Source organism: Triticum aestivum, chromosome 1B (assembly GCF_018294505.1).
Source record: "Triticum aestivum cultivar Chinese Spring chromosome 1B, IWGSC CS RefSeq v2.1, whole genome shotgun sequence".
NCBI classification, from domain to species: domain Eukaryota; kingdom Viridiplantae; phylum Streptophyta; class Magnoliopsida; order Poales; family Poaceae; genus Triticum; species Triticum aestivum.
Window position 1 is genome coordinate 615,566,983 of NC_057795.1, and position 72,089 is coordinate 615,639,071.

General features: G+C 43.9%; 2 protein-coding genes across 2 annotated transcripts; both read right to left on the reverse strand.

The window, feature by feature from the left end:
- Positions 1–18,926: 18,926 nt before the first annotated feature.
- LOC123142541 (histone H3.2) lies at positions 18,927–19,559 on the reverse strand. Its single transcript, XM_044561412.1, has one exon. It carries the CDS (start codon positions 19,483–19,485, stop codon positions 19,075–19,077), a length of 411 nt encoding a protein of 136 aa, XP_044417347.1. The 5' UTR covers positions 19,486–19,559; the 3' UTR covers positions 18,927–19,074.
- Positions 19,560–22,093: 2,534 nt separating this feature from the next.
- On the reverse strand, positions 22,094–28,358 carry LOC123142552 (probable phosphoribosylformylglycinamidine synthase, chloroplastic/mitochondrial). Its single transcript, XM_044561420.1, has 4 exons — positions 28,136–28,358; positions 27,112–27,206; positions 22,823–27,027; positions 22,094–22,372 (listed from the first exon to the last, which is right to left on the reverse strand). Exons 2-3 carry the CDS (start codon positions 27,175–27,177, stop codon positions 22,828–22,830), a joined length of 4,266 nt encoding a protein of 1,421 aa, XP_044417355.1. The 5' UTR covers positions 27,178–27,206; positions 28,136–28,358; the 3' UTR covers positions 22,094–22,372; positions 22,823–22,827.
- Positions 28,359–72,089: the final 43,731 nt, after the last annotated feature.

A 72,089-nucleotide genomic window follows, 5' to 3' on the forward strand; every position in this document is an offset into this window, starting at 1 on the left:
ACCAGGCGCGAGGGGCCTGTTTGAGACCATATAGAGAGCGGCGAAGTCTACAGACCATACCATCAGGAGCATAGTGTTGGAAATATGCCCTAGAGGCAATAATAAATTGGTTATTATTATTATATTTCCTTGTTCATGATAATCGTTTATTATCCATGCTATAATTGTATTGATAGGAAACTCAGATACATGTGTGGGTACATAGACAACACCATGTCCCTAGTAAGCCTCTAATTGACTAGCTCGTTGATCAACAGATGGTCACGGTTTCCTGACCATGGACATTGGATGTCGTTGATAACGGGATCACATCATTAGGAGAATGATGTGATGGACAAGACCCAATCCTAAGCCTAGCACAAAGATCGTAGTTCGTATGCTAAAGCTTTTCTAATGTCAAGTATCATTTCCTTAGACCATGAGATTGTGCAACTCCCGGATACCGTAGGAATGCTTTGGGTGTACCAAACATCACAACGTAACTGGGTGGCTATAAAGGTGCACTACAGGTATCTCCGAAAGTGTCTGTTGAGTTGGCACGAATCGAGACTGGGATTTGTCACTCCGTGTAACGGAGAGGTATCTCTGGGCCCACTCGGTAGGACATCATCATAATGTGCACAATGTGACCAAGGGGTTGATCACGGGATGATGTGTTACGGAACGAGTAAAGAGACTTGCCGGTAACGAGATTGAACAAGGTATCGGTATACCGACGATCGAATCTCGGGCAAGTACAATACCGCTAGACAAAGGGAATTGTATACGGGATCGATTGAGTCCTTGACATCGTGGTTCATCCGATGAGATCATCGTGGAACATGTGGGAGCCAACATGGGTATCCAGATCCCGCTGTTGGTTATTGACCGGAGAACGTCTCGGTCATGTCTGCATGTTCCCGAACCCGTAGGGTCTACACACTTAAGGTTCGATGACGCTAGGGTTATAAAGGAAGTTTGTATGTGGTTACCGAATGTTGTTCGGAGTCCCGGATGAGATCCCGGACGTCACGAGGAGTTCCGGAATGGTCCGGAGGTAAAGATTTATATATGGGAAGTCCTGTTTTGGTCACCGGAAAAGTTTCGGGTTTTATCGGTAACGTACCGGGACCACCGGGAGGGTCCCGGGGGTCCACCAAGTGGGGCCACCGGCCCCGGAGGGCTGCATGGGCCAAGTGTGGGAGGGGACCAGCCCCAGGTGGGCTGGTGCGCCCCCCACAAGGGCCCAAGGCGCATAGGGTTTGGGGAGGGGGTGCTTCCACCTAACTTGGGGGGCAAGTTTCCCCTCTCCCCCCCCCTTTGGCCGCCACCCTTAGATGGGATCGGGGCTGCCGCACCCCTTGGGGTGGAAACCCTAGAGGAGGCGCACCCCCCTACCTCTCCCCTATATATAGTTGAGGTCTTGAGGGCTGCCAACACATGAGTTTCTTCTCCTGTTGGCGCAGCCCTACCTCTCTTTCTCCTCATATCTCGCGGTGCTTGGCGAAGCCCTGCTGGACTACCACGCTCCTCCATCACCACCACGCCGTTGTGCTGCTGCTGGATGGAGTCTTCCTCAACCTCTCCCTCTCACCTTGCTGGATCAAGGCATGGGAGACGTCACCGGGCTGTACGTGTGTTGAACGCGGAGGTGTCGTCCGTTCGGCACTAGGATCTCCGGTGATTTGGATCACGACGAGTACGACTCCTTCAACCCCATTCACTTGAACGCTTCTGCTTAGCGATCTACAAGGGTATGTAGATGCACTCTCCTTCCCCTCGTTGCTGGTTTCTCCATAGATAGATCTTGGTGACACGTAGGAAAATTTTGAATTTCTGCTACGTTCCCCAACAGTGGCATCATGAGCTAGGTCTATTGCGTAGATTCTTTGCACGAGTAGAACACAAAGTAGTTGTGGGCGTTGATTTTGTTCAATATGCTTACCGTTACTAGTCCAATCTTGTTTCGACGGTATTGTGGGATGAAGCGGCCCGGACCGACCTTACACGTACACTTACGTGAGACAGGTTCCACCGACTGACATGCACTTGTTGCATAAGGTGGCTAGCGGGTGCCAGTCTCTCCCACTTTAGTCGGATCGGATTCGATGAAAAGGGTCCTTATGAAGGGTAAATAGCAATTGGCATATCACGTTGTGGTTTTTGCGTAGGTAAGAAACGTTCTTGCTAGAAACCCATAGCAGCCACGTAAAACATGCAAACAACAATTAGAGGACGTCTAACTTGTTTTTGCAGGGTATGCTATGTGATGTGATATGGCCAAGAAGAATGTGATGAATGATATGTGATGTATGAGATTGATCATGTTCTTGTAATAGGAATCACGACTTGCATGTCGATGAGTATGACAACCGGCAGGAGCCATAGGAGTTGTCTTTATTTATTGTATGACCTGCGTGTCATTGAACAACGCCATGTAATTACTTTACTTTATTGCTAACCGGTAGCCATAGTAGTAGAAGTAATAAGTTGGCGAGACAACTTCATGGAGACACGATGATGGAGATCATGATGATGGAGATCATGGTGTCATGCCGGTGACGATGATGATCATGGAGCCCCGAAGATGGAGATCAAAAGGAGCAAAATGATATTGGCCATATCATGTCACTATTTGATTGCATGTGATGTTTATCATGTTTATGCATCTTATTTGCTTAGAACGACGGTAGTAAATAAGATGATCCCTCATTAAAATTTCAAGAAAGTGTTCCCCCTAACTGTGCACCGTTGCGAAAGTTCGTCGTTTCGAAGCACCACGTGATGATCGGGTGTGATAGATTCTTACGTTCACATACAACGGGTGTAAGCCAGATTTACACACGCGAAACACTTAGGTTAACTTGACGAGCCTAGCATGTACAGACATGGCCTCGGAACACAAGAGACCGAAAGGTCGAGCATGAGTCGTATGGTAGGATACGATCAACATGAAGATGTTCACCGATGATGACTAGTCCGTCTCACGTGATGATCGGACACGGCCTAGTTGACTCGGATCATGTAATCACTTAGATGACTAGAGGGATGTCTATCTGAGTGGGAGTTCATGAGATGAACTTAATTATCCTGAACATAGTCAAAAGATCTTTGCAAATTATGTCGTAAGCTCGCGCTTTAGTTCCACTGTTTAGATATGTTCCTAGAGAAAATATAGTTGAAAGTTGACAGTAGCGATTATGCGGACAGTAGAAAGCTTATGTCCTTAATGCACCGCTCAGTGTGCTGAACCCCAAACGTCGTCTGTGGATGTTGCGAACATCGGACATACACGTTTTGATAACTACGTGATAGTTCAGTTAAACGGTTTAGAGTTGAGGCACCAAAGACGTTTTCGAAACGTCGCGGAACATATGAGATGTTTCGAGGGCTGAAATTGGGATTTCAGGCTCGTGCCCACGTCAAGAGGTATAAGACCTCCGACGATTTTCTTAGCCTGCAAACTAAGGGAGAAAAGCTCAATCGTTGAGCTTGTGCTCAGATTGTCTGAGTGCAACAATCACTTGAATCGAGTGGGAGTTGATCTTCCAGATGAGATAGTGATGTTTCTCCAAAGTCATTGCCACCAAGCTGCTAGAGCTTCGTGATGAACTATAACATATCAGGGATAGATATGATGATCCTTGAGGTATTCGCGATGTTTGACACCGCGAAAGTAGAAATCAAGAAGGAGCATCAATTGTTGATGGTTGGTGAAACCACTAGTTTCAAGAAGGGCAAGGGCAAGAAGGGATACTTCATGAAACGGCAAATCAGCTGCTGCTCTAGTGAAGAAACCCAAGGTTGAACCCAAACCCGAGACTAAGTGCTTCTGTAATAAGGGGAACAACCACTGGAGCAGAATTACCCTAGATACTTGGTAGATGAGAAGGCTGGCAAGGTCGATAGAAGTATATTGGATATACATTATGTTAATGTGTACTTTACTAGTACTCCTAGTAGCACCAGGGTATTAGATACCGGTTCAGTTGCTAAGTGTTAGTAACTCGAAATAAAAGGCTACGGAATAAACGGAGACTAGCTAAAGGTGAGCTGACGATATGTGTTGGAAGTGTTTCCAAGTTTGATGTGATCAAACATCGCACGCTCCCTCTACCATCAAGATTAGTATTAAACCTGAATAATTGTCTTTTGGTGTTTGCGTTGAGCATAGACATGATTGGATTATGTCTATCGCAATACGGTTATTCATGTAAGGAGAATAATGGTTACTCTATTTATTTGAATAATACCTTCGATGGTCTTGCACCTAAAGGAATGGTTTATTGAATCTCGATCGTAGTGTTACACATTTTCATGCCAAAAGATATAAGATAGTAATGATAGTACCACTTACTTGTGGCACTGCCATGTAAGTCATATTGGTATAAAACGCATGAAGAAGCTCCATGCAGATGGATCGTTTGGACTCACTTGATTTTGAATCACTTGAGATATGCAAATCATACCACATGGGCAAGATGATTGAAAAGCCTCGTTTTCAGTACGATGGAACAAGATAGCAACTTGTTGGAAGTAATACATTTTGATGTGTGCAGTCTAATAAGTGCTAAGGCACGCAGTGGATATCATTATGTTCTTACTTCACGGATGATTTGAGTAGTACTGAGTATATTTGCTTGATGAAACACAAGTCTGAATTATTGAATGGTTCAAGTAATTTCAGAGTGAAGTTGAAGATCATCGTGACAAGAGGATAAAATGTCTATGATATGATCATAGAGATGAGTATCTGAGTTACGAGCTTTGGCACGCAATTAAGACATTGTGGAAATTGTTTCACAATTAATACCGCCTGGAAAACCATAGCGTGATGGTGTTTTCGAACATCATAGTTGCACCCTATTGGATATGGTGCGTACCATGATGTCTCTTATCGAATTACCACTATCGTTCATGGGTTAGGCATTAGAGACAACCGCACTCACTTTAATAGGGCACCACGTAATTCCGTTGAAACGACACCGTTTGAACTATGGTTTGGAGAAACCTAAGTTGTCGTTTCTTAAAAGTTTGGGGCTGCGATGCTTATGTGAAAAAGTTTCAGGTTGATAAGCTCGAACCCAAAGCGGATAAAATGCATCTTCATAGGACACCCAAAACAGTTGGGTATACCTCCTAATTGAGATCCGAAAGCAATAGGGATTGTTTCTTGAATCGGGTCCTTTCTCGAGGAAAGGTTTGTCTCGAGAATTGAGTGGGAGGATGGTGGAGACTTGATGAGGTTATTGAACCATCACTTCAACCAGTGTGTAGCAGGGCACAGGAAGTTGTTCCTGTGGCACCTACATCAATTGAAGTGGAAGCTTATGATAGTGATCATGAAGCTTCAGATCAAGTCACTACCGAACCTCGTGGGACGACAAGGACGCGTACTGCTTCGGAGTGTTACGGTGATCCTGTCTTGAAGGTCATGTTGCTAGACAACAATGAACCTACGAGCTATGGAGAAGCAATGGTGGGCCCATATTCCAACAAATGATTAGAAGCCATGAAATCCGAGATAGGATCCATGTATCAGAACAAAGCATGGACTTTGGTGGACTTGCCCGATGATCGGCAAACCATTGAGATAAATGGATCTTTAAGAAGAAGACGGACGTGGACGGTAATGTCACCGTCTATGAAGCTCGACTTGTGGCGAAGAGTTTTTCACAAGTTCGAGGAGTTGACAACGATGAGATTTTCTCATCCGTAGCGATGCTTAAGTCCGTCGGAATCATGTTAGCATTAGCTGCATTTATAAAATCTAGCAGATGGATGTCAAAACGAGTTTCCTTACCAGTTTTCGTAGGGAAAGGTTGTATACGATACAATCAGAAAGGTTTTGTCGATCCTAAGGATGCTAAAAGGTATGCTAGCTCCAGCGATCCTTCTAAGGACTGGACCAAGCATCTCGGAGTTGGAATGTACGCTTTGATGAGATGATCAAAGATTTTAGATTTATACAAAGTTTATGAGAAACTTGTATTTCCAAAGAAGTGAGTGGGAGCACTATAGAATTTCTGATGAGTATATGTTGTTGACATATTGTTGATCAGAAATGATGTAGAATTTCTAGAAAGCATATAGGGTTATTTGAAAGGTGTTTTTCAATGGAAAACCTGGATTAGGCTACTTGAACAATAAGCATCAAGATCTATAGGATAGAAAATGCTTAATAATACTTTCAAATAAGCATATACCTTGACATGATCTTGAAGGTGTTCAAGATGGATCAGTCAAAGAAGGAGTTCTTGCCTGAGATGTAAGGTATGAAGTTAAGACTTAAAGCTCGACCACGGCAGAATAGAGAAAAAGGACTAAGGTCGTCCCCTATGCTTCAGACATAGGCTCTATAGTATGCTATGCTGTGTACCGCACCGGAAGTGTGCCTTGCCATGAGTCAGTCAAGGGGTACAAGAATGATCCAGGAATGGATCATTGGACAGCGGTCAAAAAATTGTCCTTGGAGTAAATAAGGACATGTTTCTCGATTATGGAGGTGATAAAGAGTTTGGCATAAAGGTTTACGTCGATGCAAGCTTTAACACCTATCCGAGTGACTCTGAGTAGCAAACTGGATACGTATAGTGGAGCAACCATTTGGAATAGCTTCAAGTGGAGCGTGGAAGCAGCATTTACAATATGACATAGAGAATTGCAAAGTACATACGGATCTGAATACTGCAGACTCGTTGACTAAAACTTCTCTCACAAGGAAAACATGATCAAACCCCAGAACTCATTGAGTCTTAATCACATGGTGATGTGAACTAGTTTAGTGACACTAGTAAACTCTTTGGATGTTGGTCACATGGTGATGTGACCTATCAGTGTTAATCACATAGCGATGTGAACTAGATTATTGACTCTAGTGCAAGTGGGAGACTGTTGGAAATATGCCCTAGAGGCAATAATAAATTGGTTATTATTATTATATTTCCTTGTTCATGATAATCGTTTATTATCCATGCTATAATTGTATTGATAGGAAACTCAGATACATGTGTGGGTACATAGACAACACCATGTCCCTAGTAAGCCTCTAATTGACTAGCTCGTTGATCAATAGATGGTTACGGTTTCCTGACCATGGACATTGGATGTCGTTGATAACGGGATCACATCATTAGGAGAATGATGTGATGGACAAGACCCAATCCTAAGCCTAGCACAAAGATCGTAGTTCGTATGCTAAAGCTTTTCTAATGTCAAGTATCATTTCCTTAGACCATGAGATTGTGCAACTCCCGGATACCGTAGGAATGCTTTGGGTGTACCAAACGTCACAACGTAACTGGGTGGCTATAAAGGTGCACTACAGGTATCTCCGAAAGTGTCTGTTGGGTTGGCACGAATCGAGACTGGGATTTGTCACTCCGTGTGACGGAGAGGTATCTCTGGGCCCACTCGGTAGGACATCATCATAATGTGCACAATGTGACCAAGGGGTTGATCACGGGATGATGTGTTACGGAATGAGTAAAGAGACTTGCTGGTAACGAGATTGAACAAGGTATCGGTATACCGACGATCGAATCTCGGGCAAGTACAATACCGCTAGACAAAGGGAATTGTATACGGGATCGATTGAGTCCTTGACATCATGGTTCATCCGATGAGATCATCGTGGAACATGTGGGAGCCAACATGGGTATCCAGATCCCGCTGTTGGTTATTGACCGGAGAACGTCTTGGTCATGTCTGCATGATTCCCGAACCCGTAGGGTCTACACACTTAAGGTTCGATGACGCTAGGGTTATAAAGGAAGTTTGTATGTGGTTACCGAATGTTGTTCGGAGTCTCGAATGAGATCCCGGACGTCACGAGGAGTTCCGGAATGGTCCGGAGGTAAAGATTTATATATGGGAAGTCCTGTTTTGGTCACCGGAAAAGTTTCGGGTTTTATCGGTAACGTACCGGGACCACAGGGAGGGTCCCGGGGATCCACCAAGTGGGGCCACCAGCCCCGGAGGGCTGCATGGGCCAAGTGTGGGAGGGGACCAGCCCCAGGTGGGCTGGTGCGCCCCCCCCCCCCCCCACAAGGGCCCAAGGCGCCTAGGGTTTGGGGAGGGGGTGCTTCCACCTAACTTGGGGGGCAAGTTTCCCCTCTCCCCCCCCTTTGGCCGCCACCCTTAGATGGGATGGGGGCTGCCGCACCCCTTGGGGTGGAAACCCTAGAGGGGGCGCACCCCCCTCCCTCTCCCCTATATATAGTTGAGGTCTTGAGGGCTGCCAACACATGAATTTCTTCTCCTGTTGGCGCAGCCCTACCTCTCTTTCTCCTCATATCTTGCGGTGCTTGGCGAAGCTCTGCTGGACTACCACGCTCCTCCATCACCACCACGCCGTTGTGCTGCTGCTGGATGGAGTCTTTCTCAACCTCTCTCTCTCACCTTGCTGGATCAAGGCATGGAAGACGTCACCGGGCTGTACGTGTGTTGAACGCAAAGGTGCCGTCCGTTCGGCACTAGGATCTCCGGTGATTTGGATCACGACGAGTACGAATCCTTCAACCCCGTTCACTTGAACGCTTCCGCTTAGCGATCTACAAGGGTATGTAGATGCACTCTCCTTCCCCTCGTTGCTGGTTTCTCCATAGATAGATCTTGGTGACACGTAGGAAAATTTTGAATTTCTGCTACGTTCCCCAACATATAGTACCCCTGTGGTGGCTGCATATAAACCTCCTCACGCAACTCGCCATTGAGAAAGGCGTTCTGAACATCAAGTTGAGAGATAGACCACTGACGAACAGAAGCCACTACAAGAAGAGTGCGGACAGTGGTCATGTGGGCCACAAGAGCAAAAGTCTCATCATAATCGCGCCCTGCTCCTGCTGAAAGCCACGGGCCACAAGACGAGCTTTGTAGCGCTCAAGAGAACCATCGGAGCAAGTCTTAAGCTTGTAGACCCACTTGTAGGTGATGGGACGGACACCGGAAGGGAGGGGAACCAGATCCCATGTGCCAGAGCGCTCAAGGGCAGCAAGCTCCTCGGCCATCGCAAGCTGCCATTCAGGCTAAGTCATGGCAGTGCGATAGGAAGTGGGCTCAGTCAAAATAGAGAGACTGTACCGAGCAGGAGAGTAGCGATCAGGAGGAGGGCGAGGCCGAGTATGGAGGTTATGAACCGAAGGGGTGTGAGAGGAGATGCACCAGAGGTGGAATGCTCGTCAGAGGAGACATCCTTAGTACGAGAACGTCGAGTATAGTGGAAAGGAAACGGTGAGAGAGGGCGACGGACTGGAGAGGATGGGGGAGAGGTGGAGGAGGAGGATGGAGAAGATGGGGTCGGTGGGGAGTGAGAAGGAATGAGAGGTGCCGGAGGAAGAGGTGACACATGAGGCACATAGTAGGGTGTATCGGGAAGGAGAAGGAAAGAAAGGTCGTCCACAGAGAAACTCGAGGATGAAGAACGTGGGTAGTAAGAATGAGACTCGTCAAAAGTCACATCACGCGAGATGCGCAAGCAACGACCCACAAGATCCCAACATCGATAGCCCTTGTGCTCATCACTATAGCCAAGGAAAACATACTCAACCGACTGAGCAGTCAGTTTGATGCGTTCTCGAGGGGCAAGAAGAAAATAGCAGACGCATCCAAACATACGAAGAGCTGAGTAGTCAGGAGAGCGAGCGGTGAGACACTCCATAGGAATGCCACCCTGCAGAGCAGTCGATGGCTGAATGTTGATGAGATAGGTGGATGCGGAAACAGCCTCAGCCTAAAACTGGGGTGGAAGGGAAGCAGCAATCATCAGCGCACAAGCCGTCTCAAGCAAATGACGATGCTTTCGCTCGGCAACACCATTCTGAGCATGAGCACCAGGACAGGAGAACTAGGCAAGAGTACCCTGTTCCGCAAGAAAACCACGCAACAGCTGAGAGATATACTCTCCAGCGGAGTCAGCACGAAAAGCACGAATGGGCGTGGCAAACTGGGTGTGAACCATGGCAGCAAAACGTTTGTATATAGGGAGAACCTCGCTACGAGATTTCATGAAGTAGAGCCAAGTGTAGCTAGAGAAATCATCAATAAACAAAACATAGTAGCGATGACCACCTTTCGAATCAAAGGGAGCAGGACACCAGACATCAGAATGAACTAAGTCAAAAGGACGCTGAGATACAGACTCACTAGTAGGATAAGGTAACTGAGTCTGTTTGCCAAGTCTGCAGCCATTACAATGTAAGGAGACATCTCCAGATACAGACCCTAAGAGGCCCTGACGAACTAAGGAAGACAAGCGAGAACCACAGATGTGACCAAGGCGATGATGCCACTGCTGGAAGGACGCAGACGAAGAGGCAGCAAGAGCACGAGAGCTGGCAGAAGTGGTGGCAGCGGAAGGAACACAAAGCCAGTCAACCTCCCAAAGGCCCTCTGACTCACGGCGCCGGGGGCCAGCACCAACCAAAGCCTTGGTGTGACGATCCTGAATGGAGCAAGAGTCGGTATCAAGAATGACACGACAACCAGAATCAGTAAGTTGGGCAGCAGAAAAAAGATTCATGGTAAGGCGAGGAACATGTGAAACACTCGAAACAGAAAAAGATGGAGTGGAAAGAATACCACGACTAACAACAAGTAGAGATGTGCCATCGGCAGTAAGAACATTAACAGGTGAATCAAGAGGTCGAAGAGAAGACAACGCGGAAGAATCAGAAGACATATGAAAGGAGGCTCCAGAATCCAGAACCCACGAAGATGTACCTGACTGTGTAGATGCCTGTGATGGTGAGGAGGAGGATGTAGCCACAGCAGCAGCAGAGCCAGTCGACGAGGACCCTGAGGAAGCAAGGAGACGCTTGAGGCGAACAATGTCCTGGTCAGTGAGTGACGGAGTCGAGGAAGACACGGGAGGCCCGCTGGAGGAGCGCCTCTGGTCCCGCTTCTTTTGGCGACAATCAGACTCTGGGTGACCTTGCCGGGAACAGTAACCACAGACGGTGTCACGGCACGACGTGCCCTTCTCAGCATAAGAAGGACGACTCACCCCCCTGGAGGAGTAGGCAAGAGCGGCGGAGCAGTGAGGCGAGCAGATGACACAGGAGCCCGGGCAGCCAATACTGGCGGAACCAGAAGCAACCCAGCAGAGCGAAGGCGTGTCTCCTCAGCACGAAGCTCGGCAAGCACCTCTGAGATAGGAACAGGACCACGAGAAAGCAAGTGAGCACGTCGGGGCTCAAACTCAGAGCGGAGACGAGATAAGAACTCATGAACTCTCTGAAACTCCAAGTCAGACCGCGTAGTCTGACAACAACGGCAAGTGCCACAAACAACTGTCCGCACTGAGTCAAGCTGACGCCGGATGGAAGAGCACTGTGAATAGAACTCATCAACAGACGAGTCACCCTGCTGAAGAGCATGCTCCTGACGCACCACAGAGAGGTATAAAGCATCGCCAGAGGGCTGATAGCGCTGACAAAGATAGGACCACATCGCTGCAACAGTGCCAAGGCCCATGAACTCCGAAGCAAACTGAGGGAGGACACTCGCAGTGAGAACAGCAGCTGCTCGAGCATCATCATCGCACCACTGAGTGTAAGCAGACATATCATCCCGGTAGACTGAAAGGGCATCAGAATAAGCGGATACCTGCTGATCATAGGCATCAACTACAGCATCATCAAGGGCCTTGGCTGCATCCCGATCAGCCTGAGAAGCATCAGGAGCAAGTACCGGCGGTACCGGCGGAATAGGAGCCACTGGAGCAACAGGGCAGGGCGGACAGGGTACCTCGCCAGAGAGAACACCCCACAGAAGGAGCCCGCGCATATGGATACGCATGAATCCCACAAACTCAACATAATTTGTGCCATCGAAGATCACCGAGCACCGAGGAACAGCCACATAGCCACACGAAGACATACTGATTATCTCTCTCTCTTCCTTTTTTTTGAGTCAACTGCTACTGTAGGACCGATCTGGATCAGGGAGAACTCTCACGAGGCCAGAGACCAAGCGAGGAATCGAGCGGGGGAGGACCAAGCCCGATCTGGATCGATGACCAATGGATCCAGAGGAGAGCGGGCGAAGGAGAGGTGCCCGAAGGCAACAGCACCCGCAGCCGGCCGGAGAAGAGGACAAGGGGGCCTGGGGCCGTCAGAGCCGCGCCCGCATCCGGCTGGAGAAGAGGACGAGGGGCCGGGGGCGGCCAGAGCAGTGCCCGCAGCCTGTCGGAGAAGCGGCCAGACCCGCACGCCGGAGGGAGCCGGGGGCCGGGTAGTACAGGGAGCTAGCTCCTGGCAAGGCTTGAGCGGCGGCTGTTGCAGCAGAGCTCAGCCCATTCGGCACAGAGGAAGGCCGGAGACGGAGAGAAGGCAGCTCCGGGCCAGACCAGAGGGGAGGCGGCCGGAGATGGCCGGAGATGACCGGAGACGGGGGCGGCCGGACTAGGGACGGGGCGCACGGAGTTGCGGCGTGCGGGAGGAGGGGGCTAACCTAGCATCTGATACCATGTTGGATAATGAGCAACTAGTGTTTCCTGAGGGCCAAAGGTCATTACATATACATGTGTGTGAAAGTGCAGAAAAGCCCCTTATACAATGGGGATGTACACAATGAACTATATACATCTAACATCGCAGAGGAGATCCTCCCCCCCCCCCCGCAGCAACGCCGGATCCCGAGGTCGATCTGCTGGGCAGGTCTGCCGCTGCCACGGGAGCTGATCGATCCCGAGGCTGATTTGCTCCCTGGTTCGGGGCACATGAAATATGGCCCTTGTACGTCATTTTCTTCATCATTTTCTGATCTATTTTCTCCTGCAACATCACACAACTCGTGCACAGTTGTTTGAGGGTTAGTCAACATATGATCATCATGGTTTCGTTCCCCTTCATCGAGGCCAGTAAGAGAGGATGGTAGAAGGAGGATTTCTTTACGAAGTAAAGCACCGGCGTTGGGGTGTAGATCATTGAATGGAAATTTGTTCTCATCGAACACAACATCGCGAGAAATGTAGACACGGCCTGTAGAAACATCGAGGCACTTGACCCCTTGTGTTGTGCACTATACCGAAGGAAAACACAATGTTTAGATCGGAACATGAGTTTGTGAGGGTTGTATGGACGGAGATTGGGCCAGCATGCACACCCAAAGACATGTAGAGATGTGTAGTTGGGCTTGACATGAAGAAGTCGTTCTGTGGGAGTTTCATTGTTTATGACACGGCTTGGGAGCATATTGATGATATGAACGGCAGTGAGAAACGCTTCATCCCAAAATTTGATAGGCATGGAAGCACCTGCTAAGAGTGCGAGGCCAACTTCAACTATATGACTATGCTTACGTTCGGCAGAACCATTTTGTTGATGAGCATGAGGGCATGACACATGGTGTGAAATGCCAAGTGTTTGAAAAAAGGAATTTAATTTCTCGTATTTCCCTCCCCAGTCAGATTGAACAGCAATAATCTTGCTATCAAACTTACGTTCAACAAGTGCTTGGAAATTTTTGAACACTTGGAAAACCTCGGATCTTTTCTTGAGAAGATAGATCCAGGAGAATTTGTTGTAGTCATCAATAAAACTGACATAGTATGTGTGTCTACCAACAGAACTAGGAGCAGGGCCCAAACATCAGAAAAAATTAATTGCAATGGTTGAGTAGAGACACTTGTAGAAATAGGATATGGTAATTGATGACTTTTTGCTCTTTGGCAAGAATCACAAATAGTTTCAATATTTCGCTCACCAACAAATGGGAGCTTATTTTTCCTAAGCAAACGTTCAACAAGAGGAAAAGAAGCATGGCCTAAACGATTGTGCCAACGTGTTGACGAGAGTTTGACAACACCATAGGCTTGTTTATTGAATCTCCTAAGCTCCGGAATCAACGGGTAAAGCCCTCGAATGCATCTACCTCGATACAGTACCTTCTTCGTGGCATGATCCTTTATCAAAAAGAAGAAGGTTGGAATTCAAGAAATACATGATTGTCAATGGTAATGCGATGAACGGATAGGAGATTTTTGTTGGCACTAGGAACATGCAAAATTTTGCGAAGATGAATTTTACGAGAAGGGGTATGTATAACCGAGTGACCAATGTGACGTATGCTCATACCTGCACCACTCACCTTCTCTAGCTCACCCGTGAGGTGATTGGTCGCGCCACTGTCAAGGTACCAGTTGGTGTCGACGCCATAGGATCCTTCAGCGGCAGCAGCAACCTTGTCATCATCTTCAGAGGAGGCATCGTGTTCGTCGAAACGATACCAGCAGTCTTTGGCGGTGTGGCCTGGCTTCCCGCAGATTTGGCAGCGAACGACATCAGGACGTGAACGACCCGAGCCGCCGCGGCGACCCCTGTTGTTGGTGGAGATGGGGCGACCGCCACGAGAGCTGTCGTTGTTGGTGTTGCCGCTGTTGTGCTTGCCCTTGGCGCGAGGAGGACCGCGATGACGTGAGGAGTAGCCACCGCACCCACGAGTTGCTGCGTTTGCCGACGACTTGAAGCCGCCGCCAACACTGTGGTACTGGGCGACGCGCTGGTCGAAGTTGCTCAACATGGAGTAGAGCTCATCGAGGGACACCGGCATGACGCGCGCATCCAGGGCCGAGATGAGCGGCTGGTAGTCCATGTCCAGCCCGTGAAGAAGATGTGAGATCAGCTCATCGTCCTGGATGGGCTTGCCGGCGGCGGCGAGCTCATCAGCAAGGCCACGCATGGCGGCGAAGTAGGCGACCACCGATTGGTTCCCTTTCTGCGCATTGATCAAGGCAGTGTGGATGTTGTTGACGCGACTCAAGGACTGCGACGAGAATATACCTGCGAGCGCTGTCCACAGAGCATGCGCGGTGGTGACCGCGGTGACCGCGACGAGCACCTCTTTTGTGAGGTTGTTGAGTAGGTAGCCCAGAACCTGCTGGTCCTCCCTCACCCAGATGGGATGGAGAGGGTTGAGCTCGGTTGACTCCTTCCCCTCCTTGTCCTTGGTGACGAGAAGGCGGGGCGGCTCCGTCAGGGTGCCGTCGACGTAGCCATAGAGGCCGGCTCCCCTCAACTGCGGCAAGATTTGGGTACGCCACAGGACGTAGTTCGTCCGGGGAGAGCTTCTCCGTGACCTGACCGCTTAGGTTGGATTGGGTGGCACTGGTGGAAGACATGGCTGGCACTAGAGGAGATCAAGAGCTAGGGTTTGGAAGAGGAGGCTCTGATTACCATGTGCGTTAGGCGGAAACGTCTTACCTCGACCTGAGGCGACGTGCTACGTGTTTATAGGCAGGGGCGCACATCCCTGAAGCGCATACATCATTGAGATCTTACAGGAGGTTTACATCTTGCAGAAGAAGAGATAGAATTGGTTACCGGAGATAGGAAGAGATTACATGTAACTTAAACTGATCATCTATCCTATATCCTGCGCCTTGGACACCTGGGAGTCTCCTTGTCATGCGTGACAGGTACGTGACACAATATGTTGTGTTTGACAAAACCATCTTAGTTCAGCACCATCAGGACATTAGTAATCATGAAGCAAAATAGTCCATGGCCCATGATCAAACATACAGCAGTCAGCACAACTGCATCAGCCATCCAAACACAAACTCGAGGCACAGTGTCAGCTAGGATCACCTGTAGGCTGTAGCCATCAGACAGGACAAGCATGTCATCATCAGGAGGCCCTTCCAAGAATCTGCGCACTGGACATCAAACATACTGGTACAGTTATATATCAAAAAAACAAGGAAGAGTACAAACATGAAAGGAGAACGCACTGGCTCCTATATTACTTAACAACATTTACATTTATTGAGCAAAGTCATTAACAAGCATTTTTTTTGTTGGTCCAAGGATCAGCTACCTGGTTCCTAGACATCTGAGCTGAGTAAGGGTATTGAAAAATCAGATAAGAAGGTTTGTCAATCCCAAGCAGTTTTTTTTTTTTACTTTTGAGATGGGCAGAATATAGTACTGCAAGTTATGAAATGGTGTTTATCTTAGCAACTTGGGCATTGACTTACCCCTACAATAGACCCCTTTTATTACGGAATGTGGCTGGTATGTTACACATTTTTGTTGATTGTAGCTAAATGGTGAACATGCGGCATTCCTTCAACTTCATTTTCATGATCATAAGGGTGCAGGATTATATAAGTACCTCTGAGTCTCTGTTTAACAACATACAGGGTGCTATTTGCATCTCTGAATTCTAACCTCTTTTTCAGATGTGTTGCGGTAGTGATAAGAAAAGAGAGATGGCATAATTTCAATGCAAATTATAGTTTCTGAATTTTGTGTGATTTGCCTTGTCAATTTTCATGCCAAAGAGAAAATCTAAAGAGCCAAACTTAAGTCTTCAGAAATCTGCATGATTTTCAAACTCTTTTGATTTCTTTATCTACACATGTATTTAAAGGCACCGAAGTTTTTTAGAGACGACACATATATTAGTATGTTTACTCTGCAAAAGGTATCTGAGACTTTCATGGTGATATGCAATATGTCTTTTTACAATAGTTTCAAGTCAGTATACAGTTTCTTGTTGCATCAATAATCCTTTTTAACAGGAATAGTCAATATATATGGTCTCAACAGGAATAATCTGTATGGCCAATAAAGCATCAAATTCAGATCCTATAAATCTCTTTGGACCAGTCTAATCCAAACATGCATTGATGGATGGATATTTTAAACCTTCCCTTCAAAAGACCATGTTTCACAGGATATTTTGAAACCCAAGAAATTTTGAAAACATTTTAAGCTAGAAATGTACCAGTGGATGGATAAAGCAAACCGTTTGCTGAAATCAGGGAGACATGCATTGATATTTAAGATCAGACTGTGAACTTCCCATACGTTCACTTCTCACTGATATGATAGGACACATCTTACCTTTATGCTCCTGAATGTATCCAGCACGAGATATTTTTCAGTGAGAAGCGAACGTATGGGAAGTTCACAGTCTGATCTTCAGCATACATACTCTACCTAAACATTGTATTTTTCCAGGGACAGCACGAGATTCCGACAATTCATGGCAAGCACTTCCTTGACGTTCTGGTGTGTGGTCAGCCTCAGGAACGACCAACCTGCAGCAAGTTCATAGGAGTTGCAGATGTAACATTTTCTATGAACGTAGAAGGACACTTTGTTCGGAATTGTGTGGATAATGCGCCCATTATTATCTCTTAATACAATCACGGTGTGGAAGCCTGCAGCTTTCCCGAAATTGTAATAACTGAAGACAAGACATCAACACAACTTGTACTGTACCCCTAACTAGGTTTGTAGTTTTGAGATGATACAGGAAAACAGCAGGGTTCAGAGAACTTAAGGGTTGATGTACCATTAAGCCAAGGAGGGATGCTTTCAACAAGAACCTGTGCACCGAAGATCAAACAGTGCCAAACATAAGGAACTGAAGAACATTTTAATATGTTGTTCGTTCAGGTTCAGACTTCAGACGTAGCAAACCACACTACTGAATGCAAAATTCGACACGGCTAGGGGATAATTTAGAAGTGCCTAAATTAGAGCAATTTAGGATACAAACTAAAAGCGGCAAGAAATCTCACAAGTTAGGATTTGAGGATAGACTCGCATACATACAAGAAAACGCAGGCAATGAGAAAGCACTTGCATGAGACCAAAACAATTGCTGATGACCACTAGATAGTAGCACTAATATCAGATGAAGCATAACACATCCACCATGGCAAAAAAATACAAGGAGCTTTATAAAGCACTAGCACAAGCATGGAGCCCGAAGAAATTATAGAAGCTCTCACGCACACGCATGAGGCGTGGTGAGGAATTCCACGTGGTGATAGGGATATAGGTATATAGTTCTTTGACCCCTTCTTTGGCTTCTTTTTTAGCACCTTCTGTATCAAGCGCTTCCAAGGATAAAGTTGGTACTAGAAAACCACGAAAACATAGAAGTAGTGGAAAAAACAATAATACAAATAGAGCATGTTAGTTGAAATAATAATTACCTAACGCCTTTGTCTAGGACCAGTTCATCTTCATCAATCATGTGATATGTTTTTGTAACCAATTCATTCTTAAAGAATGGATTAGTATTTTGAAAGTAAAATTCAAACTTGAAAGCCTTTGGCTCACTAATTATGTACCATTTGATATCCCTTAAGTACTTTAGAGCTTCCTCATCCCTATCACTAATTATGTAAACCATAAACTAGATGCCAGCAGAATTATGTGCAAATGGATCTTAAGACATTTTAAAGCAAAAACACGTTCTACAGTTCAGAGAAGGACCTTCTGTTGCAAAAACGTGCAGTCTCCTCACGCCCTCAGCTAGGATTTCATGGTTGTTGAACCTTTTTGCTCTGCAGGGAAGCATCATGGAGAAGATCAAAGACAGTTAAGAGACATGCTATAATCCTTTTTCGTTACAGGATATCATTCCAGCATTAAATCTACTGAAAAGATCTTTAACACAGAAGAACGTGTGTTCACCTTTCTGATCTGCAGCAGCTTCAGCTGCATCATCTATAGTTACACCTTCTGCTTCAGCCACACCATTGACACTGTCATTTGGAGGTACAAGAAATCCATCAGATGGATCATGGCATGCGACATCGAATTTGATACCGTTGTATTAACGACGGTATGTACAGTATGAGCAGTCAAAATAGAAACATCTGTCTTATATCCTAATTTACGAATTGTTAGCATCATGGTACAGGTGAGAGATTGAAACAGTCAAAACAGCAAAACAACATAAACAGACGGACACACAGAACCGAACGAGCCACGGCTGTTCGTTCAGGCTCGAAAATTACTACGAGGCAGTCAACAAAATTACTACGTAGAGATTACGAAATTTAATACAGCCAGAGGCGCCGTTTGCACAGTAGCACAAACCGGCAGAAAATTTCACGAGTTGGGATAATAGAATGCACGATTTGCGACTCACAATCACTGACAGGCTCACATGCAATCGAAAACAGGCATCAAAAGGCACAGATCTTAGAACAGATAGCCAACATTTTCATCTAAATTACTGATGACAGCAAGATGGTGACATCAGATCAGGCACACTACATCCACCATGGCACGAACAAACACTTTCAGCGCTGAACACATCTGGCTAAGACGACGACGCGCACAGAGCAGCTTAGGCCCTCTCGCCACGGATGCGGCGTGCGAGCTGGATGTCCTTGGGCATGATGGTGACGCGCTTGGCGTGGATGGCGCACAGGTTGGTGTCCTCGAAGAGCCCCACCAGGTAGGCCTCGGCGGCCTCCTGCAGCGCGGAGACGGCGGAGGACTGGAAGCGGAGGTCGGTCTTGAAGTCCTGGGCGATCTCCCTCACCAGGCGCTGGAAGGGGAGCTTGCGGATGAGCAGCTCGGTACTCTTCTGGTACTTGCGGATCTCGCGGAGCGCGACGGTGCCGGGGCGGAAGCGGTGGGGCTTCTTGACGCCGCCGGTGGCCGGGGCGGACTTGCGGGCGGCCTTGGTGGCCAGCTGCTTCCTCGGCGCCTTGCCGCCGGTGGACTTCCTCGCCGTCTGCTTGGTGCGGGCCATGTCGTCGGAGATGCGCCGGGGAGGTTGAGGAGGGAGGAGCGCTGGGAGGTTTGGGGAATTGGAGTGAGGAAGGAGGAGGGGAGTGGGCGGTGTTAAATAGGAGGCGAGCGCCGAGCGGGCGGGGGGTTGGAGCGGGGAGCCGCGCGTGGGTGTTGGTTTTTCGGGAGGGATGGTGGGGCGTGGACCGTTGGATGTGGGGTGCCTGGACGGCTGGATCTGGTTTCGAGGGAGTGATCCGTGGGAGGTGGGATCGCGCGCTCTGATTGGTTGGAGACGAGTCAGCCGGATCATGGAGAGGCAGATAAAACGAAAATGGACTCCGAGGCCTTTGCCGCCAACGTCCAAAACGAAAACCTCTTTTTTTTTTTAGATTCCAAACGAAAACCTCTGCCCAAACGAGAATTGACGAAACTAGTGATTCTTTTTTGAGAGGAAGAGTTTCGGTGATTGCTGTATAAACAGTTGTTTTACTATTAGTATATGATGAATTATTAGTCCCTGATAAATTGTTTATGTGCTAATTCATCATAAACACTGATATGTAAACTGATTTACATGTAAATGACAATTTTTAGAAACGAACTTCTTTTCAGTTTGACTGCTATAGCACACCCTCCAAACTACTGATGTTTCTGTAAGAGCAACTCCAACGAATCGATCCAAACGGATGCGGGTTTTGTCTGTTTGGGTTGCCCAAGCGGACGCCCGTGTGTTTTTTTTATTTGGGTCAGTGCTTGCATCAAACGGTGGTCCGACCCACGAGCTGTAAATGCGGGCTAAAAATAATTAAAAAATGCACATAATTAAACATTAAAAACACAGGTCAACAGCCAGCCAAAGTTCGCATTGACAAGAAAAACATTAAATAAACTTTTTAAAAAGTCTGTGTCGCGTCGCCCCGCCTTGCACATTGCCCTAGGCATCCTCATCGACCGAGCCGAGACCGGTGAGGTCAACTGGGAATGATGCCTCCCACTCTCGGGCCACGCGTCATGCTACGTCGGCTGGGCTGCGGCTAGGCGCTCCTGCTCCTCCCGCTCGGGCCACTCCTCCTCCGCCTCGCGCTCCATCTGCATGACGCGCTCGTCCGCCAGCGGTGCAACCTCCATTGCTCGAGGTAGGCGGCCTCCTATGCCAGCGTCGCGCAGACCCAGACGGGGGGCACGCGGACCAACTCACGCACTTGGCCGGTCCAGACACAGCGCTCGGTCGGCGGCGGCTCGGCCTGGGGCGTTGGGGGCGGGACTCAATGGTGAAGGCAGCACGATGCAGTCGCCAGCAGCAGAGAGGGCGAGGGCCTCTGCCTGCCGCGCTTGCTAATCCGCCTCTGCCTTGCATCACTCCTCCTCGATGGATGTCTGCATGGCCGCCGCCAGCGTGGCCTGCTAGGCAGCCTCCTCCTCAATCTCCTCCGGCTTTGACGACAAGGGGCGACGGAGCGTGCATGTGGTGCTCTTGGACGTCGAGGCAACGTTGCTCCTCGTGTTTGAGAGTAAACCACATCTCCCAGTTGGGAGAGTCTGCCGCATACGCAGATATAGCGCGCTGCTCCGGCGTGAGCAGCTCCTACGCACCTCCTCGATGTGTGCGCTGGGACCGCAACACTGCCGGCACCTGTCGCGTGGTAGCGTCACATCGGGCTAGGACAGTGGCTGCATGTACTGGTGGTGCCACCATACTTGATGCATCAGGATGTGCAGCCGCTGCCTGACAGCGGCAGGGGAAGGGCGCGAGAGGAGGAAGCGCGCGGCCGTCTGCTTGCCCCTTGTGCTCGCCGAAGAAGCCCATGGTAGTTGGCTAGGGTTGTCGCCGACCCGCATGGATTAAAAAAGGGCGTTCAGCCGTTGACGTGTGGGTCCACGGTAGGTGGCCGCGTTAACTACGACCGCGTGTGGTACTTGGTCGACTTGCACGTGGGGTTGCGGTGGGCACTGAGGGGATGCGCAACACGTCTGCTTCATGTCCGCGACAACACGTTTTGAATTTGGATCGGCGCGTTGGGCCGGCGTTTTTGTCCGCGACGACCCAAACAGACGTTGGCGGACAAAATGGGTCCCGTTGGAGTTGCTCTAAGTCACTACTTGGAGTTATTTTCGATGTATTCATGGCAAGCATGTTTGGGAATCTGTCTATTCGGTTGGCTTGTCAGCAGCGGAAGCCATGAAAAAATCCCAACCAAACAGGGCCATATACTCAAATTCTTGATGTTCAATTGTTTTCTTCCATTTCAAGAAACATTCTTACTCACCAGGTGAATTAACGAGCCGTTTGGCTCATTAAGCTCGTGACCACTAAACTTGGTAAACTTAACGAGGCACAAAACCCTGCTTGATTATGTTCGTTTGAAGCTTGTAACCACTCGTGTGCGCTCGCTAGATTTCAAATCATCAACAATGTGCTCACAAAATCAAATGCTATGAGACTGGAACTACTAACCATATTGTGGCTTGTTTAAGACCTTCCTCAATTCCATGAATCCAGGAGTTCTAGCTTTTGTCCACCCTGTCTAAGTGTTATTACCCACTTGAGGTTATGCTAAACTGAAAATATATGCTTGGCAGAAAGAAAGCTGACAGGATATATTTTATGTTGCCGGACAGCTAGAGCATAGTATCACTGGATATAGGTGAATAATTGCAGAAGAATCATATAGCTCAATTCAGCTAGTGAAACATAACTATGCTCGCACGCAGCACCTATACAGGCACTGTCCATTGAGAATAAGTAGCAGAAATATTCAAGAACTGAGAGCTGCTGTCTGCCACTTTCGTTCTTCCAACCCGAACATTTCAGACATGGTATTGAGTTGATCCATGGCCACATCATGTTCAGTTCTACAGCAGAATGCCCAAGCTCTAAGCACACATACGAGCTACCAATTTGGTCCCTGTAAGTTCCAGGAAAGGAACGGTAAGCAAATAGTTATTTCATGGCAGTATTGTACGAGACCTCATGTGAATACTGAATAGAACAACAAAATACAATCGCTAGCTCTATTTTTTTATTCTTTCTATTGCAGTGAAGCACTGAGCTGGAACATGAGAGACCCTGGATGCCCAATAATTATCAATGCATTAAATAACAAAATTCAAGCACAAAGCGGTGTTCAAGCTAACACAGTACTACAATAAAGATCAAGCTAAGAGGAGAGTTACCAGAAACATAAAACAACAAGAATGCCGTTTACAGAATGAGCGGTTCAGATGTAGACGAGAGCAACAAACTGTGTCTAGTTATCGGGCTAGCCAGAGATCTTAACTATAGGGAACCAAAAGTAAGAATAAAAAACTACAGGGAGCCAAAAAAGAGGTGAATATATTTCAGGAGTCTGATTTACCTTCTCTATGAACACCATTCTCTTGCATTCTGGAACATGCGCAACCAAGGACTGGGACCACCCTTCTCAACCTGCCACTCCTTGGGATACCATGGGTATTGCCACATCATAAAGGAACGCTCCGGGTGTGGCATCAGAGCAAGGTGCCTTCCATTGGGGGAGCAAAGGGCCGCAATACCAAGCGGAGAGCCATTAGGGTTGAAAGGATAAACCTCTGTAACGTTATTAGCATCATCGCAGTACCTCAGAGGGGCCAGATTTGAATTGACAACATCAGATAAGACATTTTCATCTGGGAAGAAGGCTCTCCCTTCACCATGAGCACTCCAAATGCCCAAAGTAGAGCCTTCCATACCTCTGAACATTATAGAAGGAGAATCCCCTATGGCCACACTGATAAACCGACATTCAAAACGGCCAGATTCATTGTGAGTGAACCTTGGCTGGGACATGTCTCCACCTGCACCAAGCGAGCCTCCAATTTCGGGTCCTGGTACCCAACCAAGAAGAGCCATGAGCTGACACCCATTGCACACCCCAAGGCTGAATGTGTCTGGCCTATTGTAGAACTCCTGGAACTGCTGAATGAGGGGCTGGTTGAACCTGATAGATGCAGCCCAACCTTTTGCTGAGTCAAGAACATCTGCATAGCTAAATCCACCAACAAATGCAATCCCACGGAATTCCGTTAGAGAAGCCTTTTGGTTCAAGAGATCCGACATTGTGATATCCCACGGTTCAAAACCAGCAGCATGGAATGCAGCAGACATTTCCCTATCACTGTTGCTCCCTTCTTCCCGAATGATGGCAACCTTCGGTTTCGAGGATGCAGACAGTAGTTTCTTGTCTGTGAATTTGGGCGTAAAAGACAAATGCCATGAGGGCGATGTTCGGCTTTTTAGGCCTTCTTTCTCAAGCTTGACACAAGATTTCAGCCGCTGTAGCTCCTCAAGCTGAAAGCTTGTTTCCTCCCACAAATCTCTGAGGTCTGAAGTTCTTTCTTTCAAACACACCTCACCATCAACAAGCAGCTCTATTTCTGGTGCTGCAGTTACTTCTCCTATCACATTAGCAGAAACCCCTGCCGCATGAAGTTTTTGCTTCACTACATCAAGGTCATCCAAATGCACTTCAATTACAAGACCAAGCTCCTCCGCAAAAAGTGTTTGAAGAAGGTCATTATCTTTTAATTCTATGTTGAGGTTAACACCACAGTTGCCAGCAAATGCCATCTCAAGAATGGTGACAATAAGCCCACCATCGCTAATGTCATGACCAGCAGAAATCAGACGTTCGCTGAGCAATTCTTGAACAACCTCAAAGACCTTTTTCAAGTAAGGGACATCTTCTATGTCTGGGCAGTCATTTCCAATTTGATCAAACGCTTGTGCGAGAGCAGAACAACCAAGTCGCCGCTTTCCTTTAGCCAGGTCAACATGCAACAGAACCCCGTCCTTCACAAGCTTTAGATCTGGAGTAACCGTTAAGGTTATATCAGGACATGTCACATAAGCACTGATAACAAGATTTCCTGGAGCTTTGACTAGCTCGCCATCACATTGAGCTGCCATAGAAAGACTATCCTTTCCTCCATCAATTGCAATACCAAGTTGAATCATGCAGTCAGCCATTGCGACAGCAGCATCATACATATCTGCTCCCTCTCCATCAATCTTTGCAGCGTACATCCAATTGCCACTTGCTTTGACGTCAGCAAGAGATGTAACTTTAGCCCAAACCAGATTGGTCAATGCCTCCCCAACAGCAAGCCTTGCCATAGCCTCAGGATTAAGTAAACCCTTTATTGGTTGTTCTCCAATGGCACAAGCACCACCAGTCAGATCTGTGTATGTCTGTGCAACTACAGCAACATCAGCAAGTGGAAGTTGCAGAGGGCCAACCGTCTGCTGTTGTGCCACAAGACCTGTCACACATCTGTCAACCTTAGTGGTCAAGAAACGCTTTGAACATACTGAGGGAAGCTTCAATACTCGCTTAAGAACATCCATCAGTGTAATCTCGGGTGCTATGTCTAAGGGCTCACTCGATCGAGGAACTCGCTTGAAATCAAAGGTCTTCTGAGGCATATCTCCTAAAACCTTTTCAAGCTCAAGATCAACAGCAGGCGGTGGAGGAGGAAGGCCACTCAACATTGCATGCTCCACAGCAGCACTGTCAATTAAAACAATCTTTCCACTACCATCAATTTCACCAAGGACAGCCATTGAAACTCTCTCTCTATCACAAAGTGACTGCAACAGGTTTCTGCTCTCAGGCTTCACCAATAATGCATCTTGTTCCTGGTATTCAGCACCCCAGATCTCCAACACAGACAATGTGTGATCACCAACAACAATTGAGCGGATATCAATTTCAGCACCCTTAGGATAGATTATTTCTTTCACGACATTGCAGTTTCCTCCAGCTCCCTGATCATGAATGCTGATGATTGGATTCTTCTCTCCCATTTCCACACATGCCCTGATCACGCGATATAATTTCTGTGCCATCTCAGCATCTCCCCGCTGCACTGCGTTAAAATCGAGCTCTGCATCATTCTGTCCACTAACCATACTTGAGGCAGCACCACCACCCATACCAATTCTGTATGCTGGACCACCAATCTTCACAACTAGCATGCCAATTTCTGGATCCCCTTTCGATATGTGTGCATGGTCAATCTGCCCAATTGCCCCACTGAACATTATAGGCTTCAGCCATTCACGGCGCTCCCCGTTTGGCAACCTAGAACCAAAATTTCTTGTAAATCCCTGAATTAAAGGCTCGCCAAACTTGTTCCCATAGTCAGAAGCACCGTCGCTAGCATCAATAAGAATCTGCAATGGAGAAGCTAAGTTTGATGGGTATGAAAAAGATGAATCCTCCCAAGGTGCATATGATTCTTCAATTTGAAGGTTTCCAACACAATAACCAGCAGTTGAAGCAACAACAAATGAGCCCTTTCCAGTGGCATGTGTGTCCCTTATGCGGCCACCTGCACCTGTTTCAGCTCCTGGGTAGGGTGCCACAGCACATGGAAAATTATGGGTTTCTGCTGTGAACAGAATGCCTAGTTCACGCATCATCAGGGATAGCGGTGAAGTGGAACCTGGTAGTGCTGGGCGTAGGTGATTTACAAGAGTCCCTTTTATTGCACTCGAGTTATCCTTGAACCCAATAATAGAATTATTAGGGTTAGCCTTCAAGGGACTCTTTACTAACTGAAACAAAGTACTTGGCATGGTCTCTCCATCTATCTCAAGCTTTCCATTAAAAAACCAATGTCTGCTGTGCTCACTGTTTGATTGCGCTATGTCAAAAAGTTCCACTGTAGTTGGATTGCGCTTGATGTCATCTCTGAATAGGTGAGTGTAGTATTTGATATCTTGTTCATCAAAAGCAAGACCCATTTTAAGATTTATTTCCTCCAGTGCTTCCCTTCCCTTTTCCATGACTGGTATAACACTGACAGGTTCTGGAACTACATCTGACCGAAATGATGTGAGCTTGCTAGGATAAACACACTCTGTCATCCTGTCATGAATCAAAGCAGCAAAGCTGTTGAGTTGGCTTTCATCAAGTGGGTCACTACCAGGCTGAAGGCACAAAAGATATCTTCTAGACCTCTCCAGGCGAGTTACTTCCATTAATGATAGAGCTTTACAAATCGAGACAGCATTGGTTGAGAAAGCTGTCGAAAATGTCATCCGGGGACCAACCTCAACAAGGAAGCAGTAAGGGCTCCTAGAAACTTCCTCCTCCAGAAAGCTCCCTGTTTGTAAGTTGTCAGGTTCATAAGTTTCTGCTAGGAGCCACTGAAGTGTTGCGAGCTTCGTAGAACCTAGTGCATCCTCCAACTCAACATTGAAGCATTGCTCAGTCTTTATATCAATAATATTAGAAGAAACCTTTGCCTGCACTTTCCTGAGTAACTCCTTGGCCTCACTCTCTTGAAGAAATGGTTTGCGATAAAAGTGAATAATCCTTGAAACTAAACCCATGTCATCACCAGATGCCTCTATCAATGGACTATTAACTCCGCTGGATACTGCAGCAGTGAGAGCAGGCATTGGTCGGATATTTGGAACAATAGCCCTTTGATTAGGTAAACGGCAAAGATGACGTAGGTTCAGGCAATGTCGAACCACTCGTGACCTTCTCGAAGGTGGGTGTCTTGTGGATATAAAACTACTCCTTTGTTTTCCCTGGTACAAAAAGAGAAGCGCATGATAATGGTTACATGCCGAAAAGAGAAGCATATTTAGTTGATAGTTCAACTAGGTGCATACCATATTACTAGGAAAGCCTGGAAGACGTAGCATATTGCTTGCTGCCATTTCAGCATGAGATGCCATATTCACAAAACCTAAGATACTCCAAGAACCTGTGAACCACAGAATAGGAAATCAGGCACTGAACCACTGAGCATAACTGAAGTTTAATCTATAATATAAAAAACTACAAAATCGGTTCGTGTCATTAGCAAATGTTGAATCCAGGAATTTATTTCATTATATTTTTACGATGTAAGCAAAAAGATAAATGCACACACAGACACACTTCAAGACAAAGGTCAATGTGTTTGCTCATTGTTCCAGATTGCAGATCACGTTGAATGAAAACACAGAGTTGACATGAAACCCCTTAGATTATGCACCCACAAAAAATTAGCTTATTTCACCCAAATTTTCATGAATTTTTAGTAGTTTCAGCATTCACATACTTACATTACATACACACGGTTCGTTCACTGAAACAGAGAGCTCTCTTATATGAAATGAACAAACTGGGATAAAACCATAAGATGGTCTATCAAATGCAAGATACTTCAACTGTTTTTTTCTACGAAGCACCGATGCGGATACGGGGACACCAGATATGGCGATTTCTAGAAACAACAATTCGGCGAGTATATATAAATACTTAATAAAATGCGATGTTATGAAGACAATGGATTGAATGTGTGAGCCGATATCAAACTACTACCCCATTTGTTGCATCCATGCCTCTTTTCATCAAGTCCCCATCTCCTTGGTGACTGAATGATGGTCAATTTACTCAATCCTCGATGACTGAATGGTCATCAATTTACTCAATCCTCGTGGTACTTGCATACAGCACTCGCCAGAGCTCAGCAGCAAGCACTCACACAAGTACACACGCACACAGACACATCAAGCACGCACGCAAGCGGCAACAAGCACACGACCAGCACGCACGCATTACGGCACCAGCAAGGCAGCAAGCAATCAAGAGTGCGGGAGGACCGGACACCATCGGAGAAGAGCAGGGATTCGGAAGGGAAGGATTTACCTCGCTGGCGAAGGCTGACGAGGGGCGGCGGCAGAGAAGACTCGCGGCGGCGGCGGCGGCGCGCTCGTGCGGTCGCCCGCGAATACTCTGTCCAGTTAGCTGCCCGAACGTTTTTTCTTTTCTCTTTTTAGGGCTTGCCCGAGCGAATTGAGTGCGTTGGCTGTTTAGGGTTTACGAATGGGCTTGAACTGGGCTTCCCGTGTCCCAACGGCCGTGCTTGGTTGGTCGTCTCGTTTTGCAGCCCAAAACACCTGCAAAACACTCTTATATCAGACACGAAAGCTCCATGGCGCCCACGCGCCAAAGCTTCATAGGCATTATCAATCTTAGACACTTTACAGGCATTTTTATATTATTTTCTGGACTAACCTATTAACCAACTGTTCAATGACTGTTTCTATTTTTTTTACTTTACTGGGGTTTTTTTCCAGAAAATCGGTACCAAACGGAGTCCAAACACTATGAAACTTTTTTTTTCTGGACATAAGAGACCCTATAAGTTTCAAGAGGAGTCCAGAGGATAAATGAGGAGAAAATCCCCTCTTGAACTATTGAAAGTGCAACTATCCCTAGGTGGTTTTGGTAATTCATAACAATATATAGCTCATTGAGCTAATGCTATTTCAAGACTATTATTTCAGGAAAGCTCAATGAATGGCATGGCATGGATGATGAAAGTGGATCCCTCAAAATATCAAGGACAAAGGATTGACTCAAGCTCAAAAGCTCAAGACTCTTCATTTTACATTTTAGTGATCCAAGATCACATTGAGTCTATACGAAAAGCCAATACTATCAAGGAGGGATGAGGTGTTGCTTAATGAGCCTTTTGCTTCATGTGCTTAGTGATATGCTCCAAAACCCTCCACTACTTTCTCACATCCACATATGACCTAAACCTAAAGTCAAACTCGGCCCTACCGATTCTTCCTATCCGGCGCCACCGAGTTCAATTGTCATAGCCACTGCCACAAACCCTAGGCAAATCGGTCTCACCGATAGGGATCTCGGTCTCACCGAGATGGGATTGTAATCTCTCTGTTTTCCTTCGTAACGTTTCGGTCTAACCGAAGTGAGCGATTGGTCCCACCGAGATTACAAAGTAAACTCTCTGTTTCCCCTTCGTAACTTTTCGGTCTCAACGAAAGAGCGAATCGGTCCCACTGAGTTTACCTGGCCAACTCTCTGGTTAGCTAATTACCAAATTCGGTCTCACCGAGTTTGTGTAATCGGTCTCACCAAGATTACGTTATGCCCAAACCCTAATCATATCGGTCCTACCGAGTTGCATGTCAGTCCCACCGAAAACCCTAACGATCACTAGGTTTACTAAATCGGTCCGATCGAGTCTGTTGAATCGGTCCCACCGAGTTTGGTAAATTGTGTGCAACGGTTAGATTTTGTGTGGAGGCTATATATACCCCTCCACCTCCTCTTCATTCGTGGAGAGAGCCATCAGAACAAACTTACACTTCCAACTTATCATTCCTGAAAGAGAACCACCTACTCATGTGTTGAGGCCAAGATATTCCATTCCTACCATATGAATCTTGATCTCTAGCCTTCCCCAAGTTGCTTTCCACTCAAATCTTCTTTCCACCAGATCCAAATCCTATGAGAGAAAGTTGAGTGTTGGGGAGACTATCATTTGAAGCACAAGAGCAAGGAGTTCATCATCAACGCACCATTTGTTACTTCTTGGAGAGTGGTGTATCCTAGATTGGCTAGGTGTCACTTGGGAGCCTCCGACAAGATTGTGGAGTTGAACCAAGGAGTTTGTAAGGGCAAGGAGATCGTGTACTTCATGAAGATCTACCGCTAGTGAGGCAAGTCCTTCGTGGGCAACGGCCATGATGGGATAGACAAGGTTGCTTCTTCGTGGACCCTTCGTGGGTGGAGCCCTCCGTGGACTCGCGCAACCGTTACCCTTCGTGGGTTGAAGTCTCCATCAACGTAGATGTACGATAGCACCACCTATCGGAACCACGCCAAAAACATATGTGTCTCCAATTGCGTTTGAATCCTCCAAACCCTTCCCTTTACTTTCTTACAAGTTGCATGCTTTAATTTCCACTGCCTATATACTCTTTGCATGCTTGCTTGAATTGTGTGATGATTGCTTGACTTGTCCAAAGATTGCTAAAATCTACCAAACTCTAAAATTGGGAAAAGGTTAAGTTTTTAATTGGTCAAGTAGTCTAATCACCCCCTCTCTAGACATACTTCAAGGTCCTACAAGTGGTATCAGAGCTTTGGTCTCCATTTGCTTTGATTTCCATAGCTTTTGGTGATCATAGCCTTGGTTTCACAACCTAGAAGAGTATGGCGTCTAGCGAGGGAAATTATCACCGTAGAGGTCCTTACTTTGATGGTACTAATTTTGCTAGTTGGAAGCATAAGATGAAAATGCATATTCTCGGACATAACCCCGCCGTTTGGGCTATTGTGTGTATTGGTTTGCAAGGTGAATTCTTTGATGGGAGAGAACCGAACCGTGAAGCTAGCGCGGATGAGTTGAAGATGATGCAATACAACGCTCAAGCTTGTGATATCCTCTTCAATGGATTGTGCGCGGAAGAATTCAACAAAATCAGCCGTCTTGAGAATGCAAAGGAAATTTGGGATACTTTGATTGATATGCATGAAGGTACCGACTCCGTCAAGGAATCCAAGTTGGGTGTGCTCCAAAGTCAGCTTGACAAGTTCAAAATGAAGGATGCTGAAGGTATCGCTGAAATATACTCTAGGCTTGCTCTTATCACAAATGAGATTGCCAGCTTAGGAAGTGAAGAGATGACCGACAGATTCATCATCAAGAAGATCCTAAGAGCATTGGATGGAAAATATGATACCGTATGCACATTGATCCAAATGATGCCAAATTACAAAGATCTCAAGCCAACGGAAGTCACTGGAAGAATTGTTGCTCATGAGATGTCACTCAAGGATAAGGAGGAACTTCACAAAAAGTCAAGTGGTGCTTACAAAGCCTCATGTGAAGCCCCCACATCATCAAGTGAGAAACAAACCTTCAATGAAGAATTGAGCTTAATGGTGAAGAACTTCAACAAATTCTACAAGAGTAGAAGCAAAGAAAGAAGCTCTAAGTCAAGGTCCTACAATGACAAAAGATCTTCTAGTCGAGAGCAAAATTGCTACAATTGTGGGAGACCCGGACACTATTCCAATGAGTGTACGGCACCCTACAAAAGAAGAGAAGATTCTCCAAAAAGAAGAAGCAAAAGAGAAGAATCACCACCAAGAGAGAGGAGGAGTAGAGATGATCGTTATGAACGAAGACCCTCACGGAGAAGCAAGGATTCGGAAAGGAAGGACAAGTCATCAAAGAGCTACACAAAACGAAGACATCAAGCTCATGTTGGTGAATGGGTATCCGGCTCCGACTCCGACAATCACTCCGAGAGAAGCTATCACTCTGACTCCGAATATACTCAAGATGAAGGTGTTGCCGGTCTAGCACTTGTGTCAACCAACTCCTATGACATATTTGACTCACCAAATGAAGGAATTGGAAGATGCCTCATGGCCAAAGGTCCAAAGGTAACACATCCCGAGTATGTTGATTTCAATAGTGATGAAGATGACTTGCTAGGTGATGATGATTTACTTATTGACAACTCTAGTAATGAATACTATGATGAAACGTCAATTAATCATGCTAATCAAAATGAAACGAATGACAATGATAAGGAGAAGATTGAGCGTCTAACTAAAGAACTAAACACTCTTAAGTTAGCTCATGAAACTATCTTCGAAGATCATCGAGAACTTTTAAGGGCTCATGAGAAGTTACGCTTTGAAAAGCTCAATCTTGAGAAAGAGCAGGAGTTCTTAAAAGCAATCAATGATGATCTCCATAAGAAAAGTTCTTCTTACATTGCCAAGTGTTTACTCTTATCTACTTACATGCCTCAAGTCAAGTCTAGTAACAAGTACAAGAAAGATCCTTCCTCTAGTAGTAACAATAATAATGCCAAATCCAATATTGTTGCTTCTAGTAGTTCTCTTGATTCCACTAATGATTCTCTTAGCCAAGTTACACTTGAGCAAGAAAATAGCTTATTGAAGGGAATTATAGAGAAAGGTGTATACAAGAGCCTTGCCGGGAGTAAGCAATTCGAGGAAATTGTACGCAAGCAAGGAAGGCACCGGAAGAATCAAGGTGTTGGTTTTGAACGAAAGTTCAATGCCAATGGAGTTGAGTGGGAAGAAGATCAATACCCCAGGACGAAGTTTGTTCCTCAACAAGAGAAGTATGATCCTACTTCCTTCAAAGGAACACAAGCACAAGATGATCTTCCACCACAAGACCACAAGAACAAAGGCAAGGACAAGCTTCAAGAGGAGATTGATGCACTTGAAGAAGCACCTAAGGCCTTGGTCAAGTGGGTTCCCAAGACTATGTCAAGTTCTACTTCATCAAGCACAACTACTACACTAAGGATTCCCATCAAGATGATGTGGATCCTGAAGAAGAAGAACTAGAGAGTTCTTGAGGGTGACTCCGCCAACATTTTTCACTCATATCATTATGGCAAGGACAAGTGCAATCATCTTCCATATCTTGCACTAGTTCAAGGAGTCACAAACCCTCATGTTGGTAAGGCAAGGGACAAGGTAACCTAATGATTTCATGGACATCATCTTGTGTGTGCATCACTCTATGTCTATGGATATTCTTGTTTGTTCCTTGTGGGACTAACCCGTGTAGGTATTGAAAGTGCAACTCACTCCAAATGATTGCTCCAAAAGATCTACATCAACATTGAGCATCCACATCTTCAACACCTACATGAAGTCATCGTCGACAAAACCCAAGGTTAGTCCATCCCTCTAAGGGGGGATCTCACATCTAGAGGGAGCTTAACTCTAAGAATTGAGTCAAAGCAACTCTAATGGTGTGAACACATCAATGCATTATGTAAAAGTGGTAACCCCACTTGAGCTTAAACGATGAGTATGACCTATGATCAAATGTTTTCATTTGACTCCTAAGTCAATATACTCATATATAGATGACCTAGTCATCGCCAATTGTTTGATAGATGCTAGAATTGGTTGTGCATGCTTTGTCACATATTTCATTTGTCATTTTATTGTGTGAGCATGTTGGTTGCATACTTTACTCATTCGAGGACATCCACTTATTGTTTTGATTGATTGGCTTCTTTTTCTTTGGCCAAGTGGATGGACAAGAATGCCTAAGAACCTTCTCTAGCTATCTATGCTTTTCTCGTCTCAAACTCTATTCATGCTACATCACAAAATTTGATCAAGTTAGATTCGAACCACTCTGTGTGAGGAGCAATCGGAGTCCCCGATTCGTCATAGACTTAAACTTCCAAAACTTCTTTGTGATTTTCGGTCTGACCGATTCCTCCATTTTGGTCATACCGAGATCACTAAGTCGATCTAGGTTTTCAATCTCGGTGCAACCGATTTGAACTTTTCGGTCACATCGAGTTGCTGTAACTATATACAGTTATGCATCTCGGTGCCACCGAGTTGTTCCACTCGGTCACACCGACAGGGTCGGGCTATATATTCACACGGGCAAATTTTGGAAAACTTTCTCCGAAACTCCTCGTCCGCGCATAGCTTGCTCTGCCTACTAGGTCTACGGATCGTCTCCTCGTCGCCAGCCGCCTCCTGTCGCTGGTCTCCATCGCCGTCAACGGAATTCACCCCCGCCGTTGCCGCCGTAGAGAGTTCATCGCCAAGCTAGGGTATGGACTCGATCACAGTGCTATCCTCGTCTGATTCCTAGCACATTGTGTTCATTATGATTCTTGCCACGATTGAAACACTTCTATCCAGTCAAAACAATTCTTAGAATAGATGTGATTTGAAAATTTAGGGTTAGGTTTCTGCCGAAACCATCTCGGACCCACCGAGTTGAAAAACTCGGTCCCACCGATTTGGCTAACGCCATTGCATTAGTAACTCTCTGTCTGACCGAGAGTTGCTAATCGGTGTGACTGATTTTAAAACTTTGTGAAACCCTAGCAGTCTCGGTGCCACCGAACTGTGACTCGGTCCTACCGAGTTCACCAGTTTAGGTTCCAAAACTGCTTCGGTATCACCGAGTTTGAGAATCGGTTGATCCGAAATGCTTTCTGTGGAAAACTAAAACTGAGTTTTTGAATCATTCTTTTGCAAAAATCTCTGCATTTTGTGATGCTCATCCATTCTATCTCATCTATAACTATTCACAGGGTCAGCAGTCAGTGTGTGCAGCATGTCAGACCAAAGTGACAGCCAGAACAAGTCAGAAGAGCAGATTCACATGAGTGAGGGCACTAGTCCCTCTAGCAGCTCAGATGAGGGGAGCAGAAGCACTCCCAGCAATTTGCCCAAGGCTGCCACAAGGACAAGGAAGAAGAGAACCTCAAAATCTGAGGATGAGGATTATATGGCAGAAGAAGATGAGGCTACTTCCAAGAAGGTAGTGCTCAAAAAGGAGTATGGCTCAGCAAAGACCACAAAGCCTGGACTTAATAGGAAGGTTCCTGCCAAGAGGACACCTATGCTGAAGGTCAGAGGATCAACACAAGTGTCTGAAAAGCCTGTTCCCAAAGAGCCTGCTGTTGCTGAAGGAAAGAAAAGGAAAGAAAGGGTCAAAAAGACCATGGCCAGAGTTGTTGGTCAACCTTCCATGATGGAAGAGGAAGAAGAGGTTGCTGCACCAGCATCCAAGGCACAAAAGCTGATGGGTGATGCTATAAAGTCAGGGGCTGCAACATCAAAGCCCAAAGAAGCACCCAAAGCTGCCCCCAAGCCCAAGATTGTACCAAAGAGGAATACCAGGAGTATACCAGCAGCTGACAAGAACAAGGCCCCAACGCCTGATGTTGCTGCTGAGGAAGATGAAGAAAGGCAGATCTTAAGGAAGCTCAAACCCAAGAGTCCAGACCACAATGATGCTCATCCTGTGGCTGAGAACATGAAGACCAGGAGAGACTCAGGGTTGAGGCTATGGAGAATGACAGATCCATATGCCACCAGGAGAAGGACTACTGTTAATTACAGGTTCCATACAAAGGAACAGTAGGACTTCTATGAGACAATCTTGTTGGACAAGAAGCCCATAGTGTGTGATATGAGGTGGGTCGACTGGACCTACATGAAGGAAAATGAGGAACACTATCCTGGAGTACAAGACAATTTTGTTGCTTGTGGAGTTGCAGATTTTGTTGGGCAGAAGCTCACCAACTGGAATGACGAGCTCATTATGAAATTCTACTCCACAACACATTTCTATCCAGATGGCAGGATAGTTTGGATGTCTGAAGGAACGAGATACCAATCAACCATAGAGGAATGGGCAAGTCTGATCAATGCCCCCAAGGAGAGTGAAAATGACTTGGACATTTATGCCAAGAAGAAAATGGATCATAACTCAATGTCACAGATGTACAAGGAGATCCCTGATGATGCACTTGAGACTTTCAAGTTTGGATCAGTTCATTTTCTTCTGTCAGGGCTGCCTACGATCAACTGGATCCTAAGGCACACTCTGTTGCCCAAATCAGGTGACCACAACATGATCAGAGGGCATGCAATTAATTTGCTTCATATTTTTGATGTGCCACAGAAATTCAAGGTCATGAGCCTCATAGTTGAAACTATCAAGAGGACTACAGCAGACCAAAAGAGAAGTTGTGGATATGCCCCACAAATTCAGGAGTTGATTAACTCAAAGATGGGCACGGGAAAATATATGTTGGATAAGGAACACTTTGCTCTCTATACAGACTTTGAGGATAATCAAGTTGTAATGAATGAGAATGAACCATCATAAGTACAAGCTCAAGAGAAGAAGGAGAAAGCAAAGAGAGAGAAGGCTGCCAAGATGCCAACTCAAGCAGAGGCATCTGAGTACTTTCTGAAGAACAAGCAGGAGCAGCTTGGTTACTTGATAGCATCAACTTTGCGGATTGAGAAGGGGTTGGCCACCCTAACTCAAAACCAGGAGAGCCTGGAAAGAATCATGGAACAAAAATTCTATGATCTTGATGTCAAAGTAACTGAGATTCAGTCAGTTGTGGAGCAGCTTCAGGATGACATGTAGGAGAGGAAGGGCAAGACAACCACTAATGCATTTGTCAGAGTGCCTAGAGCTCAGAGGTCAGCTGCAGTGCCTGTGACAGACACTAGAGCCACATCATCTGCAGCAGCTACAGCTCCTACAGCTCTAGGGCAACCAGCTCCAGCACCAACTCCTCCAGCTCCATCCACATCAACTGAAGCCTTCGTCCAAGGAGCCATCTCTACACCACCACCTGAAGACCAAGCCTGAGAGACGATCTAGCACTATGCATTTTCTATGAACTTTTTGGTAACTTGTTGCCAAAGGCGGAGAAAAATGTATAGATCATAGGCTTCGAGAGAGAGAGAGAGAGTCGCTTTTATTCTCTCTTGCTTTGGTGGTTAAACTTTGTTTGCTTTTGATTGCTTGAGATACTATGCTATTACCTGTGAGACATTGATGATCATGTGTTTGATCATAAGCTACACTTATGCCTGTTTGATGATATTATCTTACTTATCCTTATATGATCATTCACTTTGCTTGGTGATGAGTGCATGTATTCAATCTTTATTATTTTGAGCGCTCCACCAAGATGTATGTGACATGGAAGAGTAACCCATGAGCCTAATTCCTTGTGCATTTGTAGTCCAAAGAAAATTTTAAACTATGCACAAATTTAGGGGGAGCTCTTTCTTATCACATACTTCTCAAAGCGACGATGTTTTTCAATCTTATTATCATTTGTCGAAGCTTTGATCTATATGTTGTCATCAATTACCAAAAAGGGGGAGATTGAAAGTGCAACTATCCCTAGGTGGTTTTGGTAATTCATAACAACATATAGCTCATTGAGCTAATGCTATTCCAAGACTATTATTTCAGGAAAGCTCAATGAATGGCATGGCATGGATGATGAAAGTGGATCCCTCAAAATATCAAGGACAAAGGATTGGCTCAAGCTCAAAAGCTCAAGACTCTTCATTTTACATTTTAGTGATCCAAGATCACATCGAGTCTATAGGAAAAGCCAATACTATCAAGGAGGGACGAGGTGTTGCTTAATGAGCCTCTTGCTTCATGTGCTTAGTGATATGCTCCAAAACCCTCCACTACTTTCGCACATCCACATATTACCTAAACCTAAAGTCAAACTCGGCCCTACAGATTCTTTCTATCCGGCCACCGAGTTCAATTGTCATAGCCACTGCCACAAACCCTAGGCAAATCGGTCTCACCGATAGGGATCTTGGTCTCACCGAGATGGGATTGTAATCTCTCTGTTTCCCTTCATAACGTTTCAGTCTAACCGAAGTGAGCGATCGGTCCCATCGAGATTACAATGTAAACTCTCTGTTTCCCCTTCGTAACTTTTTGGTCTCACCGAAAGAGTGAATCGGTCTCACCGAGTTTGTGTAATCGGTCTCACCAAGATTACATTATGCCCTAACTCTAATCATATGGGTCCTACCGAGTTGCATGTCAGTCCCACTAAAAACCCTAACAGTCACTAGGTTTACTAAATCGGTCCGACCGAGTCTGTTGAATCGGTCCCACCGAGTTTGGTAAATTGTGTGCAACGGTTAGATTTTGTGTGGAGGCTATATATACCCCTCCACCTCCTCTTCATTCGTGGAGAGAGCCATCAGAACAAACTTACACTTCCAATTTATCATTTCTGAGAGAGAACCACCTACTCATGTGTTGAGGCCAAGATATTCCATTCCTACCATATGAATCTTGATCTCTAGCCTTCCCCAAGTTGCTTTCCACTCAAATCTTTTTTCCACCAGATCCAAATCCTATGAGAGAGAGTTGAGTGTTGGGGATACTATCATTTGAAGCACAAGAGCAAGGAGTTCATCATCAACGCGCCATTTGTTACTTCTTGGAGAGTGGTGTCTCCTAGATTGGCTAGGTGTCACTTGGGAGCCTTCGACAAGATTGTGGAGTTGAACCAAGGAGTTTGTAAGGGCAAGGAGATCGCCTACTTCGTGAAGATCTACCGCTAGTGAGGCAAGTCCTTCGTGGGCGACGGCCATGGTGGGATAGACAAGGTTGCTTCTTCGTGGACCCTTCGTGGGTGGAGCCCTCCATGGACTCGCGCAACCATTACCCTTCGTGGGCTGAAGTCTCCATTAACGTGGATGTACGATAGCACCACTTATCGGAACCACGCCAAAAACATATGTGTCTCCAATTGCGTTTGAATCCTCCAAACCCTTCCCTTTACTTTCTTGCAAGTTGCATGCTTTAATTTCCGCTGCCTATATACTCTTTGCATGCTTGCTTGAATTGTGTGATGATTGCTTGACTTGTCCAAAGATTGCTAAAATCTGCCAAACTCTAAAATTGGGAAAAGGTTAAGTTTTTAATTGGTCAAGTAGTCTAATCACCCCCCTCTAGACATACTTCAAGGTCCTACAACTATCTAGCCCCTTATCAAACTTTTTGATGAACTTGTAAGTCATCATTATGATGACCATATTACAGATGACGTTTGAGCAACCCCAAAGTTCATCGTACGGTAAAAAGTGACTACGATGCTCTCATGGTCTAAGGACCTAAATCACACGTTAACTCTCTGTGTTATAAAAATTGTCTTGTGACGGTTATATCTCATAGTATAACAAACAAGTTTGGTTCGATTCAATATGATCGTTCTTCCAACTTCATATTCTCAAAGTTGTTTTAGGTGCACTCCGGAGTTGGTAACGATCGTTGATCCCATCCAGGAAGGGACCTTCACACGTTGAAATTAAGATTAATGACAGGCCGATTGAGCTTATCGCCGTGAGGAGATAATGTGGAGGCAGCATGCCCGTATAGAGTGGTTTACGGTCGGCAATAAAAACACAAAATAATTCATCGACGAGTTAGTATGCGCAGGAGGAAGAGCATGGTAAAGAAATCCAATCGGTCCGACCGCACTACCACGTTGGATCCTGTGTAGATGGAAGTTATGGCTACAAATTTTTATAAAGATTTGTTCGCTGCGGAGGGCACCTCAAATGCAACAAGTGATTGATATAGTACCGAGGAAGGTGACCGCAGAGATGAATATGAATCTTACCACTGAATACACACTGGATGAGGTGAAGGAGGCATTTTTTTTATGATGCCAATGAAGGCTCAGGGTCAGATGGGTACCTTGTCCCCATTTTTTCCAAAGAAATTGGGAGGTATGTGGTACTTAAGTAACAATAGTTGTCCTGAAAATTCTTTGAGGTGAGGAAAGCCCGAAAGGTCTACTATCCTAGTACTCATACCAAAAGTGAAAGACTCATGCATGTTATCGAAATTCCGTCTAATTAGTCTCTGTAATGTGATCTATAAAATTGCTTCAAAGGTTGTTGCTAACCGCCTCAAACAGGTCCTTCCAAAGATCATACCAGAAGAGCAGTCTGTTTTTGTTGTTGGTCGTATGATCACTGACAGTATTATTTCAGCATATGAGTTTCTCCAGTTAATGAAGAGGAGCAAAGAAAAAAAGAATATATTTTGTGCTTTAATGCTAGACATGATGAAAGCTTGTGACCGTTTGGAATGGAATTATTTGCAAGTGATAATGACCAAGTTGGGTTTTGCACTATCTTGGAAATCTACTTTGATGAGTCTTGTCACATCAGTGAAGTTTATGTTATTCGACGGAAAGAAATTGGAGCAGTTCAGTCCTACTAGAGGTATTCGGCGAGGTGATCCTATTTCCCCCTATATATTCTTGTTGGCAGTAGAGGGCCTTTTATGCCTTTAAAAAAAACAAGAGAGTCGGCACCACCGATGAACCACTTGCTTTTTGCAGATGACAGCCTGTTATTCGTCAAGGCTAGTGCAGAAGGGGCAAGGGAGGTTTCTTCTTTGTTGGATGTTTATTGTCAGGCTACTAGTCAGAGAGTAAATCACTTCAAATCCTCTATTCCTTTAGCAAAGGGTGCCCACAAAATATAAAAGATGAGGTAAAATATATTCACAATGTGGCAAATGAAACTTTACGAGAGAAGTACTTGAGAATGCCCACAGATGTTGGGCGATCAAAAAATGGAGCTTTCAAATTCTTAAAGGGACATGTCTAGAACAAAGTGAGGGGATGGACGGAAAAAATCTTGTCGGCAGGAGGGAAAGATGTCCTCGTTAAATCCATCGTCCAAGCTATTCCGATATTACTCTATGGGATGTTTCAAGCTCCCTAGAGGGCTGTGTTCGCATATCAACTCTCTCATACGGAAAATTTGGTGGGGCAGCAAAAATGGTTAGAGGAAACCATCGTGGGTTTCTTGGGATTTTATGACAAGACCCAAGCATCTTGGTGGTATTGGTTTTCAAGATATAGAACTGTGTGATCTTTCACTTCTTGCTAAACAAACTTGGAGACTTTTTGAAAGCACAAGTGCTCCCTGGGTGATTTTGGTAATTAATGTCAACATATCTCTTGTTGGACTAATACTTTTATCTAGTATATTTCAGATAAGTCCAACAGTGGAGTGGCATGGACAAGAGGATGTGGAACCCCCTCAAGATGCTAAGGACAAAGGATTGGCTCAAGCTCAAAGCCCGGGGCTCTACATTTTCTATTTCAGTTATCCAAGATCACATTGAGTCCATACGAAAGCCAATACTATTAAAATGGGATGAGGTGTTGCTTAATGACTTGCTTGCTCAAAGTGCTTAGTGATATGCTCCAAAGCCCTCAACCACTTTCTCATATCCACATATGTCCCAAACCAAAAGTCAAACTCGGCCCCACCGATTTGATCTATCCGACGCCACCGAGTTCACTTGACATAGCCACTGCCATAAACCCTAATCAATTCGGTCTCACCGATGGGATCTCGATCTCATCGAGATGGGCTTGCAAACTCTCTGTTGCCTATTGCAATAATTTCGGTCTCACCAAGAATATGCAATCGGTCCCACCGAGTTTGCTTGACCAACTCTCTGTTTCACTTATTACCAAAATCAGTGCCACCGAGTTTGTGTTATCGGTCTAACCGAGATGAGGTTTTACCCTAACCCTTGCACATTGGTCCCATCGAGTTTATCATATCGGTCCCACCGAAATGCCTAACGGTCACGTTATGAACTAAATCGGTCTGACCGAGTTTGCTAAATTGTGTGTAACGGTTAGATTTTGTGTGGAGGCTATATATACCCCTCCACCCTCTCTTCATTCGTGAGGAAAGCCATCAGAACGTGTGCCTACACTTCCAGCATCCATTTTCTGAGATAGAACCACCTACTCATGTGTTGAGGTCAAGATATTCCATTCCAACCACATCAATCTTGATCTCTAGCCTTTCCCAAGTTGCTTTCCATTCAAATCATCTTTCCACCAAATCCAATCCTATGAGAGAGAGTTGAGTGTTGGGGAGACTATCATTTGAAGCACAAGAGCAAGGAGTTCATCATCAACACACCATCTATTACCTTTTGGAGAGTGATGTCTCCTAGATTGGTTAGGTGTCACTTGGGAGCCTCCGTCAAGATTGTGGAGTTGAACCAAGGAGTTTGTACGGGCAAGGAGATCGCCTACTTCGTGAAGATCTACCCTAGTGAGGCAAGTCCTTTGTGGGCGAAGGCCATGGTGGGATAGACAAAGTTGCTTCTTCGTGGACCCTTCATGGGTGGAGCCCTCTGTGGACTCGCGCAGTCATTATCCTTCGTGGGTTGAAGCCTCCATCAACGTGGATGTACGATAGCACCACCTATCGGAACCACACCAAAAATCTCCGTGTCTCCAATTGCGTTTGCACACTCCAATCCCATCCCTCTACTTTCTTGCAAGTTGTATGCTTTACTTTCCGCTGCTCATGTACTCTTTGCATGCTTGCTTGAATTGTATTGTGTATGCTTGAAATTCTGTCAATCTACCACCTCAACTTGAAAAACTTAAAAACTGCCAACTTTGTGTGTTGAGGGTCTAATCACCCCCACCTCTAGACACCTCTTCTCGATCCTTTCAATTGGTATCAAAGCTTTGATCTCCATTGCTTTGGTTTAATCACCATTGGAGGAAGATGGATGAGTCTACGTTGGGGAGTCTTAGACATAGAGTGCTTATACTTGATGGAGAGTACTTTCATGAGTGGAAAAATGAGATGCTTGAGATTTTCAATGAATATCATTTGATCAAGTACATTACCAACCCTTGTGCGCCCCTTGTTGATCCCTTGCATCCTACCCATGATGAGGATCTTGACATGATTTGCAATCTTAGAACTATCAATCTTATCATTAGAGGATTGCCTAGAAATTTGATTGGTTACTTGCATACTCTTGACTGCGCTTATACTATATGGAGATTTCTTGAGGAAAGATTTCCAAACTATTCCTTGCAAAATCTAGATGAGATTCTTCATAAGTCAATTGCCTTGAATAAAATGAGTACTAGTTATCCTAAGTTTGATGATTGTCTATTTGAGCTTCATGACCTTATGTGTGCCAAAGGATATGTTGGAATCATTAGCAATATTATCTCCAAAGCCATTAGATTTCATAAAGATGATTATTGTAATGATCATTTATCTAATGAATCACTCTATCTAGGAATTGATCCATCAGATGGCGATGTTGAACATGGATACTATGATGAGGATGATGATAGTGACTATGATCTTGATGATGCAATGAGACACTTTGGTCTTATGGCTAATCTTCGCGGCTACAAGGCGGGAGGAAAGGAATGTGTCCTTTATAGTGGATGTACCGATCACATGATCGGAGATAAAGATATGTTTCATGAGCTTGCTGAAAACGACGGCCCTCGAAAGTATGTCACTTTTGGTGATAACTCAAAGAGTAACGTGGTTGGCCTCGGTAAGGTGGACATCTCACATGATAGCTCCATACAAAATGTTATGCTCGTTGAATCTCTTGTCTATAATCCGCTTTCTGTATCTAGACTTGCTGATTTCGGTTTCAATGTCCTATTTACTAAAGTAGATTGCCAAGTGTTTCGAAGAGATAATCATAAAATGGTCTTTACCGGTATACGCAGAGGTGATCTATACATTGTCGATTTCACTAAAAAGGCTCAACCTAGAACTTGCTTAATTGCTAAATCTTCCAAAGGCTAGTTGTGGCATAGACGGTTAGGTCATGTGGGCATGCGAAACCATGACAAGCTTATTAAAGGTGGTCATATTGTTGGTGTTAAAGATGTCATATTTTATAAGGATAGACTTTGCAGCGCTTGCCAAGCAGGAAACAGGTTGGAGGAAGTGATGTCTACTACGCAACCTTCTTCTTGTAGACGTTGTTGGGCCTCCAAGTGCAGAGGTTTGTAGGACAGTAGCAAATCTCCCTCAAGTGAATGACCTAAGGTTTATCAATCTGTGGGAGGCGTAGGATGAAGATGGTCTCTCTCAAACAACCCTGCTAAATAACAAAGAGTCTCTTGTGTCCCCAACACACCCAATACAATGGTAAATTGTATAGGTGCACTAGTTCGGCGAAGAGTGGTGATACAAGTGCAATATGGATGGTAGATATAGGTTTTTTGTAATCTGAAAATATAAAAACAGCAAAGTAACTAATGATAAAAGTGAGCATAAACGGTATTGCAATGCTAGGAAACAAGGCCTAGGGTTCATACTTTCACTAGTGCAAGTTCTCTCAACAATAATAACATAACTGGATCATATAACTATCCCTCAACATGCAACAAAGAGTCACTCCAAAGTCACTAATAGCGAAGAACAAACGAAGAGATTATTGTAGGGTACGAAACCACCTCAAAGTTATCCTTTTTGATCCATCTATTCAAGAGTCCGTAGTAAAATAAATGAAGCTATTCTTTCCGTTCGATCTATCATAGAGTTCGTACTAGAATAACACCTTAAGACACAAATCAACCAAAACCCTAATGTCACCTAGATACTCCAATGTCACCTCAAGTATCCGTGGGTATGATTATACGATATGCATCACACAATCTCAGATTCATCTATTCAACCAACACAAAGAACTTCAAAGAGTGCCTCAAAGTTTCTACCAGAGAGTCAAGACAAAAACGTGTGCCAACCCCTATGCATAAGTTCACGAGGTTATGGAACCCGCAAGTTGATCACTGAAACATACATCAAGTAGATCACGTGAATATCCCATTGTCACCACAGATAAGCACATGCAAGACATACAACAAGTGTTCTCAAATCCTTAAAGAGTCAATCCGATAAGATAACTTCAAAAGGGAAAACTCAATCCATTACAAGAGAGTAGAGGGGGAGAAACATCATAAGATCCAACTATAATAGCAAAGCTCGCGATACATCAAGATCGTACCACCTCAAGAACACGAGTGAGAGAGAGATCAAACACATAGCTACTGGTACATACCCTCAGCCCCGAGGGTGAACTACTCCCTCCTCGTCATGGAGAGCGCCGGGATGATGAAGATGGCCACCGGTGAGGGATTCCCCCCTACGGCAGGGTGCCGGAACGGGCTCCCGAGAGGTTTTTGGTGGCTACAGAGGCTTGCGGTGGTGGAACTCCCGATCTATGGTGCTCCTGGATGTTTTCAGGGTATATGAGTATATATAGGCGAAAGAAGTCGGTCAGGGGAGCCATGAGGGACCCACAAGGGTGGGGGCGCGCGCCCAGGGGGTAGGGCGTGCCCTGGACCCTCATGGCCACCTCGTTGCTTCCCTGACGTCTACTCCAAGTCTCCTGGATTGCGTTTGTTCCAAAAATAACTCTCCCGAAGGTTTCATTCCATTTGGACTCCGTTTGATATTCCTTTTCTGCGAAACACTAAAATAGGCAAAAAAACAACAATTTGGGTTGGGCCTCCGGTTAATAGATTAGTCCCAAAAAATATAAAAGTGTATAAGAAAGCCCATTAAACATCCAAAACAGATAATATAATAGCATGGAACAATAAAAAATTATAGATACGTTGGAGACGTATCAAGCATCCCCAAGCTTAATTCCTGCTCGTCCTCGAGTAGGTAAATGATAAAAACAGAATTTTTGATGTGGAATGCTACCTAACATAATTCTCAATGTAATTCTCTTTATTGTGGCATGAATGTTCAAATCCAAAAGATGCAAGATAAAAGTTTAATATTGACATAAAAATAGTAATACTTCAAGCATGCTAACCAAGCAATCATGTCCTATCAAAATAACATAGCCAAAGAAAGCTTATCCCTACAAAATCATATAGTTAGGCCATGCTTCGTTTTCGTCACACAAAATGCTCCCATCATGCACAACCCCAGTTTCAACCAAGCAATTGGTTCATACTTTTTAACGCGCTTCAGCCTTTTCAACCCTCACACAATACATGAGCGTAAGCCATGGATATAGCACTATGGGTGGAGTAGAGTATGATGATAGGGATTTGAGAAGATAAAAAAGGAGAAAGTCTCACATTGACGCGGCTAATCAACAGGCTATGGAGATGCCCATCAATTGATGTCAATATGAGGAGTAGGGATTGCCATGCAACGGATGCACTAGAGCTATAAATGTATGAAAGCTCAAAAGGAAACTAAGTGGGTGTGCATCCAACTTGCTTGCTCATGAAGACCTAGGGCACTTTGAGGAAGCCCATCATTGGAATATACAAGCGATGAAAAATATCCACTAGTATATGAAAGTGACAACATAGGAGACTCTCTATCATGAAGATCATGGTGCTACTTTGAAGCACAAGTGTGGTAAAAGGATAGTAGCATTGCCCCTTCTCTCTTTTTCTCTCATTTTTTATTTTACTTTTATTCTCTTTTTTTGGTGGGCTTCTTTGGCCTCTTTTTTTTATTTGGGATTCTCTGGCCTCTTTTATTTTTCACAAAGTCCGGAGTCTCATCCCGACTTGTGAGGGAATCATAGTCTCCATCATACTTTCCTCACATGGGACAATGATCTAATAATGGAAATCATCACACTTCTATTTATTTACAACTCAAGAATTACAATTCAATACTTAGGACAAAATATGACTCTATGTGAATGCCTCCGGTGGTGTATTGGGATATGCAATGAATCAAGAGCGACATGTATGAAAGAATTATAAAGGTGACTTTGCCACAAATACGATGTCAACTACATGATCATGCAAAGCAATATGACAATGATGGAGCGTGTCATAATAAAAGGAACGATGGAAAGTTGCATGGCAATATATCTTGGAATGGCTATGGAAATTCCATAATAGGTAGGTATGGTGGATGTTTTGAGGAAGATATAAGGAGGTTTATGTGTGATAGAGCGTATCGTATCACGGGGTTTGGATGCACCGGCGAAGTTTGCACCAACTCTCAAGGTGAGAAAGGGCAATGCACGGTACCGTAGAGGCTAGCAAATTGCGGAAGGGTAAGAGTGCGTATAATCCATGGACTCACATTAGTCATAAAGAACTCATATACTTATTGCAAAAGTTTATTAGCCCTCGAAGCAAAGTACTACTACGCATGCTCCTAGGGGAAGAATTGGTAGGAGTTAAAAATCGCGAGATCCCGACCTCCACTCATAAGGAAGGCAATCAAAGAACACCCCATGCTTCAAATTTGTCACACAACTTTCATCATACGTGCATGCTATCGGACTTACCAACTTTAACACAAGTATTTCTCAATTTCATAATTACCCAACTAGCATGACTCTAGCATTACCACCTTTATATCTCAAAACAATTATCAAGTATCAAATTTATCATAGTGTTTAATGCACTTTATATGATAGTTTTTATTATACCTATCTTGGATGCTCATCATTTTAAAACTAAAATGTTAACCAAAGCAAATTACCATGCTATTCTAAAAGACTCTCAAAATAATATAAGTGAAGCATGAGAGATCAATAATTTCTACAAAATAAAACCACCACCGTGTTCTAAAAAAGGTATAAGTGAAGCACTAGAGCAAAATTATTTAGCTCAAAAGATATAAGTAAAGCACATAGAGTATTCTAGTAAATTCCGATTCATGTGTATATCTCCCAAAAGGTGTGTACAACAAGGATGATTGTGGTAAACTAGAAAGTAAAGACTCAAATCATATAAGACGCTCCAAGCAAAACACATATCATGTGGTGAATAAAAATATACTCCCTCTGTACCATAATATAAGACGTTTCTTAACACTACACTAGAGTCAAAAAACGTCTTACATTATGGGACAGAGGGGGTAGCTCCAAGTAAAGTTACCGATAAACGAAGACGAAAGAGGGGATGCCATCCGGGGCATCCCCAAGCTTAGGCTCTTGGTTGTCCTTGAATATTACCTTGGGGTGCCTTGGGCATCACCAAGCTTGGGCTTTTGCCACTCCTTATTCCATAGTCCATCGAATCTTTACCCAAAACTTGAAAACTTCACAACACAAAACTCAACAGAAAACTCGTAAGCTCCGTTAGTATAAGAAAATAAATCACCACTTTTAGTACTGTTGTGAACTCATTCTAAATTCATATTGGTATAATATCTACTGTATTCCAACTTCTATATGGTTCATACCCTCCGATACTACTCATATATTCATCAAAATAAGCAAACAACACAATGACAACAGAATCTGTCAAAAACAGAACAGTTTGTAGTAATATGTATCATTTGAATACTTCTGTAACTCAAAAAATTCTGAAATAAATTTTTGGACCTGAGGAATTTGTCTATTAATCATCTGCAAAAATAATCAACCTAAAACCACTCTCCATTAAAAAATGGCAGCTAATCTCGTGAGCGCTAAAGTTTCTGTTTTTACAGCATCATAAAGACTTCACCCAAGTCTTCCCAAAGGTTCTACTTGGCACAAACAATAATAAAAACATAAAACCACATCTAAACAGAGGCTAGAGGAATTATTTATTACTAAACAGGAGCAAAAGTAAAGAACAAAAATAAAATTGTGTTGCCTCCCAACAAGCGCTAACGTTTAACGCCCCTAGCTAGGCATGATGATTTCAATGATGCTAACATAAAAGATAAGAATTAAAACATAAAGAGAGCATCATAAAGAATATGAGTAGCACATTTAAGTCTAACCCACTTCCTATGCATAGGGATTTTGTGAGCAAACAACTTTTGGGAACAATAATCAACTAGCATAGGAAGACAAAACAAGCATAAGTTCAAAAATTTAAGCACATAGAGAGGAAACTTGATATTATTGCAATTCCTACAAGCATATATTCCTCCCGCATAATAATTTTCAGTAGCATCTGTGAATGAATTCAACAATATAACTATCACATAAAGCATTATTTTTATGATCTACAAGCATAGAAATTTTATTACTCTCCACATAAGCAAAATTCTTCTTATTCGGAATAGTGGGAGTATCATAAGAGACTCGAATACTATAAATTGTTTCCACATTAAAAGAGTAATGTACAGAAAAAGGGTAATCATAATCATGACAAGTTTTATAAATATAATCATCACTACTTTTTATAGCATAAGTGTCATCACAATAATCATCGTAAATAGGATGCATGCTATCATCATAAAAAAATTGCTCATCAAAACCTGGGAGGCTAAAAATATCATCTTCATTAAACGTAGCATCCCAAGCTTGGAACAAACATTAATTGCAGCAAATATATTCTCAAACATGTCCTCATCAAACATAGCATCCCCAAGCTTGGGCCTTTTCATATCATAAGCATAATCACTCTCATCATTAATAGTATGGATAGCACCAATAGTAATAGCAATTATCATCATCACAATGAGTAATAGGAGCAACATCATTTGAGAGGGATACCTTTCTACCCTTGCTTCTCCGTCTTTTCTTTTTCTTCTTCACATCATGTGTGGGTTTAACCCTCCTTTTGGAGCTCCTTATTAATGAGATTGGTTGGATAGAAGGGTCCTCCTCTTTACCCGATTCATCATAAGAAAGAATAGGAAGATATTGGGAAATCTATTCCCTTTCATTAGTATTCTCTTCATCTTCTATTTGTTTTCTTGATTTTATGTAATTGGCAATGTAAGGATTTTCAGTGCAATTCACCGCATAATACATATAAATTTCCTCTAGATCAAAATCAAGAACTTTATCAAGGACAAACTCTGGAAGATTCTTAGTTAAACGTTTCATTTCTTCATAACCCATAAGCAAACTAAGTTCATTATGATGTGCAAGGGAAATCAAGTCATCACAAATTTTGGACACGATTCGATCATGAAACAATTTGCATTGGGTATTTATATGATCACATTCATTGCAGAGTTCACAAGGATGGTAACGAAATTTTAAATTTTCAGCACAAACTTCTAGCCTCTCTTGCAACTATTTAGTTTCTAAATACTTATGCCTCTTCCAAAATCTATCTTCCCTATTTGGTGTGTGCTTGCAAACTCTATGCACTCCACAAAAGTTGACATGCTTATAGGAGACATTTTCATCATGACTAGTGCAATCATCATTAGTACTATGGATATTCAAAGAGTTCATACCAACAATATTGCAATCATGCTCATCATTCAAAGATTTAGTGCCAAACATTCTAATGAATTCTTCTTCTAGCATTTTGGCACAATTATCGGAATCCTTATTTTCACGAAAGACATTAAAAAGATGAAGCATATGAGGCACCCTTAGTTCCCATTTTTTGTAGTTTTCTTTTATAAACTAAACTAGTGATAAAACAAGAAACTAAAAGATTCGATTGCAAGATCTAAAGATATACCTTCAAGCACTCACCTCCCCGGCAACGGCGCCAGAAAAGAGCTTGATGTCTACTACGCAACCTTCTTCTTGTAGACGTTGTTGGGCCTCCAAGTGCAGAGGTTTGTAGGACAATAGCAAATTTCCCTCAAGTGAATGACCTAAGGTTTATCAATCCGTGGGAGGCGTAGGATGAACATGGTCTCTCTCAAACAACCCTGCTAAATAACAAAGAGTCTCTTGTGTCCCCAACACACCCAATACAATGGTAAATTGTATAGGTGCACTAGTTCGGCGAAGAGATGGTGATACAAGTGCAATATGGATGGTAGATATAGGTTTTTTGTAATCTAAAAAATATAAAAACAACAAGGTAACTAATGATAAAAGTGAGCGTAAACGGTATTGCAATGCTAGGAAACAAGGCCTAGGGTTCATACTTTCACTAGTGCAAGTTCTCTCAACAATAATAACATAACTAGATCATATACTATCCCTCAACATGCAACAAAGAGTCACTCCAAAGTCACTAATAGCGAAGAACAAACGAAGAAATTATTGTAGGGTATGAAACCACCTCAAAGTTATCCTTTCTGATCTATCTGTTCAAGAGTCCGTAGTAAAATAACACGAAGCTATTCTTTCCGTTCGATCTATCATAGAGTTCGTACTAGAATAACACCTTAAGACACAAATCAACCAAAACCCTAATGTCACCTAGATACTCCAATGTCACCTCAAGTATCCGTGGGTATGATTATACGACATGCATCACACAATCTCAGATTCATCTATTCAACCAACACAAAGAACTTCAAAGAGTGCCCCAAAGTTTCTACCGGAGAGTCAAGACAAAAACGTGTGCCAACCCCTATGCATAAGTTCACGAGGTTACTCAACCCGCAAGTTGATCACCGAAACATACATCAAGTAGATCACGTGAATATCCCATTGTCACCACAGATAAGCACATGCAAGACATACATCAAGTGTTCTCAAATCCTTAAAGACTCAATCCGATAAGATAACTTCAAAAGGGAAAACTCAATGCATTACAAGAGAGTAGAGGGGGAGAAACATCATAAGATCCAACTATAATAGCAAAGCTCGCGATACATCAAGATCGTACCACCTCAAGAACACGAGAGCGAGAGAGATCAAACACATAGCTACTAGTACATACCCTCAGCCCTGAGGGTGAACTACTCCCTCTTCATCATGGAGAGCGCGGGATGATGAAGATGGCCAGCGGTGAAGGATTCCCCCCTCCGGCAGGGTGCCGAAATGGGCTCCCGAGAGGTTTTTGGTGGCTACACAGGCTTGCGGTGGCGGCACTCCCGATCTATGGTGCTCCTGGATGTTTTCAGGGTATATGAGTATATATAGGCAAAAGAAGTCGATCAGGGGAGCCACGAGGGGCCCACAAGGGTGGGGGGCGCGCCTTGGACCCTCGTGGCCACCTCGTTGCTTCCCTGACGTCTACTCCAAGTCTCTTGGATTGCGTTTGTTCCAAAAATAACTCTCCCGAAGGTTTCATTCCGTTTGGACTCCGTTTGATATTCCTTTTCTACGAAACACCGAAATAGGCAAAAAAAACAACAATTTGGGTTGGGCCTCCGGTTAATAGGTTAGTCCCAAAAATAATATAAAAGTGTATAACAAAGCCCATTAAACATCCAAAACAGATAATATAATAGCATGGAGCAATAAAAAATTATAGATACGTTGGAGACGTATCGGGAAGCCACCCCGTGAAGAACATCATGACCATGAGAAGACCGCTCGAGCTGCTTCACATGGATCTCTTTGGTCCCAATGCCTACAAAAGTCTCGGTGGGAACTCATTTGGTCTAGTTATAGTCGATGATTTTTCAAGATTTATGTGGGTGTTCTTTCTTGATGATAAATCGCAGGTCCAAAAGGTCTTCAAGAACTTCGCTAGGAAGGCCCAAAATCAATTTGAAGTGAAGATCAACAAGGTTGCAGCGACAACGGAACGGAGTTCAAGAACGCCAATGTGGACACCTTTCTTGACGAACAAGGGATCTCACATGAGTTCTCGGCTACGTACACACCTAAAAAAATGGAGTTGTTGAGAGGAAGAACCGAACGCTCATCGAAATGGCGAGAACGATGCTTGATGAATACAAGACACCAAAACACTTTTGGGCAGAAGCGGTTGAGACAGCTTGTCATGCAACAAATCGTCTATATCTTCACAAGCTACTCGACAAGACGGCATACGAGCTCCTCATCGATAACAAACCCCAAGTTGGATACTTTCGAGTATTTGGCTCAAAGTGCTACATTCTTGATAAGCATCATCATTCTAAATTTGCTCCCAAATCTCATGAAGGTTTCCTACTTGGTTATGGCTCAAACTCTCACACTTACCGTGTCTACAACAATTTCACGCGAGAGGTTGAAGAGACAGTAGATGTGAAGTTTGATGAATCTAACGGCTCGCAAGTAGAGCAATTGCCAATTGATGTAGGATACCAAGACCCTTCGAAAGCAATCCAAGAATTGTCTATTGGCAAGATCCGTCCAACGGAGGTGAAGGAGAGTACCTCGTCCATCCAAGTGGAAGCTTCTACCTCACAAAAAGGTGAACCAAGAGTTGATATGGAAGCATCCACAAGTGGGACACACCAAGATGAAGAAAACGAGGAAGTACACCAAGATGGACCTCATCAACCTCCTTCTCCACCACGAAAAGAGAATGACAACGTCAACAATGAAGAAGGCCAAGAAAAAGAACAAGATGATGAAGAAGATGTTCCACCCCGACCAAAACAAAATCTCTCACGAGTTTGAGCAAGAGTTGCGAAAGACCATCCCGTCGAGCAAATCTACAATGATATCCAAACCGGGAGAATCACTCGCTCTAAAACTCGTTTGGCTAATTTTTGTGAACATTATTCATTCATCTCTAGCATTGAACCCATGAAGGTTGAAGAAGCATTGGAAGATCCGGATTGGATAAACGCCATGCATAAAGAGCTACACAACTTTGAGAGAAACCAAGTGTGGACATTGGTCGAGAAGCCCGACAACAACCACAACATCATCGGTACCAAATGGGTGTTTCACAACAAGCAAGATGAAGATGGACAAGTAGTTCGCAACAAAGCACGTCTCGTCACCCAAGGCTACACTCAAGTCGAAGGTATGGACTATGGTGAGACATATGCCCCCGTTGCTAGACTTGAGTCCATTCGCATATTACTTGCCTATGCTGATCACCATGATACCACCTTGTACCAAATGGACATTAAAAGTGATTTTCTAAATGGTGAAATTGAGGAGGAATTTTATGTTAAACAACCTCCCGGCTTTATTAATCCTAAGAAATCCGATCATGTGTACAAACTTCACAAAGCTCTTTATGGTCGCAAACAAGCTCCTAGAGAGTGGTATGAATGCTTGACCAAGTTCCTTATAGAAAAAGGCTTTGAGATCGGAAAAATTGATTCTACTCTCTTCACTAAAAGGGTTAGTGGAGAACTATTTCTGTGCCAAATTTATGTTGATGATATTATATTTGGTTCAACTAACCCTCATTTTAGTGAGAAGTTTGGAAAGCTAATGTCGGAGAAATTTGAGATGTCCATGATGAGTGAACTCAAATTCTTTCTTGGTTTGCAAATCAAGAAAACTAAGGAAGGTACCTTTGTCTCTCAAACAAAGTACACCAAGGACTTATTCAAGAAGTTCAATATACAAGAATGCAAAGGTATGAATAAACCCATGCCTACTAGTGGACATCTTGATTTGACTAAAGATGGTGAACCCGTTGGTCTAAAAATTTACCGCTCTATGATTGGTTCATTGTTATATCTATGTGCCTCCCATCCCGATATTATGCTAAGTGTGTGCATGTGCGCATGATATCAAGCGGCCCCTAAAGAATGTCATCTTAAGGCTGTGAAAAGGATAGTGAGATACCTAATACATACACCAAATTTTGGCATTTGGTATCCAAAGAGGTCTTCTTTTGATCTTGTTGGCTGATAACCCACAAGTGTAGGGGATAATTGTAACCTCTTTCAATAAGTAAGAGTGCCGAACCCAACAAGGAGCTAAAGGTAGAACAAATATTCTCTCAAGTCCTATCTGCCACTAATATGACTCTACGCATGCTTAGTGTTCGCTTTACCTAGAACAAGTATGAAACTAGAAGTACTTTGTAGGTGTTGTTGGATAGGTTTGCAAGATAATAAAGAGCACGTAAATAAAAGCTAGGGGCTGTTTAGATAAAGAAGCAATAAAGTAAATATAGCGAGCGTGGAAAAGTGGTGGTAGGAGTTATGAAATTGTCCCTAAGCAATTGACTACTTTACTAGACCAGTAATCACTATTGCAATTTTATTTGAGGGAGAGGCATAAGCTAACATACTTTCTCTTCTTGGATCATATGCACTTATGATTGGAACTCTAGCAAGCATTCGCAACTACTAAAGATCATTAAGGTAAAACCCAACCATAGCATTAAAGTATCAAGTCCCCTTTATCCCATTCGCAAACGACCTACTTACTCGGGTCTGTGCTTATGTCACTCACGCCACCCACCATAAGCAAATCATGAACATATTGCAAACCCTACATCGGGAATCCCTCACGCTTGCGCGACACGGAGAGCACCATAGGACAGCACCAATAATAAAACATGCAACTCAAACCAATCATAGCAATTCATCAATCACCGATAGGACAACAGAAATATACTCAGACATCATAGGATGGCAACACATCATTGGATAATAATATGAAGCATAAAGCACCATGTTCAAGTAGAGGGTACAGCAGGTTGTAGGAGAGTGGACTGCTGAATATAGATGGGGGAAGGTGATGGAGATGTTGGTGAAGATGGCGGAGGTTTTGGTGTAGATTGCGGTGATGATGATGGCCCCCGGCAGCTCTCCGGCGCCACCTGAAGCAAGGGGGAGAGAGCCTCCCTTCTTATTCTTCTTCCTTGACCTTCTCCCTAGATGGGAGAAAGGTTTCCCCTCTGGTCCTTGGCTCCCATGGCGTGGGAGGGGCGAGAGCCCCTCCGAGATTGGATCTATCTCTCTGTTTCTCTCTGTTTCTCCGTTCCCAGATTCTGCCCTTTCACCGTTTCTTTTATATCCGGAGATCCGTAACTCTGATTGGGTTGAATCTTTCGCCCAGATTTTTCTCATAAAATTAGCTTTTTTGCGGCAAAAGAAGAGCACCAACCGCCTTACAAGGTTCCCACGAGGGTCCAGGGCATGCCTGCCCCCCTAGGGCGCCCCCAGGGCACCATCTCGCATTGATTTTTCTTCCCAAAAATCATAAATATTCCAAAAATAATCTCCGTCCATTTTTATCCCGTTTGGACTCCATTTCATATTGGGTTTCTGCGAAACATAAAACTTGCAACAAACAGGAACTGACACTGGGCTCTGGATCAATATGTTAGTCCCAAAAATAATATAAAAAGTTGCCAAAAGTATATGAAAGTTGAATAATATTGACATGGAACAATAAAAAATTATAGATACGATGGAGACGTATCAGCATCCCTAAGCTTAATTCCTGCTCGTCCTCGAGTAGGTAAATGATAAAAAAAGATAATTTTGGATGTGGAATGCTACCTAGCATAATCTTGATCAAATATTTAATCATGGCATGAATATTAAGACATGAGTGATTCAAAGCAATAGTCTATCATTTGACATAAAAACAATAATACTTAGGGCATCCCAACAAACAATCATGTCTTTCAAAATATCAATGCTTCAGAACGTTATCCCTACAAAATCATATAGTCTTGTATGCTCCCTTTTCTTAACACAAGGTACCCCTCATGCCTATCCCGGTGTCAGCCAAGCAATTGTTTCATACTTTAGTATTCTCAAACTTTTTCAACTTTCACGCAATACATGAGCGTGAGCCATGGATATAACACTATGGGTGGAATAGAATATGATGGTGGAGGTTATGTGGAGAAGACAAAAAGGGAGAAAGTCTCACATCAACGCGGCTAATCAACGGGCTATGGAGATGCCCATCAATTGATGTCAATGCGAGGAGTAGGAATTGCCATGCAACGGATGCACTAGAGCTATAAGTGTATGAAAGCTCAAACTGAAAACTAAGTGGGTGTGCATCCAAGTTGCTTGCTCATGAAGACCTAGGGAATTTGAGGTAGCCCATCATTGGAATATACAAGACAAGTTCTATAATGAAAATTCCCACTAGTATATGAAAGTGATAACATAGGAGACTCTTTATATGAAGAACATGGTGCTACTCTGAAGCACAAGTGTGGTAAAAGGATAGTAACATTGCCCCCTTTTTTTGGATGGGCTTCTTTGGCCCCCCCTTTTTTTATTTAGGCTTCTTTGGCCTCTTTTTTTATGGGGCAATGCTTTATAATGATGATCATCACACTTTATTTACTTACAACTCAATATTACAACTCGATACTAGAACAAAGATATGACTCTATATGAATGCTTTTGGTGGTGTACCGGGATGTGCAATGATCTAGCGTAGCAATGACATCAAAAACGGACAAGCCATGAAAACATCATGCTAGCTATCTTACGATCATGCAAAGCAATATGATAATAAATTCTCAAGTCATGTATATGATGATGATGGAGGTTGCATGGCAATATATCTCGGAATGGCTATGGAAATGCCATGATAGGTAGGTATGGTGGCTGTTTTGAGGAATATATAAGGAGGCTTATGTGTGATAGAGCGTATCATATCATGGGGTTTGGATGCACCGGCGAAGTTTGCACCATCTCTCGAGGTGAGAAAGGGCAATGCACGGTACCAAAGAGGCTAGCAATGATGGAAGGGTGAAAGTGCGTATAATCCATGGACTCAACATTAGTCATAAAGAACTCATACTTATTGCAAAAATTTATTAGCCATCAAAACAAAGTACTACGCGCATGTTCCTAGGGGGGAGGTTGGTAGGAGTTAACCATCGCGCGCCCCCGACCTTCACGCAAAGATAAACAATCAAAATACAATGCACGCCAATTTGGTTACATAGTTAGTAGACCATACGTGCATGCTTCGGGAATCACAAACCTTAACACCAACATCCTTACTAAACACAACCATCTACTAGTACCTCCCACATATTATCATCTCTATATCGCAAAACTATTGCAAGGAATCAAACATATCATATTCAGTGATCCACAAGTTTATGTAGGATTTTATGACTAACCATGTGAATGACCAATTCCTGTCATCTCTCTAAATAGATATAAGTGAAGCAAGAGAGTTTAATTCTTTATACAAAAGATATGCCCACGCTCTAACAAATATAAGTGAAGCAAAAGAGCATTCTACAAATGGTGGTTTTCTATGTGAAGAGAAACATGCAATCCAGACTTCAAATGATATAAGTGAAGCACATGAAGCATTCTATAAAGTCATACTCAAAAGATTTAAGTGAAGTGCAATGAGCATTCTATAAATCAACCAAGGACTATCTCATACAAGCATGGTGCATAAAAGAAAAGTGAAAACTAAATGCAAAAGACGCTCCAAGACTTGCACATATCGCATGAACAAAACAAATACGAAAACATACTGATACTTGTTGAAGAAAGAGGGGATGCCTTACGGGGCATCCCCAAGCTTAGACGCTTGAGTCTCCTTGAATATTTACTTGGGGTGCCTTGGTCATCCCCAAGCTTGAACTCTTGCCTCTCTTCCTTTTCCTCATATCGAGACCTCCTCGATCAAACACTTCATCCACACAAAACTTCAACAGAAAACTCGGTAAGATCCGTTAGTATAATAAAGCAAATCACTACTCTAGGTACTCTTGCAAACCAATTCATATTTTGTTTTTTCATTGTGTCTACTGTAATATAACTTTTCCATGGCTTAATCCACTGATAGAAATTGATAGATTCATCAAAACAAGCAAACTATGCATCAAAAACAGAATCTGTCAAAAATAGAACAGTCTGTAGAAATATTAACATTCACCATACTTCTGGTACCCCAAAATTTATACCAAAATTTTGGAAAATAAAAAATTTGTACAGAAAGACAGTGCAAAAATAATCAGAACTGTTTGACGTTCCAGCAAAAAATGTAAAATCGCGCACTACAGCCAAAGTTTCTGTCCTGCACCGTACAAACCAACAAGCATTGTAAACATCCTAAAGGCAAACCTTGGCACATTATTTTTGTAATACAATGGAATTGTACAAGGGGATAATTATTTTCGATGAAAATTTTCTGTAATTAAGATTCACAAAGTTTCCGTGAGCATGAACAAAGTTCAAGGAGCTCTCCCACTTCAACAATGCTTGTCTTTCTCACTTTGAGTTTCCTTTTTGAAAAGTTTTGGGTTCCCCTCTTTATTTTTTTGTTTTTAGACTATATAAAAGCACTCAACAGAAATAAATGACTCTCTAAAACTTCCAGGTTGTCTCCCTGGCAGTGCTTTCTTTAAAGCCATTAAGCTAGGCATATAGTGCTCAAGTGATGAATCCACCCGGATCCCAAGGTATATCAAAGCCAATTTTAATTAACAATGATTTGTGATTTAGTAATTAGCACAAAGTAATATATATCATGAAACAACAAAGTCTAACTCTCTTCCTATGCATCGACATGTCATAAAAGAACAATTCATGCACACCAAGTAAAGGCCAATGCATAGTATAAGCAGTTTCTTGCAATTCTATCGTATTGGAAACATAGAGAGGTGGAGATATAGTTCCTATCTCATAATAATTGCAAGTAGGAGCAACAAGCACATGCATATTATAATCATCAAAATCATCATGTGCAATAGTAAAAGGCAACCCATCAACATAATCCTTAATAAGCACAAATTAACTTCTCCGATATATTGTAGTTGGGAGAATTCAAAAAGATAATTGGACTATCATGCGTGGATGCAATAGCAACAATTTCATGTTTAACATAAGGAACTATAGCAAGTTCATCTCCATAAGAATCATTCATATTGGCATCTTGGCCACAAGCATAGCAAGCATCATCAAAAAGGGATATTTCAAGAGAATCAATGGGATCATAACAATCATCATAGCAATCATCCTTCGGTAAGAACGAAGGGGAATTAAACAATGTATGATTTGAAGAGTTACTCTCATTAGAAGGTGGGCATGGGTAGCTAATCCGCTCTTCCTCCTTTTGTTCTTCGCTCTCCTCATCATCTTTTTCATCCAATGAGCTCACAGTTTCATCAATTTCTTCTTCCATAACTTCCTGCAAAATATTAGTCTCTTCTTGGACAGTGGAGACTTTCTCAATAAATGCAGCAATATTGGAATTGTATTCATAATTCTCATAACAATATTTAAGTATAGCAAAATTTCCAGGTCTATAAACTAAATCATCAAAAACGTCAAACTCTTTAAACACATATTCAATCTCATAAGCACCCATAAAAGCAACTTATTCTTCTATTTGTTCCACATCATAGTAATCATATATACCATTAGCATAAGAAGTCAAGGTTTTATCATCATTGAATTTGCATGAAAAGGGAAGGTGTGGAGCCTTCATCCTAGAGCAACAAGTATAATCATATCTCAAGCATAGTTGACGAGCATACAATGCAACGTATGAATTTGATCCCATAATAGTTTCCCTTTTTGTGTCAAGCGATAATCCCTAAAGTATTCATGTTGATCCAACGTGTCTCCCATAACATAATTGAATGGGGTTTTCTCAGGATTATCAAAGTAGTACATAATTTCTTTCACATAACGAGCATTGAGGGTTTTAGGAGGTTCCCCATCTCCATGAATAGCAACTACACCTATTTTTTTTGGTATTTCGTGTTCCATATCCATAACTAAAGATAGAGAACAACTAAGAGTAGCAAATAAAAATTACTTAGTGATAAAGCAAACAAGCACACACAAGAATATTCACCCCACGCTATGACTCCCCGGCAATGGCACCAGAAAAAGGTCTTGATAACCCACAAGTGTAGGGGATAATTGTAGCCTCTTTCGATAAGTAAGAGTGTCGAACCCAACGAGGAGCTAAAGGTAGAACAAATATTCTCTCAAGTCCTATCTGCCACTGATACGACTCTACGCACACTTAGTGTTCGCTTTACCTAGAACAAGTATGAAACTAGAAGTACTTTGTAGGTGTTGTTGGATAGGTTTGCAAGATAATAAAGAGCACGTAAATAAAAGCTAGGGGCTATTTAGATAAAGAAGCAATAAAGTAAATATAGTGAGTGTGGAAAAGTGGTGGTAGGAGTTGTGAAATTATCCCTAAGCAATTGACTACTTTACTAGACCGGTAATAACTATTGCAATTTTATTTGAGGGAGAGGCATAAGCTAACATACTTTCTCTTCTTGGATCATATGCACTTATGATTGGAACTCTAGCAAGCATCCGCAACTACTAAAGATCATTAAGGTAAAACCCAACCATAGCATTAAAGTATCAAGTACCCTTTATCCCATACGCAAACAACCTACTTACTCCAGAAAAATCATAAATGTTCCAAAAATAGTCTCCGTCCGTTTTTATCCCGTTTGGACTCCGTTTGATATCGGGTTTCTGCGAAACATAAAACATGCAACAAATAGGAACTGGAACTGGGCTCTAGATCAATATGTTAGTCCCAAAAAATAATATAAAAAGTTGCCAAAAGAATATCAAAGTTGAATAATATTGGCATGGAACAATCGAAAATTATAGATACGATGGAGACGTATCATTGGCTACTCCGATTCGGACTATGCCGGAGACAATGTCGATAGAAAGTCCACTTTGGGTACTTGTCAATTTTGTTGGATGTTGGGTGCCGCCCAACCCGGAGGAGCTGGGTGGCGAGTTAGGGCAGCGCCGACCTGGCGGACGAACGGCTTGACGTGGAGACTCGTGGGTGGGGCTTGCAAGCCACCTAGGAGAGCCGCGACAACCGGGAGTGTCGGTGCTGCGTGGTGGGCGAGGAAGAGGCTGCGCAACTCCTCCCAGGAGACCACCGAAGACGCTGGCAAGTGGAGCAGCCACATGCGTGGGGCCAGTGAGTGCCATGGGCACTAGCCAGTTGGCCATGACCTAGTCATCGCCCCCGGCCTTGAGGATGGCCTCCTCATATGCTAGCAGGAAAGCTAGCGGATCCGCCGCGCCGTCGTAGCGCGGCGGCATCTCTGGCTTGAACTTGTTTGGCCACCGCACCTGTCGCAAGGCGGGGGTCAGAGCTCGGAGCCCCCAGGGCCCGGCACCGGGCCCTTCGGCCGGAGCGGGCGGCGCGCTGCCTACCATGAGGGCGAAGCGCAGTGTTGATGGAGAACGGGCTGTCGGCAGGGAGAACTCTGGTGCACCCCTACCTGGTGCGCCAAATGTCGGATGTTGGGTTCCAGCAGACCCTTGAGGTTCGAACTCTGGGGTGCACGCAAAGATCTCTCCTCTACCGACCTACGTCCCAAAGCCTCGCTAAGAATCTAGGCTAGCAAGATGAACAACACAAGGGACACGGAGTTTATACTGGTTGAAGCCACCATTGTGGTGTAATACCCTACTCCAGTGTGTGGTGTGTGGATTGCCTCAAGGGCTGATGATGAACAATACAAAGGAAGAACAACCTCGTGAGGGATGTTCTTGTGGATGTGTGGTGTGGCTCTGCTTGGGAAGGATTCGATCCCCGGGTGCCAGATGAGCCGTCCCGCCTACTGTGGTGGCTAGCCCTATATATAGAGGCTGTGACACCCCAAAATTTTAACCTTGTTTTATAATTAAATTTTTTGCCTAGAAACTAAAACTTTTATTTTCTATATTTCCTTCTGATTTCAGAACCACTCTTTTCTTTATTATTATGAAGTTTTACCCCAAGTGAAATCTTTTCAATCATTGTTGGACTTATTTTTCCCTCTCAAATAAAACAATTCTTTATCAGTGGGATTATTTGCATAATTTTTTCCCTGATGCCTTATTTCTTGAAAAATGATTTTTCTAAGCTTCAAGGCCTCTTTTACACTACAACCATTTGATAAATTTATTTAAAAATTCCACCAATATTTGGAGATGTCATGTGATGTTTTTGAAACACTTTTATGCAAATATATATTTCATTCCTTGGATATTTTGAGTTCTACACCAAGTTTTCAAATCTGGTCCGGAGGACAGTTTTGCACTACAACCTATTTAAATATCTCTTTAAAACTTCCACCAAATTTTGGGATGTAAATATGAGTATGTTAATTAACTTTTTGCAAAAACCCAGTGTTGTCCTTTGAAATATTTGAGTGAATCAACCTCTTTTCCATTCTGGTCCAACTTGATGAGTTGTACAGCAACTATATTTTAAATTGCTCCTTTATCCTTGATTTCTTTTCCTACTTGTAGTCCTCCCTGCTAAACCCTTAAGTCCAAGAGGTTGGACTCATTGGAGCAATTCTAGTTCCTGCAATCATGCCCAGTTCTTTCTGTCCTGATTTGAAGTTTTGCAAAACTTGCACTAACAAGTTTGTTCTTTTTACAAACTAACCTCACCACCCTCTTATGGATCCAAAGAGACCCCAATATGGAAGATTTGACCACTCCAAGAAATGCCTAGGTGCATGTGGCATTTTGTCAAACACCTTGAGAGCATGGACAAATTAGGCATGAGTTTGTGTTTGCATTGTGAACCTGACCCCCTGACCAGACCAGCATGTCCCATGGTTTTCCCCTAGCCTACAACTCCACCCTACTAACCCTCTTGTGGTTTAGAGCCCCATAGTATGCATTAGCATTTCGCCGAGCACGTTCCGTGCATGCTCTGGGCGCGAGCAGAGCACGCGTTTTGCACGTGTCGCGCCCGAGCCGCCGCGTCGCGCCCCTGGTTTTGCCCACTGCAGAGCCGCGCCACGCACTCTCCCTCTCACCAGAACGCGCCAAGCAGCCCCTCGCCATGTCTCCGACAAGCCAGGAGCTAGCCGCCACGGCTGCCCGACAGCCCCTGCCCTGGTCGGCGCCGCCCGAGCCTCTTCCACTCACCACCTGCCCCCTTGAACAATGCGAGCTCATCCACAAGCGTGTTCCCTAGCGCTCGTCGCCGCCACGTTCCCCGGATGCTATAGAAAGACGGTTGCCGGCGAGCTTATCCACGGCCGCCGCGAACCGACTTGGATGTACTATAAAAAGAGGCCCCGAGCGCGTCCCGTTCCCCGGGTAGCCTCAAATCACCCCCCTCGTTTCCCTATGGCAGCCAATCGACCCGGGGAGGCCTTCTTCCCCATCTCCGGCAACCACAGCCGCCACCACTGTCCCGGTCATTCCGGCACCACTAGGGCCTCCCCCTCTCCACTCTCTTCACCAGGACCCCCTCTCCCCCTCGTGAGTCCATCCCCCTACTCAATTTTGATCGGGACTCGCCGCGGGCAAAAACATACTCTTCCTGACGGCCACCGTCCGCTGTGGAGCTCGCCGCCGGCAGCTCCGTCCACCCCAGAGACCAAAGCGACCACCGGAGTGACCGCCTCGACCCCCTGAGCCCGCGAGTGATCTCTGTTTCTCGAACGGTGCTGCCGTTCGCCGGCGAGCGTCGCCGGAGTCCCGCCCCCTCTCGGGCAGAGGAAGAGGAGGGAAGGTGGACTAGTCAAACCTGACCAGTGGGCCAGGCGGGCCCACTGTCAGTGACCACGCACGGTCCACGCTGGATAAGTGGAGGCGTAAAGTCGGAATACGCCTTCGACGTGTATGTATATTCGAATCGTTTTCTTTTTCTGTTTTATTTTTTTTAAATAACAGATTTTGACCAAAACTTTGACTGTGTATAACTTTTTAAATATAACTCCAAATGAATTGATTCTTTTTCCTACCTCTCCCAAATGTTGTCTAGTTTATTTTAAGATTTATTTCAAAAAATTTCAGACAACTTTTTGGTACTGTTTTTGAAACTATATATTGATTCAAAAATCTTTTAAATAGGATTTTTGGAGAAAGGAGAAAGCCTTCAAAAACTTTTGGAGTGCACCTTGCCTCCCCACAACTTGAAGGCAAGCATCCTGAACCCTGGTATAATATTTTTGATGTGTTGGTTGACACGATTATAACACCACCTTATTTTGGAAAACTTGTTATTTTATGTGGTGATATGATCCTTTGCATGAATGAATATTAGTGATTTCCTTGCTGGTGGAAATGAATATACTTGAGATGGTAATCATCCTCATGTGCCTTGCATGCATGCCGGAAAGGAATCCGGGAAAACCTCTGCCTTGGGTAGGCGTGAGCTTGTCACCGGTCTCCGTCGGGACGGTTATGTCCGGTATGGCATAGTAAGGTGTAATGAGCGGTGATTCTGTTGGTTGAAATATAATTGTTATACATGTCATACAGGGAAATTATTAACCTCCTGAGTCGACCATAGATCGAGTCTTGTTCCAGTAACCCCCACACTTGTTTCGTGCTACCACTTGTCCCTGCCACAGGTAGGGTACGGTTCAGTAATTTGTCAACCCCTTTCTAGCACACACCGTACAGAGGGGCCGGGATGAGGGTACCATGGCCATGGATTAAAGCCAGTCATCCGGTCAGGGGGCATGGGTGTTTCGGTTGTAGCCGAGGGGGTAGCTTCCCCAGTTTTGCATGTGGTATAAATTTTGTGATCCCATGCTAATCGAGGTTGTAGCCTCCCGACTTAGAGTTTTGCTTAACGAGTGCCGTGCATGATTCCAGACACCGGTAAGTTAAGCTGGTGTGTGCAAGTCAGGTGCGTTTTCATTTAAAAGACTGTAGACGGAATTAGTCTCGATGGACTAAAGGAATCCATTACTCGTGGGTAAAGAGTACACCCTCTGCAGAGATTAAACCTATTCGAGTAGCCGTGTCCATGGTTAAGGACTACAGTCTGGGTTGGGTCAAGTGTCGGTCTTAGTGTCGGTCTTCGGAGGAGAAACCGTTAAAACAAAACTTGGATCATGACTTGTGCTGATTATGATAATTTTGATTATTATTGTGGACTAACCCATTATATTATTTGAAATATTGAGTATCCCTGGGACGGTTCTACCCCCTGGATATTCATTGTGATTATTTGTTTTATAAGCCCTTTATGCGGTGTCGCTGAGACGCCCGACTGTGGCATTGCTTGTTATTTATTTACTTTATAAGACCTTTATGTGGTGTCGCTGAGACGCCCGACTGTGGCATTGCTTGTTATTTATTTACTTTATAAGCCCTTTATGCGGTGTCACTGAGACGCCCGACTGTGGCATTGCTTGTTATTTATTTACCTTATAAGCCCTTTATGCGGTGTCGCTGAGACGCCCGACTGTGGCATTGCTTGTTATTTATTTACCTTATAAGCCCTTTATGCGGTGTCGCTGAGACGCCCGACTGTGGCATTGCTTGTTATTTATTTACTTTATAAGCCCTTTACGTGGTGTCGCACAGACGCCCGACTGCGGCATTTTATTTCCACTCCATTATTGCTCATTCATGTTGCATGTAAATAACCTGTTTGCATGCATAAGAGATTTTATTTATGACTGATGATGTGATCATAGAATATTCCAGTGCATGATTATCATTTATATTATCCCAGTGTTCATAATGTTTGCGAGTACATTCAAAGTACTCACTGTCTTGTCCCTAGCTATTGTCTTGGCCAGATTTCTTGCACGGAGAGGAGCGACGCGATGACAGCCCCGGAACCTAAGCAGTGTTGGTAGCAGCCTCGCGAAGATAGGAGTTACTTGGTCAGCTGTTCTTGTGGGAAATGGAGTTCCATAGACACTGATGATTCACAAACCGCTTCCGCCATAAACCACTAGAAACCATTTGTTGTACTCACAGGCCAGAATGGTCTTGTACTTCATATTTCGTATTTTGCTTGGAAATTCTGTATCAAGTCGGTGTCTCATCAGCTAACAGTAATCCTGGGGCTGGTGAGCACAAAGGCCATTTTCTGGAAATTAATACCCAGAAAAACCGGTCGTGACAGAGGCCCTGGTCCTCTTCCCAAATATTGAGCGGGAAGGGCGCCAACAACGGCCATTTTGAAGGGGAACATCTAGTACAACTTATCCTGACTAAAGTTGGTCTTCGACTGCCAAAGACTCTGACGATGACGCCGTCTTGGGCTCCACGGTGACCTCCATCCTGCCGCTCTGCTGGTCTTGGTCTTGTTGCACCAAAATAGTAGCCTTTGCCTGATGCCTTGGTCTGTGCTTGCTCCCTTTGCACCAAACAGGAAACGAGGACACTGCGCAGGCCGGCGCCCGCCTGGCACCCGCCTGGCACCCGCCTGGTCTCGATCATCATGGCTTGCGTCATGAGCACCTCGTGAGGTACCCTTGCCTTGATCTCTCTGCCTCCTCACGAGTCTGCCTAGTGAGGCCGTTCCTGAGGAAGCTTCCTGTCATCCGCCCCGCGAGGCTTGGCCCCTCGCGAGGGTCTTGAGCTTGAGTCGATGAAGATGGGCCGTACTGGGCCACTGCCCGAGCCACGCCGCAGTCCGCAGGCAGGCAAGTCTGGGGACCCCCGTTCCCAGAACACCGACAAATTTCTTGGGAGATCTCCTGTGTCTTGGTCCTCCAAGAAACAAAACTAGGTATCCTTATTCACCGCCGAAGCGGAATACATTGCCGCCGGTTCATGTAGTGCTCAATTACTTTGGATGATCCAAACTCTTAAATATTATGGGATATATGTGAAACATGTTCCATTGCTTTGTGACAATGAAAGTGCTATTAAGATTGCTCACAATCCCGTGCAACATTCTCAAACTAAGCATATTGAGGTTCTTCATCATTTCATTCGAGATCATGTTGCTAAAGGATACATTGACCTTAAGCATGTTCGTACTAATAAGCAATTGGCGGATATATTCACCAAACCGATTGATGAGAAAGTATTTTGCCGGTTGAGAGGTGAGTTGAACATCATTGATGCTTCAAACTTGGAGTAGGAACTCCATTTGGATACATGCAAGGCATGAGCCTATGACTAATTCTTGATATTTCCCTTATGATGATAATCATATGTCTTGGATATATTTTCACCCTTGCATGTTATCTAACCCTTGAAGGTACTTGGATGAATCTAAGTCTATGAGATTACAACCCACTCACATCTTGAGCAATGTCTACATCACCAAGTCTCTACAATATGGTGGATGAAGACAAGGAGGCATGAAACCCTTCAAACATATCCTTTGACAATTTATATATATCAAATTTCTTTTGGTATCATGCTTCATGATTGACACTTTGGATACACAAGTGCTCCTCCTTGCAAAACTAATTCATGTAGGTAGATGAACTCCAATTACAAGTGGTGCTCCCAATGAACTACATCAACCTTGAGCATCCCTCACAAGTTCAACTACATGATCAAGATCAACACCACCACCCAAGGTATGTTATTCCATCTTAGAGAAGCTTTACCCCAAGTCATGGGTCAAAGTAGCTCAACAAGATTTGAATACATCAAAATGCTTAAACAAAAAATGGTAACCCCATTTTGAGCTTAAATGATGAGTATGACCTATGATCAAGTGTCTTCACTTGACTCCTAAGTCAATATACTCTAACATAGGTGACTTTGTCGCTGACCAAATCTAGATGAAGTTATCTAGTGTTTCTCTTTGTTCTTGCATTTGTCTCTTGCATATTTGTTTCCCTTCTTAATTCATCTAGATGTCTTTTCTTTTCTCTGTTATTTTCTGCATTCCCTGCATCGAATTCATTGCAAATCCTTTAATTAATTCCCTGCAAATCCTTATGAGATCTAATTTGATTAGTGAGCTGAGGTGACAAGTGCTTTTTCTCTGTAATGAACTCGGACACACCGGTTTGTCTCTTTTGGTCACACCGAATCACCTCGGTGCCACCGAAGACAACAACTCGGTGTTACCGATTTCAAATATTGAGGAGACACTTTGTCATTTGCATCCTGCACATTTTGTTCCAGCTCCACTCGACGATTCTTATCCTCTACCAGCACCTTATTTTTCCCTGCTACTTTTCTATATGACTCAAGGACCAAACCTATTTTGACTCACACTCCAGAAGACCCCTTCTTGGAAATTGATGTCAAAGGGGGGGAGAGAGCTCACAACAAAGCTTAATCATATCAAAAAGGGGGAAAGAGAGATAAATAATCACATCAAAGAGAGACCCCAGATGCTTGGTATTCAAAGAGGAGAGAAGTCACATGTCTTTAGAGGGGAAAGACATGTTCATGTTGTTTGTGTGTTTGCTTTGCTCTGATTTTCTGCTCCTTATCTTCTCCTAGCATCCCATATAACATTCAAGGGGAGCAAGACATCTAAGGTAAGGAAATCTTTGAATTCGTTGCATATCTTTACCTTTGGGGACATGTCTACACTCAAATAGAGTACCTAGTACTCACTCTCTACATGTCATCTCAATCTTGGTACTCTTGTGGTTTGCTGCTCTTGCTCTGTTTAGTAGATGTTTCTGTGTTCTCTAACCTTGTTTACTCAGGTTCATCTCTTCCAAAGCTAGCTCAAGACTACAAGGTAAGTATATGCATCCCACTCATGTGCATGAGGATCTCTTGTTGATGTACATATTGTTTCCAAGAAGGACTCATGAGAATGAAGGTACATTTCCTATATTCACACCATTTGCTCTGATGCATATAGCCAAGATACATGTAACTCATTGCTTGCTCTGTCATGTTTATGCACTCACATGCTCTTATGTTCCATATTTACATGATTGCATACATGTAAGGGGAGCCTATGCATGTTACATGTCCTTCCAAATCTTTACCTGCCTTTCTCTATATCTTTATCTAAAGCTTTGATGTATGTTACCATCAATTACCAAAAACGGGGAGATTGAAAGCACAAGTGCTCCTTGGTGATTTTGGTAATTAATGTCAACATATCTCTTGTTGGACTAATACTTTTATCTAGTATATTTCAGATAAGTCTAATAGTGGAGTGGCATGGACAAGAGGATGTGGAACCCCTTCAAGATACTAAGGACAAAGGATTGGCTCAAGCTCAAAGCTCAGGACTCTACATTTTCTATTTCAATGATCCAAGATCACATTGAGTCCATAGGAAAGCCAATACTATTAAAAGGGGATGAGGTGTTGCTTAATGGCTTGCTTGCTCAAAGTGCTTAGTGAGATGCTCCAAAGCCCTCAACCACTTTCTCATATCCACATATGTCCCAAACCAAAAGTCAAACTTGGCCCCACCGATTTGATCTATCCGGCGCCACCAAGTTCACTTGACATAGTCACTGCCAGAAACCCTAATCAATTTGGTCTCACCGATGGGATCTCGGTCTCACCGAGATGGGCTTGCAAACTCTCTATTATCTATTGCAATAATTTTGGTCTCACCGAGAATATGCAATCGGTCCCATCGAGTTTGCTTGACCAACTCTCTGTTTCGCTTATTACCAAAATCGGTCCCACCGAGGTTGTGTAATCGGTCTAACCGAGATGAGGTTTTACCCTAACCCTTGCACATCGGTCCTACCGAGTTTATCATATCGGTCCCACCGAAATGCCTAACGTTCACATTATGAACTAAATCGGCCTGACCGAGTTTTCTGATTCGGTCCCATCGAGTTTGGTAAATTGTGTGTAACGGTTAGATTTTGTGTGGAGGCTATATATACCCCTCCACCCTCTCTTCATTCGTGAGGAAAGCCATCAGAACGTGCCTACACTTCCAACATCCATTTTCTGAGAGAGAACCACCTACTCATGTGTTGAGGTCAATATATTCCATTCCAACCACATAAATCTTGATCTCTAGCCTTTCCCAAGTTGCTTTCCACTCAAATCATCTTTCCACCAAATCCAATCCTATGAGAGAGGGAGTTGAGTGTTGGGGAGACTATCATTTGAACAAGAGCAAGGAGTTCATCATCAACACACCATCTATTACCTTTTGGAGAGTGGTGTCTCCTAGATTGGTTAGGTGTCACTTGGGAGCCTCCATCAAGATTGTGGAGTTGAACCAAGGAGTTTGTACGGGCAAGGAGATCGCCTACTTCGTGAAGATCTACCCTAGTGAGGCAAGTCCTTCGTGGGCGATGGCCATGGTGGGATAGACAAGGTTGCTTCTTCGTGGACCCTTCGTGGGTGGAGCCCTCCGTGGACTCGCGTAGCTATTACCCTTTGTGGGTTGAAGTCTCCATCAACGTGGATGTACGATAGCACCACCTATCGGAACCACGCCAAAAATCTCCGTGTCTACAATTGCGTTTGCACACTCAAATCCCATCCCTCTACTTTCTTGCAAGTTGCATGCTTTACTTTCTGCTACTCATATACTCTTTGCATGCTTGCTTGAATTGTATTATGTATGCTTGAAATTCTATTAATCTACCACCTCAACTTGAAAAACTTAAAAACGGCCAACTTTGTGTGTTGAGGGTCTAATCACCCCCCCTCTAGACACCTCTTCTCGATCCTTTCACTTTTGCAATACCCTAAATCTCTAAGTGCCAAGATTTTGAAAGCACGATACTACCCAGAAACTAATACTCTTGGTGCTCAAATTGGTAGCAACCTTTCGTAGATTTGGTGGTCTGTAATTGAAGGAAGGATGTGCTATCACATGGTCTAATCCGAAGGGTCTAAGATGGTAAAGTAATCAGTATCTGGGAGCACAATTGGCTACCAAGGGCCTCATCTGTGAGACCCTATGTATGCTTGACACATGCACTAGTAGGGAAAACCCTAGTAGTAGCATGGGTTTAGTGCCCACTAGTAGCGCGAGTAGCCGCGCTACTAATAAGGCGCTACAGCTATTACTTAGCAGTAGCGTGTGCGACATGCGCTACTGCTAAGACTCATAGCCGCAGTGTTTGTTCTTTCCCGTGCTGCTGCTAATCTAGCTAGTAGCAGCGTGTTTTCTGTCCATCGCTACTAGTATTCTTTTTTCATTTTTTTATTTTGAGTGTATTTATTCGCCGTTATACAAATTTTGGTACAATACCAATTATGAGGTTTATATCATTATGTCCATAACAGTGTGTCAAATAAATGTGGATTAGGTTCAAGTGGAGGCAATATGTGGTGCATGTCAAAAGTATACTACTAATCCAAACTTGATCTAGTTTGGACTAGTAGTACTTTCGATGTGCACCACATGTTGCCTCCACTTGAATCTAATCCGTCAGCACAAGCTATGTAATCATCATCATAGTCATTACCACCAACAGTAGTTATTTAATCATCATAGTCATAGTGTAGCACATCATCATCTTCAAACTCATTCTAGCTAGCTAATCACCAACAACACTAGCTGCGGTAGCTATCTAATCACCACCAACACTAGCTAATAATAATCATCATAGTCATTACCACCAACACTAGCTATGTAATCATCATAGTCATAGTGTAGCACATCATCATCTTCAAACTCATTTCTAGCTAGCTAATTAATCACTCCTGCTGCTCACTCTTAGGTAAAATAACATAAAACATGTGTAGCACTCCTGCTTCATCAAGTTGGAGCATGCAGATGAACCTGTCTCCTAATCGTGGGTTGCGCTTCTGATTGCTGCCCCCTAGTACTTCTCCGCGATCGTTCACAATTTTGCTCCAGTCTTTCACTATTAAGCATTCCTCGCTATTAGAAATCATGTATGCACTAAAGTGCATTGTAGGATATCTTGGCCGTAAGCTAACAATTCTCATGCGACCTTTAGTCTCGATCCAATGAGGCACAACATTCATTGGGAGTCCCTGTTGAAGAACATCGTATAGTAACATACTTAGCAATGAAGTTTAGCTTAAAAAATAATGTATGCAAAAGATGCACTGAGGACAAGTAGTAAAAATCTTAGCATATTTCCTAAATAGATGTGACAGTAGTTAAGTACGAACACTATTGGTCGCACATTTTGAGTACTAAGATTTTCAAGTCCAGAAAAATAATTTGTCTTGACAATATGAAGATCCTCAAGCCATGAAACATAATGAATTATCTCCTCGCAGTTTAGTTCATCCCCAGGATAGTAGTAGGTCCTGTCTACCAAGCGCTGGACATGTTTGCTTGATTGAAAATAAGTTGTCAATAGAAATTAGTTGTCAACTATTTTTAAATAAACAATATCAAAGACATAAATATGGTTGAGAAACTCACATAATGGTATAACTGGAGGCGTCTGCACATCGACCCAGATGTCGATATTACCTTCAATATCATCTTCCGGATGAACATCAAAGGTGATAACCATATCAGGCTCAAATGCATAAGTCTTGCATAGTGCTTGCCAAGTTTTGCATCCAAAATAGGTGTAGGTGTCTGCGTTGTATAATTTTGTGTGGAAAATACAACCATGCTCGGTCTTCAAGCAAACTC

What these genes read in the sequence shown, in the direction of transcription:
- LOC123142541 (XM_044561412.1), bottom strand. Translation starts at nt 19,485, where the DNA reads ATGGCCCGCACCAAGCAGACGGCGAGGAAGTCCACCGGCGGCAAGGCG.
- LOC123142552 (XM_044561420.1), bottom strand. Translation starts at nt 27,177, where the DNA reads ATGGCATCTCATGCTGAAATGGCAGCAAGCAATATGCTACGTCTTCCA. An exon ending in CAGGCTTTCCTAGTAATATG is followed by an intron (nt 27,028 to 27,111) that starts GTATGCACCTAG and finishes TTTTTGTACCAG; the next exon opens with GGAAAACAAAGGAGTAGTTT.